At 40.9% G+C, this 60,948-nt stretch overlaps 2 protein-coding genes across 3 annotated transcripts in view; both read left to right on the forward strand.

Moving 5' to 3' along the window:
* Positions 1-919, forward strand: part of zgc:63972 (protein CutA homolog) — a 13,496-nt gene extending 12,577 nt beyond the window's left edge. The window contains exon 7 of one of the 2 annotated variants that reach the window (XM_061733307.1): positions 1-919. This exon is cut by the window's left edge and continues 121 nt beyond it. The gene's annotated coding sequence lies outside the window, so the exon portion shown is untranslated. The other variant, XM_061733306.1, reaches the window with a different exon arrangement.
* A 46,309-nt stretch (positions 920-47,228) lies between these two features.
* On the forward strand, positions 47,229-54,640 carry LOC133455005 (endogenous retrovirus group 3 member 1 Env polyprotein-like). The gene is made up of 2 exons (XM_061733785.1): positions 47,229-47,336; positions 52,879-54,640. The coding sequence occupies exon 2, from the start codon at positions 53,079-53,081 to the stop codon at positions 54,603-54,605; it is 1,527 nt and encodes a 508-aa protein (XP_061589769.1). The 5' UTR covers positions 47,229-47,336; positions 52,879-53,078; the 3' UTR covers positions 54,606-54,640.
* The last annotated feature ends 6,308 nt before the right edge of the window (positions 54,641-60,948 follow it).

Genomic DNA, 60,948 nt, shown 5'->3' on the forward strand with positions numbered 1-60,948 from the left:
GAGCCAATCTCAGCATGGAGCGCAGCCGAGCAGGAAGACTGAGCCATGTCTGCACATGTTTGTTGAAACTCCTGGATCAAAGTTTGTTCAAAGTTAACATGGCTCATTTTATTAGTCAACCATCGTCACCAGAAATTAGTTTTTTTTTTTATATATATTTTTATCCCAGATTTTTTCCTCACCCAGTGCTCCTACCTAAGTGACAGTCCTGGGCATTGCCATCCTCTACCAACCCCGGGAGGGTCCTGCACTGAGCCCAGGTCTCCTCCTTAACCTGAGGAGTGAGCAGGCCGCATCTTTTCACCAGGCAGGGTGGGGCTTCTCCGGCCGGACGTAGCGCGTGGAAGGATCACGTTATTCCGGCTAGATCCTCCCCACCCCATCTGGCGCCCTGGTTGGCCAGAGGGGGCATGTATAGCCCAGGACTGTGTGCATGTTTTTGTGAGGGTAGCTCACATTAGCTACCCAAGGGAACACGGGGAGAACATGCAAACTCCACACAGAAAGATCCTTTCGCCAACCCCACCCAGGGTGTGGGCACCGAAGTCATGGGGGAACTAACACGCACTTCAGCGCCCACAGCGTCCCCGACGGGAATGGAACCCTTCTTGCTGTGAGACGGCTGCACTACCTGCTGCGCCACCGTGCCACCAGAAATTCGTTTTTAAAGTAACATTCAATTACAGTGTACCACCTGTTTTGAAAAAAAAAAATCTCATACTGGGACAAGTGAAGTAAAGTGTTTATACACTGTTATTTCCCCTTAAGAATTTTGAGGATTAATAAAGTTGAACTGAATTTAACCAAAGTTTCATGTGACCCAACACATCACTTAACTTCAAATATTTTAAATCAAATATTGTTCTAATTATTGGTGTAAGATGAAATGTTTGTTGGTAAGGAGATAAATAAATGATATTCTTGTAAACTCGATTTTTATTGAAATTGAATGACACTAGTAGTAGTGTCATTCAAGTAGTAGTAGTAGTAACATTGTTGCGCTGCCTGAAGGAGGCCGTGTAAGCCAAAGCCTAAATGTTCTCTCTGAAATCCACTGCAGGAGCTGAGATTTTTCAGTCCATGTGAAGTAAACAATGTTTCCACAATAACATCTCTAAAAAAAAATAATATTCAGCAGGTTTGCAGTGTCAGCATCACACTAATTTAGGTTCATTCACATATGTATTTGATGTACTTTCTTTTAAAAGATAGTGAATGCTTTCTGCCAAATAGAAAAATAGTGTATAGGTTTTGTTTTTTTGCACATGTGGAGGTTGTTACAATTTATAAGATGTTCTTAAAAGGGTTAATAACTATACAACATCTGCCACTGATTAAAACAAATTACACTCTGATAATGCCAGATAAATAAAAGCTACATTTAATAAACTGATTCATAAACAAACATATGCAGAGATTTATGAAAGGATCACAGGTCACAGACTTGTTTCTCAAATGTATGATAACATATGCCTGTTAATATTATTGTCATATAATTTCCCAAAACAGCTTTTATATTGTTAATTCTAGCATATGGTCACTTTGTAAAGCAAATGAGGTTATGTCATGTCACAAAAATACAGGATAAGCCTGTGTGTGTATGAAGCATTTCTGGCATGAGGCCTCAACAAAGGAAATGCAGACGCGGGTTTGTTTGGGGTTGTGACCGTGGGGCCAAAATAATCCTCCCCGTCGAGTCCTGAGATCAAACCAGCTGGTGGGCTGATGTGAATTTGTGCTTGTGTGTGTGGTGACAGCCATTCCACCTGTCTGTGTGCTGTGATGGTGATTGTGCCTGTCTTGGAGATGTTCTTAGAGCCGATGCCCCTGGCTGTTTGCAATATTCAAACAGACCTGGAGCACTTTGGACAACTGTTGGGAAGGACTTCAAATCCAGCATCATCTGAATATGAATGTGAATGTGAATATCTGTGAATATCTGATTGGATTTCTCCTCCAGGACTTGACTCCTTTTGGCTTTGTTAGATTAAATATCATGTAGGTTTTCACACAACATTCCTACGTTTCATGCTCACTTGTCCTCATGAAAATTTCCAACTCCAGTGACTGGATACACCCTGTACTTCTGTTAGTTGGAATTACTACAAACAATTTTTCATCAGTATTTTGCGTCCTCTCCTGTTTCTACTTCAGTACAATTGTACCCATCCACACCAATGCAACTACATATTCAATTTGAGTTAAATGCTCACTAGATGATGCTATTGCAACACATTATTCACTCTACGGATAGTAAACCTTTACATGACATACTGAATCAATGAAAGCCTGTTGCATTTACAAATGTATAAACCACCTTAATACCCCGGCTGTTTTTTATCTTTGTAAATGTAAAAGAACAATAGCGTGTAGTGTAAAAATAATATAATTTTATATTTGCAGAAACAATTTTTCATCAATAATTTGCGTCCTTTCCTGTTTCTACTTCAGTACAATTGTACCCATCCACACCAATGCAGCTACATATTAAATTTGAGTATTCATGTGTACAGCCAATTGTTTGCCTTGGAGAGTAATGATGGATGATTAATAAAAAATCAATGTAAAGTGAAAACTGGAGCTCAAATTGCAATAGAGTACAAGTAGGCTTTTTAAGTATTGCAGTTTGAGTAAATGCTCACTAGATGATGCTATTGCAACACATTATTCACTCTACGGATAGTAAACCTTTACATGACATACTGAATCAATGAAAGCCTGTTGCATTTACAAATGTATAAACCACCTTAATACCCCGGCTGTTTTTTATCTTTGTAAATGTAAAAGAACAATGGCGTGTAGTGTAAAAATAATATAATTTTATATTTGAAGAAACAATTTTTCCTCAATATTTTGCGTCCTTGAAGCAGGGTGAAATGAAGCCTGATTCCCTTGTTATCTTAACATGTGATGCCCTGCCCCCCCATGCATGGGACAAGAAGGTGATGCTGCCTGCAGGACGACACGCAATTAGATATTTTTGTCCACTTCTCATAGTTGGAGTATGATTTCGCTCTGTGGGGGTAAAAAAAACAAAAATAACTGTTAGCAAAACATGTTTCCTACACATTTTCCAATTAAAAATGTCCAAAAACTTTTTCTGGAACTAGAATTATTTTGGAGACTTAGCCTGGTGTTCAAAATGATTAGGATTGTTAATAATCAGTTTCATTTGTAATACTTTTCAAGACCTGTGCAGGAACCCACCTGGCTAAGTAGTCATAATTTACACATTTTTGTCACCTTTACCTAGCTTTAAGGCCCTTTGGATTTTCAATTCTAATTTCAAAGCAATCAATAATTGCTGTGAGGCAGGAAAGTTGTCCATCATCACTGGTGGTCTCTCTGATGCATCTCTGTCAGGCCAGTGGATGAGGAAGCTGATTTATGCATACATAAGATCTAACTAAGTGACAACTTTGACGAGTGACATTATCTAATGTTAACATGATAATTTAACTTACCTGTGATGAAGTGTTTCCCACACACGTACACATTTGGACTAGCCGGGTCCCACGACTTGCCATTTTCATTCACTCTTCGTATCACCTGAAGCCATAACTCTTTGTTTCGCTCTCTTGAAGGGAGCAGAGAAAATCTTAAGTTTGGCTCTTTTAAGTTGTTCGACGAACAATAGACAACGCAGCAACTCTTCGGCATTGTGGAGTCTGCTTTGTTTTCACCGGAAAGGGGCCGTGGCCTTTTTAGTGACATATGGTTACTGTCTTCTATCGAGTCCTTGAGCTTCATTGGCCTGAATTAGCCCTACCCCTTCTTCTGATTGGTTCTCCCTATTTTCTGTTATAACTTTTGAATGGTTTGACATAGAGAGTCGTGGGTGGTGTAATCAGACTCGGTTTTGAGTCCTTGACCATAATTAGTGAAAATTAGCCCCGCCCCTTCTTCTGATCGGTTGTCCCTATTTTCTGCTATAACTTTTTAATGGTTTGACATAGAGAGTTGTGGGTGGTGTAATCGGACTCTGTATTAAGTCCTTGAGCTTCATTGGCCTGAATTAGCCCCGCCCCTTCTTCTGATTGGTTGTCCCTATTTTCTGCCATAACTTTTGAATGGTTTGACATAAAGACTCGTGGGTGTTGTCATTGGACATGGTTTTGAGTCCTTGACCATAATTGGTGCAAATTAGCCCCGCCCCTTCTTCTGATTGGTGAACATTTCATAGTTCCTTTTTTCTGCCATAACTTTTGAATGGTTTGACATAGAAAGTCGTGAGTGGTGTCAATTCTGATATGCTTATGGGGGGCGGTGGCCATTAGTGCGAGGGCCCGTTCATCGCTGCTTGCAGCTTTAATTATGGGCATGCCAAGTAGAGGCATGACCATATTGCAATCGTCCAGAATGGCCCAAAGGGCAATGTTGCTAGCATTTTGCTAACGAGCTAAAGTCGCACAAGTCCCACTGCGCACCATCGGGTGTACAGCATGACCCCGCTCTGATGTGGAAAAAAAAAATCTCCAAAAAATAAAGCACGCCCGAGAAAGCCTGAAAAATGAAGGCGATAAAATAGTATCTAGAAAAGGTTTCCCTTTTCTTATTATTCTTATTCCGCACTCTTTTTTCGTCCGTTAATACGGCCTGAACCGCAACGTGCACCCATGCATGGCATACATCGTTGTATGCGTCTCGATCGTGCCTCGATGGGCATTACTTTTCTCAGTCAAAAGTGTTACCGTGGCAACGCTAGATGCCAAAAGGCAAAAAGAAAATGCGAAAATTCGGACGCTTATTGCTCGGCCAAACTTTATCGTAGAGACATCGCTCAAACTTTCAAACACTCGACCCGATTGACAGTATAAAACTTTTAAAAACCTAAAACCTAACTTTTGAATGGTTTGACATAGAGAGTCGTGGGTGGTGACATCGGACTCTGTATTGAGTCCTTGACCTTCATTGGCCTGAATTAGCCCCGCCCCTTCTTCTGATTGGTTGACGCCTCTATCACACCGCACCTGGTAAAGTTTTGGAGGGCGGGGAATTGACCCCAAATCTATTTTGCTAGGCACCTTGTTAGAATCTACAATTACATAATGTGTTCCTATATTTTCATTAGCAGGTGGTCGTCCTTGATAAGCAGCAGAGAAGCGTCTAAGACTGCAGCTCTGCATCCTGTCCTGGATAGTCAGGGGGAGTGTCTAATAATAATCACATTGAGTTCTCTCTCTCTCTCTCACACACACACACACACACACACACACACACACACACACACACACACACACATAGATGAAGACAATGTTGGATCATGCTGGAGAGATCATGCTGGAGAGAAACACATTCAGAGGTAGGATAAATATATTACTGGTAGGATGTAATGCACAATGTAGTAATGGTCTGGATTCAAACTGTTCCTCCCAGGGGAGATGAAACGTGTTCATATAAATTGGTTTGCAGAGACAGATGACCTGCTTTCATATTAGAATTATTCATTAAATAAATAATAAATAAAGTATAAAGTAAAATAAAGTATATTAAATTACATTCCATCACAGGAGAATATTTTGGAGTATTTAAATAGCTTGAGAATATGTTTTTACATTTAATAGGCTTTCACATAACACAGGTCCATTTGTCAATGTCAAGGCACCTACATTTTTGCTTGCCAGAGAGGGAGATCTTTTCAGGAATTTTTCAAACAGATCAGCTAAGTATAAAAATCCTCGTGTGAAACAAAAAAGTCTCGACTTATGAATTTCCCCAGTAACCTCAGTGTACTGTATGATAATAAATCTTTGTCAAATGTTGGCCTAACTATGATTAACTACTTTTATTTTGGGGGGGGGGGGGTAGAGTTCAATTTCACTAGCCACACCCAGGCCTGATTACTCCTCCACCTGTAAAATCAAGAACATAAAGTAGGCTACTAAAAGATCTCAAAAAACAACACATCACATCACACAGTGAGAGCCTTTACCTTGTGTGGCCATCCTGCCAAAAGTTACTCCAGCCCTGCCCCCAGCCTCAGCAACCTCGGTACCAGGAGCAATTTAAGAGTGCCAGAGACAGGATAGTCTATAATGGGAAAAACAAGCAAAACAGGAAAAGTAAGTACACATATGAACACATTAATGGTACACACCTGTATCATGTCGCAACTTAAAGAAAAGTCTCTTGGCGCCATGGCCGAAACCGAACAGGAAGTCAGCCATTTTGAATTAATTGTGTAATTTTGGCGCAATTTATGCCATTCCTTCTGCAATTAATACGGCCCGAACCGTAACGTGCACCCAGATGTGTTATACCTCAAAATGTGCATCTCCATCTTGCGACTACGTGCTTTACTTTTCTCTTTCAAAAGTGTTACCGTGGCGACGCTAGACACCAAAAAGCGCGCCTCCCATTCATCTGATTGGTCCATATTTGATAGTTCTCCAAAAGTCACCAAATTTTGCATGCAAGCCAGGCCTGGCCATAAATGTGATGTTTCATGGTTTGCATTAATGGGCGTGGCCTAACGGCTCAACAGCGCCCCCTTGAATACTTTTCTCTGCCATAACTTTTGAAAGGTTTGACATAAAGAGTCGTGGGTGGTGTCATGGGACTCGGTATTGAGTCCTTGAGCTTCATTGGCCTGAATTAGCCCTGCCCCTTCTTCTGATTGGTTGTCCCGATTTTCTGCTATAACTTTGAATGGTTTGACATAGAGAGTCGTGGGTGGTGTCATCAGATTCTGTATTGAGTCCTTGACCTTCATTGGCCTGAATTAGCCCCGCCCCTTCTTCTGATTGGTTGTCCCATTTTTCTGCTATAACTTTTGAATGGTTTGACATAGGAAGTCGTGGGTGGTGTCATTTCTGATATGCTTATGGGGGCGGTGGCCGTGAGTGCGAGGGCCCGTTCATCAGTGCTTGCAGCTTTAATTATATTTATTATTATCGCGCTTTCATCCGCGATCTGGTCGGAAGCGCGCAGCGCAGTGGCCACGCACAGCACCGAGAGCCGGCAGAGACCGACTAGGATTGAACCTTCAGAAATAGAAGGGACGTCCCGATTTCAGCCGCAAAATCTGCCTGCATTGGGCAGTTTAACCGAACCGCAGCCGTCGCGGAGCAGGCGGGGGGCAGAGGATGAGGAGCTACATTTAAGGACCGTCGGAATTCTGGAAATGCCGATTATTTTTCCTGGTGCGTTCAGGGACAATTGGAATTTACTGTATTTGGCGAGAATTGACCATTGCTTTATTGTATTGGTTCAAAATTATTTAAAGAGGTATCGTGCACCTATGTGTGTTATACATCAAAATGTGCGTCTCCATCCTGCGATAACACGCATACATTTTCTCAGTCAAAAGCGTTACCAAGGCGACGATAGACGCCAAAAAGCGCGCCCCCCCTTCATCTGATTGGTCCATACAGATCAAACTTCGTGCCTCAAGCCCCACCATACGGTTTGACGTACATGCACGAAAATCGGTACACACCTGTATCATGTCGCAACTTAAAGAAAAGTCTCTTGGCGCCATGGCCGAAACCGAACAGGAAGTCGGCCATTTTGAATTAATCGTGTGTTGTTTGCGCAATTTATGCCATTTCTTCGGCCGCTTCTTCGCCCAAACCGTAACGTGCACCCAGGTGTGTTATACATCAAAATGTGCGTCTCAATCCTGCGACAAGGCGCATTACTTTTCTCGGTCAAAAGCGTTACCGTGGGCCGCTCGGTGGCGCAGTGGGTTAAGCAGCGGGCCATATACTGAGGCTACAGTCCTCCTCCTGCAGCGGTCGCGGGTTCGAATCCAGCCCGCGCACCTTTGCTGCGTGTCTTCCCCGTTCTCTCTCTCTACCCCTTTCCAGTCTGCATCTCCAATAAAGGGCCACTAGAGCCCAAAAAACCTTTAAAAAAAAAAAAAAAAAAGCGTTACCGTGGCAACGATAGACGCCAAAAAGCGCGCCCCGCCTTCATCTGATTGGTCCATATTTGATAGTTCCTACTTTCTGCCATAACTTTTGAATGGTTTGACATAAAGACTCGTGGGTGGTGTCATCGGACTCGGTATTGAGTACTTGACCTTCATTGGTGCAAATTAGCACCGCCCTTTCTTCTGCTTGGTCAATATTTGATAAATCCTATTTTCTGCTATAACTTTTGAATGGTATGACATACAGAGTCGTGGGTGGTGTCATCGGACTCCGTTTTGACTCCTTCACCTTAATTGGTGCAAATTAGCCCCGCCCCTTCTTCGGATTGGTCGATATGAGATAGTTCCGATTTTCTGCAATAACTTTTGAATGCTTGACATAAAGACTCGTGGGTGGTGTCATCGGGCATGGTTTTGAGTCCTTGAACATAATTGCTGCAAATTAGCCCCGCCCCTTCATCTAATTGGTCGATATCTGATAGTTCCTACTTTCTGCCATAACTTTTGAATGGTTTGAAATAGAGAGTCGTAGCTGGTGTCATCCGCTAAATGTCCTGTCCCGAAAAAGGCCTGAAGACATCTACATGCAAGTCATACAAGCGCTTCCACTGCAGCACGCCTGAACGTGCACAAGGGTGCGAGGGCCCGTTCATCGCTGCTTGCAGCTTTAATTCATAATGTGTTTATAACGTCTAATAAAAACTGAGATAAACATTTTCTATGTACTGTGAAAGGAAACTAGTGGCACTCAAGTCTGCATCAGAAGATGGATGAATTCTGTCCAAAATGCTCTAAGTGTGCTTTAAATCCTAATGCTTACTAATCTTCAACTGAATTTAAGTTAATTTTCCCACTGGAACGAACCAAGTGGACCAAAACTTCCAAAAGATGTGATCAAAATCAGACTCAGAACCAGTCATTGAAACTCTGGCATAGTCATCCTGGTGAAAATCCCCCTGAACTGAAAGATTAGACCTGCATAACTTTGTTCACTTAATTAAGTGTACATTTTTGGTTCTACGGCTTACAGAGTGAAGTAGTTCCAAATTTTGTAACACTAATGCAGTTCTGTTTTGCACCTTCAAACACGTCAATGCACGAAAACATCCACTCCTACTGTAGCTGCACTTCATTTTCATTTAAGAACTTTTGTTCACATGCGTGACACATGCTTTTTACTGACATTAAGGCGATCTATTTAATTATTTCCCCATAATGGAGGCAAATACAGTGTTGTGTTAATATGTTCACTACACTTAGGTCATCTTTGCTATACCATACACGGACATTATTTTGGCCAATCATCATCAAATTGCCTCAGAAGCAGTTCTCCTCATTCTGTGAAATAATTACTCTGAAGTAGGCTCGTTTTTAAAGAACCAAACAAACAAAACCTGTAACATCAGCTCTGAACAACAAATCCACCATAGTTCCTACAGTGCACATGCAAAAATCATGAGTACCTTCTCCAGTCCAGCTACAATCTGCAGGAACAGAGAGCATGACAGTCAAATGAAAACACTTTTACTAATCCCAATGTCTTAAATGTAAATGTAAGCAGCAAATAAAGAGTTTGGGGATGTCACTACCTTCCATCAAGCCTAGTATTTCAGTCTGACAGCAGGATTTGCTGCTTTCACACGTTAGTACTGCAACTATCTCCCACAAACATCCCACTCACAGCATTGTTCCATGGACCTGTGAAATTTCTCCTCCAGGATTATCACTTTCCCTCTAAAATTGTTATGAAACATCAAAATTCCCCAAACGGAAAACCCTTATGATTTATTGGGAACAACATTTCCCTTTAATAGTTCCCCATAAGAGAGCAGCAAAAGAAATAAAATAGTCGAGTGTAGATGACTGGCTCCTGGTGTTGTGTGAAAGATTGTATTTCTCAAAGTCAAGAATACCAGTCCTCCACTGCACCCACTGTTTTCTTCTGTAGTTGTTGGCACTATAACCACTGACATGATGTTGATTTTAAATCAGTCTGAAACAAGATGGACTGTGCAGATGATGTATAAAAGGAATTTAATTTGCTGAAAAAGAAGGGGAACAGGACTGGTGTTAGAAACAGGTGTAATTATTACAGTCTCCAACTTTTGTATGTGGGCCCCGTATTGGTTTAAAATTCGGCAACATTGTCCATGGTTGCCCTGCTTGTTTGCCCTTATGGACTCTGAAAAGGATCCACCTGGTTTTTAGGTGGTATACAGATTGTATATGCATGAGAATTGCGCAAAGGGTGATTTTATTTTATTAAATGCAACTTATCAAGTAAAATCAATCATCTATGTATGAAATCAGGGGATTTTCTTTTTTTGGATTGACAGCTGCTGGCTTGCAGCTAACTATCAGCACTTACACTACTTAGCATTTTTGGTACACTTGACATCTGAGCTGTGAAAAAAGACCAACAAGAACATCATCGACATCAACAATCATTTTCATTCCGATAATAAGGCTTATTGTGCTGTCAGTTGTTCTGATGGGAGTAACTCCCTCTTGTTTGGTTTTGAAGACTTCATTGGAGAATTTCACCTTCAAGACCACACCATTCAAGACCGTGGGGGCTGTCAGCTTTTCCGCATGAGACACCTAACTGGGCCAAGGCTATGCCAGCAACAGCTGACAGCTCTGTAGCTCTGAGAGTTAGACTAGAGCTCTAGGAGGACAGATCCAGTCAGAAGGAATGTAAAGTAATGTCATTCATCATCAAGCTAAGATAGATAACTTATGATGACTGCGGTTAGGCAGGCATGTTCCAGATGTTGCCAGGCCTGTTTTTTGTTCTTGTTTGCTCATTTCTGTATTAATTCGGGTGGGGGTGGGGGTTCAACTACCAGCACAAGATATCCAGCAAGACACAACACACAAACATTTTATGCAGCTTGATGATGGTACTCTTTTCAAAGCTCAGACCATACATGAGCCAATTGCAGCATTGAGGACTCAACCTGCAGTCTCCAGCTGCCATGTTTTTAAAAGGAGATGAGGATTAGCAGAGTTGATACAGCTGGTTCACTTTGCTGTCAATAACCTGAACCGCTGCTCCACAGCTCCCTCTGCAGCTGAGTTCAAACCACACCCATCACCACACTGGGGTCGGGCGGAATAAGTTCCTGACAATTATTAACCATGCAGAGCAACAAAAAAAAAAGCTTCAAAAACACAGCTCAGAAAACCTATGGCTGATATCACAGCAGGTTTGTCCAGTTCCTTTTGTACAGTTTTTAGCCTCATATGGGACCCATTTGTCCAGCTCACTATAAACTCACCATGTACTGATATACCCCACATTTAATCCAGATGAGACTCAAATGGACTTCTGGGAAGCTTCTACAAGAAAAAGTCTGCACTTTTTCCTGACGCGCCCATGGAAATGGCCTTTGAATGGTATATATGATGATAGGTGGTGCAAACAAAAACCTACAGTTCTGTTTTCCTACAAACATTGGTCGCACAACTTCACCCACAATTCCAAAATGTGCTCTTGTAAATGTGCTGGTATAATGCCATTCAGGCTGCAAATGACAAAATATTGAATCTGTCACACACAACCATCCTCATGTTCTGCGTGTGTAATCTTTCAATTGTCTTACTGTTCAGCCTTGCAAGGTTGCAGAGAGGGGAAGGAAGAGTGATGGCTCACTGCCTGAGTGAGTAAGCGTACACTAAAGGTGATTGCTTTCTTCCTGTTCTCAGCATCTCCTTTTTCTTTCCAGTCTCTACAACTCCCTCTCTTGTTGCTCCTCCCATCTCCCTCCCTCTGTGTACATCTGCAATACATGTGCTTTGTGTAAGATGTACACATCCGCTCTCACAGCGAATGAAAACGAGAATGAGAGAAACTGAGAGTGAGATTGGACACAATTTCCTCTCCAAAACCGTCCTCTTGGTTCTGCTTCTCACTCGCTTGCTGACTCTGGGTTGCTACAGAGACTCCATCATCACAACAAGCACGGAGGTGTGCTGGCTTTCTCACTCTCTATAGCTTGTGGACACGCTGGTGCAAACACTGAAGATGCAGCGGCAAGAAACCGTGTTTTTCCAGTCTGCCTCAGGTGAGAATATCATCCTCCCCTTTTCTGACATCTCTATGCATCTTGTTATCTTCATTATTTAAGTGTTAAATGATAGATTTCCCCCCTTATCTCTCGATTCATCTGTCCTTAATTCTGTTCTTTCTGCATATGCCTATGAGTGCATAGTACTGCTACTATGATTGCCTCACTCACAAAGCTCAGCTGTGAAAGTACATTTGGACCAGAGTAGTTCAGCCCTCTGACCTAGATATAATGAGGCTTGTTTGTTTTTTTCTTTCCTGGGATCTGCTCATTTTCCCTTCACAGTTGCTACTGATTACCTTGATATAAACTGTTGTTGTGCATTTCTGTAAATTAAGTATGATTAAATTGTGGCTGACGTGAAAGTTCAAGACAAATCGATATAAACTGTGTTTTGAATATAGACGGCATGCATATATGTGCATTTCTATTTTTTCTTTCGTTTTTTTCCTTTGTGATCACATTTTTATTTCTTTTTTCCTTTCTTTGAAAAAACAACATGGTGCATGTATTTGATATTTTAACAAACAAACACCAATACATAACCACAACAAATGAATAGATAAATGTAATAACAAAAAACAAATACAAATCAAAAACAAAACAAGAGAAAAACAATGCCCATATTATTAGTATTAGCATATTATTACAAGTATAACAGTGCAAAATTAAAACATAAATTAAGGGCAAAAATAAATGAATATATAAATAAACAGAAATAAAATCATAACCCCAGACATTACCCACCCACCCCCTGGATCCAGGACATCATCTCTCAATCTGTGTTAGGCTAAGAGGCTATGAAGTTTTGATAATAGTGTATGCCAAGCCTCTATTGCTGCTCCTTTGCAACGTGAACTCGTGCAGTTGATAGCTCTAAATAAATAATATCCATATAAGATAGAACCCATGCATAAAAGTATAATATATGTGGAGGTTTCCACCGGGTTGCCACTAGTTTCTTTGCTGCTGTAATACCCCGCTAACAATCCTCGTTTTTTGTTCAGTGTCAAGCCTAGCTTAGATAAGTGGTTTAAAATAAGAGCATCTGGTGAACAAGGCAACTGGACTTCAAACATCTTAGAGAGATTGAGTGTTACTATTTTTCAGAAACTGGACACTGGGGCACACCCCCAAAACATATGAAAAAACTGCCAATCGTTTTTAAAGAACAGAAAGTACATGTTGAACGGCTCGTAGAAGTCACATGACACTGGAAGATTCAGCCGGGCGAGGTGTACAGACACTGCATAATTCGGTTACTTTTCATCTTCTCTGTGTTGGCAGGGTGAGGGGAGACCACTTTATATATGTTAAAACAAGGAAAAACTTGTTTTTCATAATAGGTCCCCTTTAAAGGTAATAAAGTGGATTTCTGCCAGTTTATTCCAAAACCAGAGAGTTTGCCATAATGATCAAAAATTGACAAAATGTGTGGGATACATTGCATTGGGTTATCTATATACAGCAAAACATCGTCAGCATATAAAGAAATGTGATGGTGTGTACCTTTAAAGGAGCTGTATGTAAAAGTAATAATAAAACGAATCATAAAATGACCCCGATATGTCAACAGACATTTAAAAATCATGTTCATTTCAAATACTTATGTCACTGACAACAGCACTCAAGCCAGGATATTCCAGTTTAAAAAGAGGAGTTGCAGCCCTCAACTGATGTTTATGTTGTCATTTTTTGTTTTGGCCTGAAGCTCCACCCTCCACCTATCTCCCAATCACAAAGTCAGTATTGTTTCGGCATCCGGGTTGCCAGCTCGGCTCTAATTATCGCTGCCATGGCAGCCTACGTTCCTGCTGCATTCTGCAGCCTACCTGGCAACCTCTGGTCGGGGGAGGAGGGGGAGGGTGCACGCCGCTCAACAATATTTTGAAAGTGACTGCAGTACCAGTTTTGGACATTTCTTACAGACGGCTCCTTTAATTGAGATAGGGGAAATTATGGGTGAGCAGCAAGTTACGCTAGTGGCTCAAGAGAGAGGGCGAACAACAAGGGACTGAGTGGGCAGCCTTGTCTAGATCCTCTCGATATAGTAAAGGAAGAAGAGCAAGTTTTGCCTCTAAGCACTACAGCTGTTGGGCTTTTGTATAGTACCTTGATCATGTTAATGAATGGCCTACCAAAGCCCATAACCTCTAGCACCGACCACAGAAAAGGCCATCCCAGGCGGTCAAAGGCCTTCATTGCATCCAGTGATAGGACAGCAGCAAGTTTTGAGCACCATCTATAACGTGTAATAGCCGTCTAATATTATCTGTAGCCAATCTGGACTTTATGAAGCCTGTCTGGTTACTATGTACTAATTTTGTCCTTGAATTCGCCGAGCCAAAACTTTGGCATTGATTTTCAAATCTGCATTTAGCAGCGAAAGAGGCTTATAATTTGAGCACTCTGTCGGATCCTTTCCTTTTTTAAGAAGCAATGAAATTAGCGCCAAATTGACATCCCTGGAAAATGAACCTGCCTTGATCAAATATTGGATCATATCCATTAACAGCGGTCCAATCAAAGGCCAAAATGTAAAATAAAATTCAGGTGGAATTCCGTCCGGGCCTGGAGAGCGACCTTTACGCATATATTCAACTGCAGCCTCACATTCCTGCAGTGTGATAGGACCATCAAGATTTTGGGAATCAATATTATTAAGGCGAGGTAATTTAGCATTATTCAAAAAATTATCGCAAGCATGTCTATCAAAATTACATTCCGAAGTATACAACTCTTGATAAAAGGATACAAAGGAGGTGTTCACACTTTTTGGGTCACATTGGATTGTACCGTCTTTTCCTTTAATACAAGAGATATCCGGAAAGTGCTCATCAACCCGAAGCTTCATTGCCAATAAATGACTAGGTCTGGAGAGTTAAAATAATACGTTTTTCTTGTTTTATGCATAAGAAATTCTGAGCGGCGCTTCAGAAGGGAGTTCATTTCTCTTTTAACCAGCTCTTTCTGCAGTGCAATACCGTCGTTAACATTATGTTGCAGAAGAGCATCAAGGTATATAATGAGCCTTTTGAATATTCTGGAGTAAACCTTTTGAAGTAAAAATCAGAATCAGAATCAGAAAAGGGTTTATTGCCAAGTTTGTTAAACACGCACAAGGAATTTGTTGTGGTGATTGGTGCAATATAATACAAATATAAAAGCAAATATATAAGAGATAAAATGTATAAACAGAAATGTACAATATAAGGTTTTTAAAGTGCCGGATATGAGTCTGTACAGAAGTTACTTAGGATGTGCGTTAATGTAATGCATAAGGTCAGGATTGGAACGTTAATGTAATGTAGAGTGGGATGGGGGGGCAGTCCGTGGTAGACGGGGTAGAGAGGGGACCGGGGCCTTGTTGATGAGGCCAGCTGCAGACGGGAAAAAACTGTTTTTGTGTCGTGAGGTTTTGGTCCTGATGGACCGCAGCCTCCTGCCAGAGGGAAGAGTCTGGAGCAGTTTATGTCCGGGGTGGGAGGGGTCTGCTGCAATCTTTCCTGCACGCTTCAGAGTCCTAGAAGCGTGCAGGTCCTGGAGAGATGGAAGATTGCAGCCAATCACCTTCTCTGCAGAGCGGATGATACGCTGCAGCTGCTCCTGTCCTTTACAGTGGCAGCAGCGTACCAGACGGTGATGGAGGAGGTGAGGATGGACTCAATGATGGCCGTGTAGAACTGCGCCATCATTGTCTCTGGCAGGTTGAACTTTTTCAGCTGCCGCAGGAAGTACATCCTCTGCTGTGCTTTTTTGGTGAGGGAGGTAATGTTCAGCTCCCACTTGAGGTCCTGGGTTATGATGGTCCCCAGGAAGCGGTAAGACTCCACCGTGTCTGCTGGGGAGTCACACAGGGTGAGGGGGGCAGGTGGGGCTGCGTTCCTCCTGTAGTCCACTATCATCTCCACTGTCTTTAGAGCGTTGAGCCCTAGGGTGTTCTGACCGCACCAGGTCACCAGCTGGTCCACCTCCCACCTGTAGGCAGACTCATCACCATCAGAGATGAGTCCAAAGAGGGTGGTGTCGTTCGCAAACTTCAGGAGCTTGACGGACTGATGACTGGAGGTGCAGCTGTTGGTGTACAGGGAGAAGAGTAGAGGAGAGAGAACGCAGCCTTGAGGAGATCCGGTGCTGATGTTCCGAGGGTCAGAGACATGTTTCCCCAGCTTCACCCGCTGCTTCCTGTCAGACAGGATGAAATCTAATCTTGAAAAGGATTTGTGTCTTCCAGAATAAAATGAAAAATCTTTTAAAGAAGGTTTTAACATACGCCAGATGTCAATCATGCCTGTGTCTGTCGCCCACTGGCGCAGTGCCTCCGTCGCAAGACGTTGGTCCCTACTCTCAGCTCCACCTGTTCTGTCCATGCTGCTGTCCCATACCGCATTGAAGTCAGCACTTACGATTAAGTAAAATCCTGTAAGATCAAGCAAAGTTTTAGTTAATATATCATAAAAAGCAGAGTCGAAAGCATTGTGGGTGTAAGCAGAAATGAGCGCAATGTTTTTCCCATCCATGCAAAATTTTAACAATAGCTATTCGACCCGCACCATCTGCCTCAAATTTTAATTTACGTTTGCACAGTATCATTACACCTTTAGATTTAGTAACTGCAGATGATGTTGCGATAGGATGATAATATTTATTAGCAAGCCGACTGACATCTTTGTGCAGTAAATGTGATTCCTGAATCATGGCAAAATCTACATTTTTCTTGCGCAGAATATCTAGTACAGTAGTTCTCTTATGTGGAATATTGAGACCCCTGGCATTGAGAGAAATTAGATTAAGATATGACATACATTAGGTAATAGAAAATAATAAAAAATGTAGTTGTCTCCGCTGCACTTAGAGAGAAACCCTTTTCTTTTGTTTTTCTGTAACTTGCCACCTAAAAGGTTACAAGCCGATGTATGGGAAAATCAACACTTTCAAATATATTGTTATATCCTAGTAATCGTAAACAAACAAAGAATGAACAAAGGTCAGTGATCACATTTGCCCGTCTCATTAATCATCATCATCAATCATCATCATACATTTATGACGTAATTTATGTGAAAAGTCTATTTGTTATTGCAGTGACTATAGATTAATTGTTAGTCACTTTGACGTTGATCTATACCAACTGAATGACAATAATTCTGTTAATTTGAGATAAGAAAAAAGAAAAATTAAGCAGCCTCTCCAAATGACCTCACTACGGACTACGTCTCAAAATGATCCATCCAACACAAGTACCATTACAGCTACATTAAGAATTCAAATTTTAAGACTACTCAAGCAATTTTAATCTTGGAGTTAGCTTGAATCGTGCAGAATTGTATGCAGCAAAGATCAGCCAATGTTAGCCATGGGCTTATTTAGAAGTATCGAACCGCATGTCTCATTTTTTGTTGAAACTTTGAGGTCCCTCTATCAATGCAAAATATTACTGTGGTAAACTGGCTCAAAACTTGTGGTTTCTGCAGTGAAAAAGTGAGTCATAGCAGATTATTTGTCTTTAAAGAACAACAGGGAAACTGACAGCAATAAGTAGCTAGTCGTTCAAAAATCCCCTGAGTTATGGACTAGCTGGAAACAAATTACCTCTGAGAAAATAATCAACAAAAATCCTAAAGGCTATACCAGAGGAAATGATAATAACCCAATGCACAATGGAGGACATGTGAATATCTAAATCAACTCTAAATGGTAATAGTGGTGGATTGTTATGTCATTTGAAAAGCCCAAAAAACAGAGCTGAAAGATGCATTTGGAGACCTACCTGTAATGCGTGCTGAACAGAACAACTGATAACAAATCTAGACGATGTGAACCCTCTGATGGTAGAAAGGAACAAGGAGAAATAGGACCATATCTCAGATTCCTTGAGGGAGAGGACACAGATAACACAATAAAAATAACCAGGGACGACTTTATCCCCTAAACTCCCTTTGTAACAATCCTAGGTAAAGTTCATATCATCTTGATCATACTAAGGATCATCATACCAAATTTTTTCTATAGTGTGAGGTGTGTTGAACTGTAGTGTAAATGCACTCATCTCACACTGGATATATCTAACATGTTGAGTATTTGAAACCTTCATGAAATAATCCACAAAACAAAGGCAAGCTGATTAATCAATTACCTATCAAATGTCTATACATGTATCAAACAGTTTTTATGATAATTAATCTATTAAATGTGACTGCATCATGTGTAACAGATGAATGCAATTGTTGTGCATGTTTTTTACATGGATATTTGTATGTCACTGGAAAGATTCTGTGAAAATGGGGGAAGAAATTAAATTTTCATAACAGGGGAGCCAGCAGTTTGGGATAGCTTCTCAGTGGAACACAATAAATTAAAATCAGAAAAATTAATCAGCTGTTTTCTATTTACAGACATTATTTATGAGGGGGCTTTTTATGCTAATCCACGTGTAAATAACTACATACAGAGGAGCAAAACGCCACCACTTTTCTTTGAATTTCTAACAAAGAGACTATTTCGTCACATTTAGCAGATATCTGACAATGAACGTTGGAGTAGATGAGGAGTTCTGCTCATGACTCGAGCTGAAGCGGGCAAGATTAAGCGGATAATAGAACCAAAGAAGAAGAAATTTTAATGAATATTCCACAAAGAGAATTTTAATCAAACAGACTGGCACAATCCTAAAACAAAGTTAAACAATCCAATAAAAAATGTAATGAAAAAGAAATGAAGATAAAATGAGATTATATGAAATACATTTGACTTGTAATGCATATAGACTACAAAAAAGAAGAACTGAAAGCCAAACAGATCGAATTCTTTGTGGGAAATGTATGTTTTTATTTGCATATCTCTTTGGGCAAATGCTGTTCACATAAACAACAAATATAAATGTAGAAACTGAATCAGATGGATATTTTGCTGGGAAATCAGGTACCCCAACTGAGTCTTCATCTTTACAATCCACTCCAAGCGCCAAGAACCAAGACTTCAACAGTCTGATTCAGGTGAACTGGGAGGGTAAAATCCATAATATGTGGGAGACACACTGTAGGTACATGCACCGTTCAGTGATGGAAAGTCAATAGTCACCTCCATATTTTTATATCACTGTGAACAATATCAGAAATATTCAGAATAAAGTGTTTAAGTTTAAAAACGTTTGTTTCCGTCCCAGTAGCTCCAGCTATACTCAGTACACTTGGTCTTAAACAGAAATTCTTCAAACAAGATGTTTGTCAAACGTCTCCAAAAAGCTTAAAATATTGATTTTACAGTTTTTTTTTATGATTCAACAGTAAACTCCACATAGAAAGGCTCAGAAGCTACCAGTAAAAAGTTTTATTGTTGAAGACTTTTATTGACGCAGGCGGGGGAGGGGAGGCCGATGTTGTGTGGTTTGATGTTCTCATCATCAGCAGATAAATTACAGGAAGGAAAAACACAACACAGCTGCAAGTACATGCAAATAAGGCAAAGCCACTTACGGTATCATCTGAGTTGGATTGGAGCATCGGGTTGTTGTCTCATTGGAACACTGCTTATTTTGATTCACGTGTACCCATCCACAACACTTCAACGTCACGGGCCCACTTCTGCTTGCACACACATATTCAAGCCCAAGTCATTTGTGATCTGTTGTCCGTTTACCCTGCTGCAGGCTGATTTTTATTCCCAGAGTAATGGCAATTCGGTCATTTCTGCACCCCAGCCCCCATTGGTTTCTTTAATGAAAACAATTTCATCTACATGTCAGAAAGAAAGAAAGAAAGAAAGAAAGAAAGAAAGAAAGAAAGAAAGAAAGAAAGAAAGAAAGAAAGAAAGAAAGAAAGAAAGAAAGAAAGAAAGAAAGAAAGAAAGAAAGAAAGAAAGAAAGAAAGAAAGAAAGGATGGATGGTTCAAGATTTTGTGCCTCTAGTGGCCTTTTTTCAAAGTGTAGACAGGAGCGGGGTATAGCGAGAATGGGGAACGACATGCAGCAAATGGCCGCAGTCCGGAACTGGAATCTGCCACTGCTGCAGGAGGACTGTATTCTTAGTACATGGGGCGCTTGCTTTGACCACTGTGCCACCCAGCGGACCTGCATTTGTCATAAATATTAATGAGTTCATGTATCCTGCTGGGAATTAGGCTACATTGAAAAAGCCAGTGATATCAGTTAGTTTGTCAGTAGGTCATTGTTATCTTGTTGGTCTTTCTAGCTAAAGCAGAATATTAGAGGGCTTCTAAAGATACCATCCAAATGGAAGCTTTTCTGGCTTAACTTTGGCTAACCTGTGATGCTCATTATTATTATTTTACTTTCTTTCCGATCAAATCTGTCCAATCATCCTCATTTATCCTCAAGCAACATTTAAAAAGAGTTCTGCCAGAGCTGGAATGAGGACTAGCGGTGTCCTGATGGGACACCCTGTCACTCGGCCTGCTATCTACTGTGTTATGGCTGATACAAATATTTGTTATAGTTTTTTACCTCTTAAAAAAGACACAATTTCCCTGTTAGTGGAGTAAGTAATAACCTTTCGCCTCGTTGCAGTCACCTGTGAGTTGGGCAAGCTAATCAGGGTGGGGCCACGAGGCGCGGGTTGATTGATTGAGTCCCAGAGGATTTCTGCTTGGAAAGGTTCTGAAAAGATCCACCAAGCCATGCCAGATCAGCTGCAGAGCTGCCAGTGGAGTTCCACAGTGAAACTTCCCGTTTCAAATGTCTGTTCAGTGGTGACATCAGAAAGACCGCATTGCTTCATGCACAGTTAGCATAAGCTGCCTGCTGCTCACCAAGCTTTGTCCTCAGACCCTTCCAGGCCAACCCACACTTATCACAGTAGTCTGTACAATTTGAATGAAAGAAAATATAGCTTTTTTTAAATATTGACATGTTTTATACATATTATTTAAATAATTCACAACTCAGAAGCAATTTTCTGGTAACAGGTGCTTAGTAGTAAAATTGATGACAGCTATTCTTTGGCTGTGCCTACTGTGAAAAGATCAAACAGAAATATGTTGCATTATATCATTTTTACTGATATGGTTGAAAAAATTAAAAATAAATGGAAAAAAAATTTTATTCCAAATAACCTGCAACTTTTTATATGTCTGCACTGTTAATCCACTTTGATTGATAAAAGAAACCCTGACATTGTAGGTTGTAAAAAGCATTTGTTGACGTGAAAAATGCAAAAAAGAAATCTCTAAAGACATGTGATTAAGTACTGTTGATCTTTATAAGACGGGCAAGGGATGTAAGGTAATCACAAAGTGATTAGGAAAAATGTCTATAAATAGAAACAGTTTAGTTCTGTGACCACTCTATTTTAGAAGTGGCTGTCCAGCCAGGATAAATGCAAAGACTCTACACAGAATCCTAAATAGGGTAAAGAAGAACCAACAAGTAACAATCAAAAAGCTTAAAGAACACAGAGCTGACAAATATATCTGTTTATAAGGCCACGTAAGTTATTGACCAGATGGTTGTTGGAAGCTGTTTTTCTTTAAAGAATACTCAACAATTTGTATGATGCAAAAAGGGCACAGCTGCCAACATTGAAAGATCATCCCATGGATGAAGTATGAGGGAGGACCCTTGACCACTTGCCATGAAGAAGGGAAAAATACGTTTCCAAGACAAATAACATAGAAAAAGTTTAAAAAAAACAACAGCACCTTACTTGCACTTAATACATTAAATTGATTGAGCCAGTATTAGATGTCAGTAAGTGGTACTTGTGTGTAGATCTGCAGGATTAGCTTTGAATTTGATAAATAAAACTTTTGTGACACTCATAAATGGTCATGAATTATGGGAAAAATATAAATGTATATACTTCTCAAGGTTTCATAAGCTTATAAACATCAAAGATGTGGTTTGAGGATAATAAAAAGGGTGGATATAATTATAATATATTTTTAAATATGTTGACTGAGGTTTATTTCCAATGGCCAATGAAATAGTAATTCATTGGAATATGAAACACCAATAGCAGATTAACCAGCTACTAATCCACTCAATTTAGAAAAAAGTTTTGACAGAGGATCAGTTTTTTCAGTCAAATTTAGAAATAATTCCAAAAATAAACCCCAGCCTTACTGAGCCTTTGTTGATTTGTTCATACATTAAATGAAATAACAAACTGTCAGTTAAACCACTTAAATTAATGTTCAAATCTTTTTTGTGATGGGAAAATCCATAAAACATAGAGTAAGAGTATAACATTGAATAAATAATAATTGGGAAAAAAACGTAATAAGAAACGGATGGAAGTCATGTTCCTAAAGTTTTGACATTGTGTGAGAAATCCATAAAAAAATATCACACACTCATTTGTTCATGACGCCTCAACCAAAGGAAAGTTGAAAAATAATTGTTTATTTTAACAACAAGATGCTGGATGATTGTGCTTTGTGTAGAAATCTCACTAATAAATACAACTACGCATAGCTTTGAAAGTAAATGAAACATGGGATGAAGCAACAGCGAGGCCCTCTCAACAGTGAAACTAAAGATCCAACCAAAATTGTTGGGCTTTCTTATATTTGTTAAGAGCCCGTGTAGTGTTACGTAAATGTAGAATTTACGTAACAAACACAATAAATGTTCATGTTATATCGTGTTAATGACTGTATTTTTCTTTCACTGAGGTGGCAGCTCTATGCTTCCGTCTGTTATTGATATGTTAATTAGCCACAAACCTTGTTTCGTTTGGAGCTATTTTAACTAGGTTGAAAAAGTAAAAACATTTGCAGTTGCATGCAGCAGCAAGTAAGGGTTATGAGATAGTTGTATATGAGAATAAATTCTCATTTTTACTATTTTCACTTGCCAGAATAAATAAATCTATCATCTCTGGACCCATGTTTGAATTGTTTCAGACTAACCTGTTGCAGGCTGTTTTGGGTGTCAGTAATTGACATTGACAGAACACAGCATACAGTATATTTGACCCACTAACTCCAACTTAATCATAAATGAACCGTTGCTGAAATTCAGAACCGATGTGTCAGTCAACTGAGGTGGCTGCCAGCCCGCCCACCCAACTTCAGCTCGCTCTTTGTTCCACATTCAGTTGTGGATATGAGCCGTGGGTGGGTAGGACCCAAATCAGAATTAGCTCTTTTATGAGTATATCAGGGCTGCCAGCTCAAAGTAAACATAACAGACAACATTGTGCAACACTGCAAAATATTCAAGGGAAAAGCAAAGATATCCACTGGTCTGCTTTATTAAAATGAATTATATTGCATACTTCTCAGGAGAATCGCATCTGTGGCTTTTCCAGAGCTTCTGGCATGAATCTTCAAATAGGGATTCTCTGTCTTTATCAGGCTGAATAATACAGAAGTCCAATAAAAAGTTTGTAAGCAATGTTTATGAAAAATCCAAAATATCACTACTTTAATTTAATTAAATACTTTCATTTAATGATGAATTCTCGTACTATAGCATCATTTTACATAGTTGTTTGTGACAGGATTCCCATCCTTTTAAAGTACTGTGTTAGTTCTTAGTTGAAATATTGTTCGCGTTCCAAAACATTACACATTGAGGTCAGGGTTCATAATTCTTCTCAAAACAAATTATTGATTCACAGCGATTCAAATCTATTCGAGTCAAATGTATGCAGTGAAAGCAGAAGTAGCCAAGTTCAAAGCTAGCATAAGTGTATGTAAGTTTAAGGAGTTGTGTGCAGTGTCTCCTCAACAAAACGCCATTCATCCATTTTTTATACCCGCTTAATCCTGTGCAGTGTCACGGGGTCCGTCGGAGCCTATCCCAGCACATTACAGGCAAAAGGCAGGGGTTCACCCTGGACAGGTCGCCACCAAACACCATATATTTTGGAAAAAGAAAGCCAGCTTTAGAAAATGGAAAAGTGATGAAATTATGAATCTTAAAAAAGGAGAACTGTTTTACACGATGTGAATTGCCCCCACTCCCCCAATCATTTGTATTTTGCTCTAAAGCTAAATGCTGTTTATAGACTTTAGTCAAATGTAATTCCTCACAGAGCTCTTCCTATTAACTGACAATATAAAACATACCGGTTGCATTTGTAATCAATAAATCAGAAACTGCACATGTGGAAATAGATATATGTTTGTTCCTGTAAATGAAATCCCTTTAGTGAATTGCTCTGGGGTCTTCCTGTCCAGAGGGAGGGATTCTATTAAAAATATTTGACAAACATGAAGACAGGTTTTATTTGTGTGTGTGTGTGTGTGTGTCTGTGCGTGCGTGTGTGTGTGCGTGCGTGCGCGTATGTGTGTGTGTGCGTGCGTATATACTCCACATTAAGCAGCTGTGTTGGTAGATTTACACCATGAGAGTATAAAACTCAGAGCTCATCTGTTTCGTGCATGAGGTCTGAGCCGAAGCCCTCTTGTTTTATTAAAAGAAATTAATTTAGACGTAAACATTAATCTGGCAAAGCTGCATCGGTCACCGTCTCTCGTCGCTCTTGTTTATTTCCCCTCCTCATAATTTTGAAGCTGTTTGAGCTGATTCAGTGTTGCATAATCTAATCAACATGGGGATTTAAAACCATTTCCTTAAGAAGTTCACTTAAATATAAACCAGCGTGTGCTCACCTGCTCCCATCCGCAGCATGACTTTAAGCTGATCAGATGGTTGCTGAATTGAGAAACGGCATCTGTGTGTGTTTCTGCGTTAAGGTGTCCATGGACTTGTGACTTTGCCTCTCGTGGCACAGTGACGAGTCTGTCTTGTTAATACAGCAGGGACTAAGACCAAATTGAAGACAACGACAACAACATATTTTGTTCATATTTTCACATTTACTCCTATAATTGTGTAAAAGCTGCTTAGACTAAGGGCCAGTACCAATACACCCCTTAGCCCTACTTGTCAGCCCTACCCCTAAATTCTGCGCGTTCCCGTGAGGGTAGTGGTGTCCCAATTCCTCTTTGCATGTAGGGCTAGTGGGGATATCAAGGGCTAGTGTGTATGAATCTACCCCTTCAGAGCGAGGGATTTCAGATGCTGACTTCGCCACCGAGGGCCTGAGAAAATTTCCCAGAATCCTTTATGTCATCATTTGCAGATTGAATCAAACAAAAAAGCATGGCGGACATTTCTTATTTTTTTGTGAATAAAATCAATATTTTGAGTTAGTTTCTACATAAAAATGCGTTTTGATTACATTTCTAGCCAGAAATATATATTTTACTTTCATAATATTCACTCAGTGAATGTACATAATCACTCACTTGCCATTTGTTGCGAAGTCTTTTCAGATCTCGCCAGAATAAAGGCTGATTTATGGTTCCGCGTTACACCAATGCAGACCCTACGCCGTAGGCTCTCCGTCGATTTAACGCGGAACCATAAATCAGCTCCCGAGCCGGCGGCCCTTCTCATCCCCTGAAAACATCGGAGCAAATTTCTTATTAGGTGTTATTTGGATAAACTGAAGTCATGTTGGGGATCTTAACGGTTACTTTTACGCCTTAAAAAATATTAAAACTTAATAAAATGGCTTATTAACAGCGCTACAGCGGAAATTAAAACAGCTTCTAGCTTGTGTGGCCCTTCAACAATTTTAAGGGCGCACGTGAAATTTCGTTTGACTAATACACCAGAGACCAAATGTTATGAAAATACAAGTTGTTATTTTATTTCATGACTATAAAAATCACCAAGTTTCTTTTTAAAACACACAATCAATAACACCATCAATGCATCACACTTCAACAATATTTTGGGGCAGGGATGAAGGGATTTTCGCGATTGACAGGGCTGAGGCCCACTAGCAGCGGGGGCAAGCTACCAAGGGAATGGAGCCAGAGTCCGAAGGATACCATGCGAAAACACGAGTCACACTCACTGCAAACGTAAGATAATATAAATCAAAAAGCACAACAAACTAAAGAAAACTGAGCATATGTGGAATGCACACACACGGAAGTAGAACACCACCACCAAAAGGGTTGGCTGCCACCCTGCCGTGGACGCTCAGCACCTGAAAAACAAAGAAACAAAAAGGGGTATGAGGAGGCGAACAAAACAAGGACACAAACATACAAAACCAAATATAAGCAGCACAAAAGTAATGGACAAGGAGACAAAAATAAAGATTGGGCAATGTGGTTGCTAACCACGCACAAAATACAGATTAGACACGTTAACAAGAGCAACCAAACCCAAGTTAACCCAAATTAACCCAAGAGAGGAATATCCCCCACACCACACTCCAAACACACACACACACACACTAACTAGTCGCACAACCACTCGCTCGCACACATCCACTCTCTCTCACACGCACACAATTGCTAAAAACGAAGCCTATTAAAATGCTTTGATGCTTGGTGGTCTTGCATCCCTCTTCACACGTCAGTCCAGCCAGGACACTGCTTGGTAATTTCAGGTTGACAATAAAGGCAGCGGGACCAAACCGGCAACCCCTAAAGAGCATATGACACACTTAATTGATGCTACAAATAATAACTGCCGAGAGTAAGATTCGTAAGAAAAGCACATACCAGGCGATGCCAGGCATCTTAATTAATCCTAGTGAGGCTCGCTGAATTCCACAAGTCGTCTGCTTAACAGACGCTCAGAGCTGAAACAAGCATAGACTACGTACCAGTTGTAACTAGGCATGACATCCGGCCGTGTGGAAAGAGACGCTGGAAGTGTCAGGACTGTGATATTGACATCTGTCTGTGATTGACAAGAAATATTTTTTATAGCCCATATTAGCCACTTTTACATTGTACTAACACGGGGTGGTGTGCCGAGCTGGCACCGCAAATAACTCAGCTCCGAGGGTACACTTAATTGCTTAATTCATTGTATAACAAAGGAAAACACTTTAGTGGGAATTGTCTCTTCACAATATTCACGTCGTATTAATTAACTTGTCGCTGTGATGTATAACAATAATAATTGAACAGCAGTGGGCTGTGGTTTAAAATGGTGTAATTCCATGTCGAGACTCACCATAATACTCACGTGTGCACATATAATTTACTCCAGAACCTAGAATGTTATTATTTTCTGATATGCTTATGATGATAAGTTGAATTTAATTTGGACACCAAAGGCACTTTATAGTGATATTCAGCTTGGGATCTATCTATCTATCTATCTATCTATCTATCTATCTATCTATCTATCTATCTATCTATCTATCTATCTATCTATCTATCTATCTATCTATCTATCTATCTATCTATCTATCTATCTATCTATCTATCTATCTATCTATCTATCTATCTATCTATCTATCTAGTAAAACTCGATGGGTTTAATTTCTTCTGGGAAAAAATGTACGTAGTGCGTTCCTCAGATCTTTTTTGCATCAACATTGCACAAGCTAGAAAATCCAGTTCACGGCTGTCTCAGTGTCTTTTCAAATCTATTTTTTATCCATTCAACATCCACAAAATGACTGAAGTGGAGAGAAAAAAAATTAAACAAAATAATGTGGTTAGTTGATATCTTTCCTATGGCAATAATTATCATGAAGAGGTTTTTATGTTAAACAGAAAACTACTCTTCTCTCACATAAAAAGGTTAAAAAAATCCTTATTGTCCACTTTTTTCAAATGACATATTTCATATTAGTGTTTTTGTTAGGATAGAATTATCAGAGTTATTAGTCTTGATTCCATCCCATTAACAAGTGCAACAATAACAATGACTGCTGTTTATATCCGTGTTTCTTTTCTTCTCTCTCTTTAGACATGCGGTATCCGCTGAGACGCAGAGTTTCACGGGGGCATTCGTATGAAGAGCAACCTACGTGGAACCTGAAGTACTCTGTGATTGCTGACCGTCAGATGCTGCTTCGTGATGAAGAGAACATGGTGAGAGTGAACAGTGTAGCACTTTTTATTGCTTCTGAGTTGTGAATTATTTAAATAATATGTATAAAACATGTCAATATAAAAAAAAAGTTATCTGGTTATTGACAACCATCTGGTCAATAACTTACGTGGCCTTATAAACAGATATATTTGTCAGCTCTGGTGTTCTTTAAGCTTTTTGATTGTTACTTGTTGGTACTTCTTTACCCTATTTAGGATTCTGTGTTGAGTCTTTGCATTTATCCTGGCTGGACAGCCACTTCTAAAATAGAGTGGTCACAGAACTAAAGTGTTTCTATTTATAGACATTTTTCCTAATCACTTTGTGATTACCTTACATCCCTTGCCCGTCTTATAAAGATCAACAGTACTTAATCACATGTCTTTAGAGATCTCTTTTTTGCATTTTTCACGTCAACAAATGCTTTTTACAACCTACAATGTCAGGGTTTCTTTTATCAATCAAAGTGGATTAACAGTGCAGACATATAAAAAGTTGCAGGTTATTTGGAATAAAAATTATTTTTCACTTCAACCATATCAGGAAAAATGATATAATGCATCATATTTCTGTTTGATCTTTTCACAGCAGGCACGGCCAAAGAATAGCTGTCATCAATTTTCCTACTAAGCACCTGTTACCAGAAAATTGCTTCTGAGTTGTGAATTATTTAAATAATATGTATAAAACATGTCAATATTTAAAAAAAGCTATATTTTTTTTCATTCAAATTGTACAGACTACTGTGATAAGTGTGGGTTGGCCTGGAAGGGTCTGAGGACAAAGCTTGGTGAGCAGCAGGCAGCTTATGCTAACTGTGCATGAAGCAATGCGGTCATTTCTGATGTCGCCACTGAACAGACATTTGAAACGGGAAGTTTCACTGTGGATCTCCACTGGCAGCTCTGCAGCTGATCCGGCATGGCTTGGCGGATCTTTTCAGAACCTTTCCAAGCAGAAATCCTCTGGGACTCAATCAATCAACCCGCACCTTGTGGCCCCACCCTGATTAGCTTGCCCAACTCACAGGTGACTGCAACGAGGCGAAAGGTTGTTACTTACTCCACTAACAGGGAAATTGTGTCTTTTTTAAGAGGTAAAAAACTATAACAAATATTTGTATCAGCCATAACACAGTAGATAGCAGGCTGAGTGACAGGGTGTCCCATCAGGACACCGCTAGTCCTCATTCCAGCTCTGGCAGAACTCTTTTTAAATGTTGCTTGAGGATAAATGAGGATGATTGGACAGATTTGATCGGAAAGAAAGTAAAGTAATAATAATGAGCATCACAGGTTAGCCAAAGTTAAGCCAGAAAAGCTTCCATTTGGATGGTATCTTTATGGCCCTTTTCCACTAGTACCATCTCAGCTCGCTTCTACCCGCCACAGCCCCGTCTTGCACTTTTGCACTACGGGCTGAGACAGGTAGAGCCGCTCCAAGCAGATACATTTTCTGTAACCATTCTGCCGAGGTTCTAGCCGGGCTGAGCCGGGACTATTTCTGAGGTCACCACCCTCCTCGCCACCGATTGGTCAGGGGGCGGGGCCGTCAAACGTTTGAATCAGGAAGCGGGAGTCAGCGCGAGGCGACTCGCGGCTCGCGGCGATTTTATTATACAGCACAAACGTCTGTCTGGTGTTCCAACTCTGAGGTGCAGATGTTCATAAACCTGGTGGCTGTCGAGAAAATTAAAAAAGGGATGTAGACAGGCTGTTTTTTTCCTTCAAAATTTGGTGACTTTTGGGGCACGTTTAGGGGGCCAAATAGGCCCTCCTTACAATAGGGCCTTCGCACTGTCAGTGCTCGGGCCCTAATTATGGTCAAAAAGGTTGATTTGTTGACAATTCAAAAATGGCCATAAAAGTTTGCAATCTTATTGGAACTGCAAGTTGGTGCTCATGATCTGACAGGACCTCTGAATCTCGCTGATATATGTGGTATAGTTTAAATTAAAATTCTGGATGGGCCCAGCCTCCTTGTAGTTTGGGCTTTTGTAAAGATAATTTTACTGTAGAGCATATATTAATCCAAATAGGAGATTTCAGTTAACCTTTCCCAGAAATAAACCGGAATAAACTGGCATAAAGTGTATCTTTTAACTTCTTTTGAGCCATGCAAGCCTATCTCAGGACTTTTTTGGTGTGAAATAGGATCATTCTTCTAACACTCTTAATTCACCCATACTTTTCTGCCTCTCCGTTTTTTCCCTCAGTCAGACTTTTCATCCTCACTTCAGATATTTGTCAGAGTTATTCAAGAGCTGTTCATGTATGTCACATGAGCCACGATAGACTGGAAACATGATTTACAAATTAAATTAAATGCACTTAAACACAAAATAAGGAAACCAAAAATATTTGAAAGATTGGACAGGAATGTTTCTTATTAAATCCAGTGTAAAGTCAATGAAAGACGGATGATACAAATTCTTACTCTGTAATGTATCACATGTTTTTTTCCTCCACTCTGTCAACCTTTCAGTACATATCAGTGTACTGCACACTAGATTATTAAATGATTTGTACCGGTAATTGTAATGAATCTTCAGACACTCAAATCTCAGTTTAAAACCAGTGTCCTTGCAGGTTTGAGTATCGGCATTGTAATTTACATGACATGAAATTGAGAAATGAATAGTGATTCAAGTCACAGTTTGTGTAGCTTGGTCATTGTAGCTCAAACTAGCACTGTGGAGATGTCAGAGACGGTTCAGGGAGAATCCCATAAGGCAGGTCTGGAGAAGGCTCGCAGCAAGAATATGGGACAGATAATCAGACAGACTTTGGATCACAGGAAGTGAGAAAAGACGGACGAGCTGCTGCAATGAGTTGAGAGGTGTGAGGATGTCCGATAAGCCATTATCACTCCAAGTGGATGACATCAGGCCCTCTTCTCACCACAGCCAGTCTTTTTCTCTTTGTGTTTTTTATCTTTTAGAGCGAAACATTTTCATTGCAAGAGGTAGGCAGATATGGGCTGACACAGACTGATGAGCTGCTAATGTCCGCTCTGTTTTGTTCAGTGGCCGGTGTTTTATCAGGGCTTCTACAGCTATTGTGTTTTGTAGGCTCAACACAGCTTTTAACATGCTGAGCAGGATAACCACAGCAGCATACATAAAGACTGACTTGTGAATGTATATTATACTGTATGTGTGTTTCACACAAGCCAAGAGTTTTTATGAGTTTTACCTTTTCAGTATTCCTTTTATTATGACTTTTTATGCATTTATTCACAATTTTATCCACCTATTTTTTCGTATCCTTTTTTTTTTAGCTTTATCTCACACAGCAGATCTGTGTCCTGTTTTTTCAGGAGAGGCGCTCTGCGACAAGCAAAGTCCACCTTCTGCGGCGCACCATCAGCGTTCCTGTGGAAACACAATTTCCAGAGCTCCGCAGCCAGATGTCCACCGAGAGCCGTGAGTAGCCTGCGGCCATACCTCTGCAGTCATCACACACACACACACACACACACACACACACACACACACACACACACACACACACACACACACACACACACACACACACACACACACACACACACATAGTGAAATAATAATTTCAGAATTTCAATTAAATTGAACCTAAATATTATACAGTATGCACCTTGTTCAATACAGGTATCATGTGATGAATCTAGTTTTAAAGAAACATTTATTTCCACTACGCAGTCCGAAAAAAAAACAATCTTCCATTCCTGACACGTCTGAGATATATTACACTAACGTAGTTAGTTGCAATGAAAATGTCTGAGATATATTACACTACGTTTCCACGTCACATCCACTAGATGGAGAGCTTGCTGCTTTGCTCTGCTGGGCACTTCAGAGTCCTAATCTTAACTACTGCAAGAGACATTTAAAAAGTTTGCTGAATGTGCTCTTTAAAAGGAACCCTGGCTATTAAGACATGTAGGTCTTAAAAGATAAATGTTGGTATCAAGTATAACAATGTGATATAAAAAACCTTTTTGATGTCTTCGTTTTTATAAAATTTGAAAATATAATTTAACATGTAGGTCGCCATTGTTGTAGTGATTCTGGGTAGTATCGTCACACGGTGGCTCCTGCTGGCCCCCGTACACTGTTCTGACACCCAGAAACAGATGAAAACACAGCTAAACAGGTGACGGCGCACCAGAAACACAGATCAAAACACAGCTGAACATTAAGGTGACGGCGCACCTACAAAAAAGTAAAAAAAAAAAAAAAAAAAGTACAGCACCATACAGCATGAACTACAAAAACACCATAAAACTCAGAGACTAACAGACCACACGTTTCAACCAGCAGATAATGCTACAATAAAAACCCCAGCCAGATCTGGCGTCATTAAATTAAATAAAGATGTTCTTGCCTATTTGAAGCGAAGTCTGCGCCTCCCGTTTCGTCAAAGTCCGGGGCCAGTCCCCTCAGCCTCTGGTCTGTCATCAAACGGTGGACCCAGCACCCGAAGCAGGTTTTAGGGGTGGGCAGGGGTGGGCTATGCTCACCGGCGTCTCCATCCCGGCCAGAGCGCAGAGCGGAGAGCGGAGAGCGGGTGGCGGAGCGCTGCAGGCTCTAAGCCCCGGCTACGCAGGCTACGGCGTAGCCTACGCCGTCTGCGCCGTAGGCTCCTGCGTAGACGGCGTAGGCTACGCCGTCTACGCCGTAGGCTACGCCGTCTACGCAGGAGCCTGATGCACTGGTAAGAGGCTCACGACATTGATCATTTTTGCAGATCTCCGTGCATCACAGAACTTTGATCCAGTTTGCCTGAACTGAGACGTCTTATGGGCTCCCTCGTCAGCCTCCATGGCCTGGAGATGCTGCTCAACTATGTTTTAGATACCTGTCCCAGTTAAATTAACGGGGCTTATCTTCCCAGAGCCACCGTTGTACGTCATCGCCCCCAGAATGCATTGCGCAGGTAGAACATGGCGCCTCCCGCAGGTCAAAATATGTGATAAACATTGTAGATTTTTAAAGCAATTAGATTATTTTATGTGTTTCTAACAACATATTTTAGTATAAGAGAACAATTGTGGCTAATTAGGGACTACATGTCTTAATAGCCAGGGTTCCCTTTAAGAGCCAGTGCAGATGAACATCAATAATTAAATGACATGGAGGAAAATAGCAAATATTGGTGGAAACATTTAGGGTCGGATCAAATATCAATTAGAGACAGACTCAAGACGGGACTGAATTTTTCTGCCATTATTCATGGGAATGAAAGTGCACTGCATAGAATTAACTCCCTGAGAGAAATACTTGAATCTAAATGTAAAACTTGCCAAGAGGCAGGCTAAGTGATTTGCTCTATTTCCAACCTAGAACACTTTTTTGTCAAAGTCAGAGTCAGTCAGTGACATTTAGTCCTCAACATCTGCTATGTGCTTATCTCACAAGTACACAGTAGATTGAATGAATACATTAAAAAAAAGGTCTTCATATGCAGCCTTGCAACCCCCCCTCCCCAAAAAAAAACAAATATGAAGGGGAGGACCCGTGACCCTGCAAAGGATTAAACGGGTATAGAAAATGGATTTATGGATGAAAGGGAAGAGAGGCTTTGGTTATGACAAGTTGTTTTCTTGATTTTGTTGATGTGTTGTTTCAAATAAAAAAAACTAATATTTTTAATTATTGACTGTAAAACAATTAAAAGAGAGTCCAGAGTGCCAAAAAAAAACAAAGTGCTTTATATCAAATCATTAAAAAAGGAAGAACATGAAGCTTTATAAGCCAGAAAATGTCAGCAAGGTTATTTAATATCTGAGCCTTGAAACCTGAAACAATCAAAGTTAAATAGAATACAATAGAATAGAAGAATAGAATAAAACTTTATTAATCCCACAGAGGAGAAAATTTGCTTGTGCAGCAGCAAACATACACACTCTCAACAATTTGACAAAAAACAAGTATGAAAAGGTATATAAAAAAGAAAAAAAAGAAATGTATTTGAAAAAAATGCTGAATAGGCACACGTGTTTGAAGAGCGACTGAATAAACATTAGCACAATAAGTGCAACGTACCTGTAAATCTGTCAGTTGTCTAAAACATCAGATTATTAGAGACAAAAGCCTCTTTATAAAACATTTGATCACTGTTAAAATACATGAGTTTCACACAAACAGAAACACAAATAGACTTTTCGTTACCTAATTTGCATAAGTACTGCAAAGTGTATTCTCAAATACTAATCAGTAATACAGCTTCTAAATAAGCAATATAAAGAATAAAAACTTCACTCAGATGGATAGGAAAGTCAGAGCTTGTACTGATCCTCTTCAGCTGATGCCTCTGTTAACGCATCAAGGTTTTGTAAAAACATCAACGACCCTTTAGAACCCGTACACTTAATGCTTTTTTTTTAAGATATGGATTTTCAAGGGGTTTTAGCTTTCAGTTCAACATATGCTGTCCTACTTTTCACTGTTTATTGCTGTAAGCTTTAACACTTTAGATAGGATTAAAAAGATTGGTTTAACTGACCAAAGGCTGTTCGTGAGGTTTTTGCATCCCTTATCGTCCAAATGATTTATCTCTCATGTGTGTGTTTGCTTCACATTCTTCCTCAGAATGCGTAATTAATTAGAACTACTAATTTTGTGCTCTTTTTTTCCATTAATTATGGAATTACCTTACCACATTAACTTTCTCTGTAAAGATCTGTTAAGTGTGGCATTTAATTTTAATTATCAAATTTCTCTCAGCCTTAACAGTCTAGTAATAACTATAATCAGCTGCATGCAGGAATACAAGCAGCCAGTTAAAGACACCAGAGGCCTCTGACCATATGCAGTTTTATTTTTAGTACCTTAGTCTGTATTGACTTTGCAGTATTCAGTGTGCTTAGTAGTGTTATGCAGTTTTAACTGTTATTTTCATTTTTAAGACACAAGACGCAAGTACAAATTGCCCACTTATGTTCTTAAAATTAAAGAAAAATGTGTATACAATAATATGCTTCCCAGTGAATACTTCATCATGATGTACAAAATCATGAAAATACGGGCATTGATTCTGATGATTTCCTGACTATTTCCACATCTGTGCATTTGAGGCCCCTCTTAATATCTACTCACTGCATCCACAACTGACTCATACCATAACCGTTTTACATGTGGGTTGTTCCTGAAGTGGCATGCTTTTTAACCATTATGCTATGGTATCACATTAGCTGTTTCAGATCAGTGGGCATTTATTCTAAAAACCAATGCAATGGTTGACCTCTGTAGAGTTAAACTAGAAGAAATCACCTGAGATAAGAGCTGCAACTTGTCATCCCTTGAAGCATGACGAGTCCCAATATTTGGCACTCATCATGCTTCTCAGCCATGCCTTTGGAATGTGTGCAGACTGTGTTTTTCATTGTCTTGCTGAAAAATGCACGGATGACCCTGGGAAATATGTAATCTTGAAGCAAGCATGCTGCTCTCAAATCTCAGTACTCTTCTGCATTAGCATTGTCATCATAGAAGTGTAAAGGACCTTCATCAAGGGCACTGATGCAACTCCTTACCACAACAAGATCCTGGCTTTTGCAATTGCTGATGTTAGTATGTCCTTTTTGTGTCTGCTTAATTGCACAGAGTGCCCATTTCTTCCAGAAAAGATCTGGAATATGGATTGGTCTGACCACAATCCAATGTTTTCATCGTCTAATCGTCTGTCTCAGGTGCACCCACGCCCAGAGACATCAGCGATGCCTCCAGTCAACGTTAACAAGTGGCATTTTTAAACTTAACTCCATATTGCAGTGCTCGAAAAAGATTTCTTGAAGTAATCTCTTGCATGCATGATTATATTAGCTATTGCTCTTGATGCAGCATCATCTGTAGGTCAGGAGATCAGTGCTGTCCATCTCAATCTTTACAGACTAAACATGCAACGGATTTGATTAATCATTTCATGATATTACTGTCGAAGAAAAAAAAAATCAAAAATCGCTTCATTTGAGGAGCATTATTTTTTAACATTTAAAGCAGCACTATGTAACTTTTCCACCTTAATATCATATTTCCAGAGTCATTGTGATGGTACATCAACTTCCAACAGGTTTAGTGACACCTCTGTCATGGTCTGAGGGGTCTGTATCACCTTCACTGGCACTATGTAACTTTGAGGTGCATGGTAGGAACCCTGCCACACTGAAAAACTACAAATTTTTACTGCTTTGACTGCTTTACGGCATACGTCACTTCCCCCTCCTTCCCGATTCGTAGTCGAGACGAAAATGGGCGGGGCGTGGAGCGCAGAGCTCAGGAGAAACTGGTGACCCGTGGCTGTGTTGTGGCTGCAGCAGCTCCACACACAACAGACGTGGGGATAAGATCGCTAATGGTTTAACTTTTCACCGCTTTCCTGTTCGGAGGAAGAACCACAGAGACCGAGTATCTGAGATAATTCAATTCATCCATACATCCATTGTCTATTCCCGCCATATATCCTTTGCAGGGTCACGGGGGTCTGCTGGAGCCTATCCCAGCTCATTTCAGGTGAGAGGCAGGAGTTACACCCTGGACAGGTCACCAGTCCATCGCAGGGACTTTTAACAGAGTAAAAGAGTCGTCGGCTCGGTTGGATCGCGGCTGTAACGACCAAACATAAACTTCCACAGTATCCCACAAACATGCACACAGACTGGGGTCGGATCAAAACACAGGTTTTATTCCCCACTTCTCCAGCTAAACGCAGTTGCTGGCCAGCTCTCTGCGGTGCGATGAACCCCAATCTTCAGATAAAACTAGTTTGTTGAGGAAAAGATATTAACTCTATTTGTAGCTGCAGAGGAAAAAAATAATCTCACGAGGAAAACAAAAATATTGCTCACGCCTCGGAGCCTCTTCAGCATAATATAGCAGTCAAAAAAAAGAAAAGAGAAGTAAGAGTGATACAAAACATGTACTGTATGTTGTACTATTATACTAATTTATTGAAACACATGGCGAGTCAAACATTTACCGAAGCAGCTGCCAAACACTCCTAAACAAGGTAGCCTAAGACGTCGGTTGTGCAGAACTGTGGCAGTAAATCCTCATCGGAGCTCCACTCTTTGATAGGGATTTCATATCGATCCAAACCGTTAATAATCATTATTTTCTCCATATACCGCTCCCTGGCTTCCTTGTTTAAGGTATGCCGGTAAATTCTAGTTCCTTTCCAGCAGTTTAACATCTTTTTTTTTGTGTTCCGTCTGTTCACTTGGTGAAACAGAAAAGTAGTTTTGAAAGTCCGTCCCGTCTTCATTCGCTATCAAAACAAATGCACGCGACGGGCACAGGAGTTTTCCGGCAGTACGCGCTGGTGCTCTTGGGAAACGTAGTGTTCTTTCTGGTAAAGCAATACCGCTTTTGTCCAAAGGAGCCGCCAAACTCAACAAAAGCTGAAAGTTACATTGGGCTGCTTTAAAATGTATTTTTCATCCAAGTGGGGAGCTTTAATTACAGGCTTTCATAGAAACTGCTTTTAAAGCAAATCATTACAATCACATGTTAACATAATTTTATGCTCTCTTCCATACTAGAACTGAATTGTCTGGCTTGTACCAGATTGTTTTGTCCATCTGGAATATATTGAAGTTATGAAATACTAGTGCATGTATTTGAACAAAATAGAAAGAAGAAGAAATCCTACTTGGGCTCATACTTACAAAGATCTTCTGTATTTGTGCTTTTTGTGTTGCTCCAACCTTTCTGACTTGGAAGTTGAAGAATTACATTGTAAATCATAAAGAGAACAATATGCTGCAATCCGAGGATGCCGTTATACACCCACCCACTTTTAATATTTAGGCTCCGATGCTATGTAAGAACATAAACTGTTAGAGAAGCGTCCCTTTTCTGCTGACTTTAGTAAACTCCCTTTATAATGTGAGAAAAATATGTAAAAGTTTCAAACTGATCAAAGTGGAAACACTGCACAGCCACAACCCCCTCCGCCCGGATCTGCCTCTTTCCATGTGGAAAGTGCCCCGCTGTCTCCTCCCTCCCATCCTGCACTCTGTTATATTCTCACTCCCTGCTCTCCGGAGAGGGGCTCAGTCAGATGTAACACAGCGGCAGAAGCCTGCGCTGAGTTGGCAGGCTGCAGGGGCCAGACCAGAGCCAGCAGCTCTGACTGGAGTGGCAGCAGAGCAGACGGGCAGAAGCAGATGACGTAAAAAAGACAAAAAAAAACTGTACATGACGCAGTGTTTGCGGTTCAGTTGTCGACTTATCTTTGCCTCAATCAGGATATGGCTGTACTGATCTGGGATTTCATCGGGCTGTGAATTTAATATGGACCCAGACACCAGCGCTCATCAAGAGGCTCAGAATGGTAAGATTTGAAGTGGAGGGAAGGATGAGAAATTGTGAAAGTTTGGGGGGGAAAAGTTTGTGGAGTAAGGTAGTGAATAAGGGAGTTGAGTCACATGCTTTTCCCTCTTATTTTGTTCTTAAACTATTGACTTCTTGAGCCTTTGCGGTCAGTCGTGAAAGGGACTTCAGTCTGGGCTGTTGGGTAAGGGGTTAAGGGGTGAAGAGTGTTAAATGGCAAAGTGATGAAATCACCTAGCTCAAAGTCTTTCCCTCATAACTCTTAACAAACTTTTGGCTTCAGTGAGACGTCAAAAGATTGTTCTTTATTAATGGTTCATATCTGGTCTGTTTTTGGTTCGAGCCTTATGAAACAGGAAGCTCGCCTTTTTGTATTTGAAAAGAAAAATTAGCATACGCGAGGGCCGTGGGTGTGCAGCCTTCTACCCAAATGCAGCACTATCATTTGACGGTTATGTGAGTCTGTGTGTGTTTGCAGGCTTGTACAGTGTGCGCAGCATGTGGGTGTTTGTGTTAGAGACCCAAAGCAGCACAAAGGAATGAAAGTGGGATACAGGGGAGGGGGAGACAGAGAGAGACAGAAAGAGAGAGAGAGAGTTATGTACACGAATAAATCCAGAGAGATCTAGACTTCTCTGTTGGCCGGTGAGCGCTCACTCGTCCGCTTTCCTCCTCATTTTATGCTACCTCTTTTATTATTTGCTGCAGTGTTCAAGCATATATTAAGTAGTTAAAAGGCAAAAAAGAAAGAAAGAAATGTTATTAACTGGGCCAGAAAAAAATGTTTTGTCTTCATGGCCAACGGGAAGGACTCTTGTGTGTGTGCTTCTGATGAAGATTGTGGTTTAGAGAATGAGTCAACAGAGAGCATATTTCCAAGAGGCCATAGTTTCTCTTTGCCAGCGTCAAAGCCGCATCGCTGTATGCGCTGGGCTGTCTGCCACAGCAGAGAAGGAGATGCACAGACAAGAGAAAAGGAAACTGCAGAACAAAACTTCAGACAGAATTTCAACAATTGTTTATGTCTCTTGATATAAAAAACAGTCCAACTCAGCCAAGTCTGAACACTGAGCTTTTCCGCACCTTCACAGCAAAGTTTCCTGACTTAAACTGTCACGCATTTATGATTCTCAGCCTGCTTTTGACCAGTCGGACTTTTATTTCACAGTGCCTGCAGTTGCAGAATTCTTCTGAAGGTTTAATGTGATTAGAAAACAGAGCATAGAAAAGGCAATAATCTGATATCATCCGATTACATTCTCACCTCAGACTTGCAGGCCAGAGAGAGGGTTCATGCTTTCTCAGGCTTGCAGGTATCAGTTTTCTCTCTCTCTCTCTCTCTCTCTCTCTCTCTCTCTCTCTCTCTCTCTCTCTCTCTCTCTCTCTCTCTCTCTCTCTCTCTCTCTCATGCACACATTATTGCTTAAGTGTGTAACAAATCAAAAAAACATCCTTGCTTTGCTTTTCCGTATGCATATTGTTGTCATATATTAACTCATTGCATTTAAAGCAGATGTCAGTCTGCTATTTGCATTTAGCTGACTGTTGGAACACTTAAATGTCACTGCAATATACCTGGCGCTCCATTTCCTGTTTCTATCTACAGAAAGCTGAGAACTGCTGATACTGGGTGCCCTCTGTCACCTTAAATGACTAATCAGAAGTGGCATTACCACCAAGCACAACTAACTGGCTAACTTCAAACTGCTCACAGGAATAATTGTTTTCATGAAAGAAGTTAAAATTATTTAAATTTTGTACATACGTGCAAAAGTTTATATTCCTCTTTTTAATTATTTTTTTGTGCAAAAACAAAACAAGCAATCATGTGATCATAGTGGATCTTAGTTGTTGTGACTTTTATTTCCACTAGTGGGCAAATAAATGCATTTAAATGTAGTAACTTATATGTCCACTAGAGTGCAAATAATTATTTTTAATGCAGTTACTTATATGTCTACTAGAGGGCAAATAAATGCATTTAAGTGCAGTAACATATACTGTATGTCCACTAGAGGGCAAATAAGTAATTTTAATGCAGTTACTTATATGTCTACTAGAGGGCAAATAAATGCATTTAAATACAGTAATTTATTTTTCCACTAGAGGGCAAATAAATGCATTTAAATGCAGTAACATATATGTCCACTAGAGGGCAAATGCCTGCATAAAAATGCAGTAACATATGTGTCCACAAGAGGGCAAATAAACGCATTTAAATGCAGTAACATATATGTACACTAGAGGGCATATAAATGCATTTAAAAACGGTAATTTATGTGTCCACTAGAGGGCAAATAAATGCATTTAAATGGGGCGGCAGTAGCTCAGGTGACAGAGCGGGTCGTCCAAAGATCAGAAGGTCGGCGGTTCGAATCCCGCTCCATCCCAGTTACTGTCGTAGTGTCCTTGGGCAAGACACCTTACCCAGCTTGCCCCGTGTGAATGTGTATGAATGTGTATGAATGTTTGGTGGTGGTCGGAGGGGCCGTTTGGCGCGGAATGGCAGCCACGCTTCTGTCAGTCTGCCCCAGGGCAGCTGTGGCTACAAACGTAGCTTACCACCACTGGAGAGAATGTGTGTGAATGAATAATGATCTAAGTGTAGCACTTTGAGATTCATTGAATGGAAAGTGCGTTACATTATTATTATTATTATTATCTCAGTCCAAAAACATTATATTTTTGAGATGCAATTAGTAATTTAAGTAAAACTAATAAACAATCACTGTGATGGACTGCCGACCTGTCCAGGGTGTAACCCCTGCCTCTCGCCTGAAAATAGCTGGGATAGGCTCCAGCAGACCCCCGTGACCCTGCAAAGGCTAAAGAGGGTATAGAAAATGGATGGATGAATAAACAATAATGTGGGCAAAAATATCCCAGTTGATGGCCTGTAGATCCACCTTTAGCAGCAATAACTGAAAGTAGCTGTTTTTTCATGACTTTATAAGTCTGCCACATGGTTATAAAGGAATGTGGGCCCAATTTAAAAAGATTGTATTTTTTACTTGATTTCCTTGGTTTTTTCCCCAATTATTTGGCTTCTAACAGCTCTTATGAGGTCCTACCACTGTGTTTCACTTGGGTTGAGGTCTTAACTTTAAATAAGAATATCTAAAACCTTGACTCTTTCGTAGTTTTTTAAAAATAAAATAAAAAATACATAAGTCACTTCCACCCTGAGGAAGGTTGTGGCCGAAATGCGTGGGCTGTAACCCACTTTTTTAAATCTTTCTACATGAAATAGCCATTTCAAATAAAGGCTTTTTATATTTGAAGAAGAGTGCCTTGGATTTTTCTTCTTTTTTGACATAAGTCACTTTATTGAACATTTATTGATGTGTATACTCAAAGCAGATTTGAATATGCTTTGTTCTTTAATATTTTTTAAATTCTTATTTACCTTAGATATCTTGGTAGTTTTGGCATTCTTTGTTTACCCATTCTCCCCTTGTCTTTTGGTTGGAAAAATGCAATTTCTCCACTATGGGACAAAAATGTGGGACTTCTTTCATTCATCCTCATGTAGTTTTGCTGCTGTGCCTCAGATTATTATCCTGTTGCATGACCCATTTTTGACCAAGCTTTAGCTGTCACACAGATGGCTGTATTTTTAACCTCTAGAATACAGAGAAATGATATAGAGAGGAGTTCATGGTCAAATCAATGAGTGCAAGGTGTCCAGATCATTTTTTCCAGTGAAACAACCCCGGATCTTCACTCTTCCTCTGCCATCCATGGTAGTCAGTGTGACATATTCCTGCTTAAAGGCTATTCGGCTTTTGCTAAATATGGTGATGGGCATTAAAGTCAAATAACTCCACTCATATGTCCATTGTTACAGAGGTCTTGTCGCTTAGTCAGATGCCATTGTCCTTTCATGTTTCTTTTAGATAAGACACTTTTTACTTTACAAGTCTAGGCAAGTAATTATTTGGTCTTCTTCTACTTGGTTTTTCATGAGCTTTAACATTTAACCAACGAGCCCTGTAGAACCTTAGATGCAGCTCTTGGCTCTTTGTATTTCTCTGACCTTTTTTCTGACCTACTGTGTTCTGACCTTGGGGTAAATGTGCATGGCCATGTCACCAAGGGATGATAATTACACTCATGCAACTTATAAATATTAATGGCACAGTAAAAAAAAGTTATACAGTGTTGTTTTATTTGTTGTTTTTTGGTGGAGGGCGTTGAATTCAACTGCCAACATGAATAGGAGGAAAGTCATTATAACCAATTATAATAAAGATCTTTAGGAAAGGTTACTTCAATCTCACTTTTCCTTTTTTTTTAAGTTGTTCATGCTTTTTACTTGTGCACTCGTAAGCATAGATGACAGTATTCATTTCTGGTGGTGTAGTGTGGACAGAATTCTTTACAAAGATGAAATGCTAATGTTGATGCAGATTGGTTTTGTTTTGAAACAAGATCATCTTGGAATACGTTTGAACTTGTGTGGATGTAGTCCAAGTTTATATGTAATAAATTCCACACAGCGTTAAACATTTTGTGTCAATTCCTAAAAATACCCTAAATCCTAAAAAGACTTTCGTTTTGTGACGCTGATGTAGAAATTCCACTTCTGACCACAAGGTGGCATGTCTGCTGTGGTGACAGAAGAGCCACTAAAGGCTGAATTATGGCTCTGTGTTAAACCTACGCCGTAGGGTACGCGGCTACGTGGCAGGCTCTCCGTAGCCTACGCCGTAGCCTGACGTGCACCTCCCAAAAAATTTAACTATGCGTCGAGGCGACGCAGACCCAACGCAGACCGAGAGGGCTGTGATTGGTTTGCTTGGTAGCAATGCATTTCCGGTTCCGGTTCGTGAAGCAGTAGTGAATTTCAGCGCTCTTTTCTTTGTGTGTGTGTGATTTTTTTTTTTTGGGTTGTTTTGGTTTTTTGTGCAATAGTTGTCCTTATCTCTTTGATTCACTGTGACTGGAAAAAACTAAACAAAGCTAAACAAAGTATCAACTAGTGCTCTGGGGGGGGTATTGCACTGCGGCGAATTGCAGTGACGGAGAAGTCCGAAGGGTTTACGACGGCGTCACGGCAACGCCGTAGGCTCTGCGTTGGTTTAACGCAGAACCATAATTCAGGCTTAACACAAATATGATGTTGAGTGGGGGCAGTTTGGCACATCTTGTTATACCGCTTTGCCCCACTAGAGGTAGACTTTGTTGTCTCGTTGGCATTGATATTAATAACTTTACTTTTGTACAACAGTCAAGTTAATTGATCATCTACTTTTGAGTGTTGCATGTTTGATAAACTCTGCTTTAACAACAGGAATTATCAGCCTTTTTCTTGAGCAAAAATGATGGTCAGTGAAGCCAAAACACACCATCCACGTTTTTTCTTTATCTCATTTCATTGTCTGTTAAAATACACGGATGTGTATCTAGGTTATTTGCCGATAATTCACAAAATTTTCTGGTTGGTTTACCATTTCCTTGACTGTGCAACAAAAATGTAGACCACAGAAATGGGTCGGTCAACATAATAACGTCCATGAGCTTCTCTGTGATGGATTTAGCTTCGTCAGTGTCCCAGTGAAACATCTAACTATGTTAAAAGGTTCCTGCCAAAGGAACCCATTTGTTACACCTCCAAAACCTGCGGGAAGTCAATATGCTTTGGATTCTTTTCCAATACCCTATGGTCATGTTTTCCTCACTTTCATATTTCCATCCCATAAAATGCTAGTATTGCAAAGGCTGCACATAGCTGTGGGTATCACACTTTTCAATTTTTCCAAAGCCATAGTAGCTGTGGTGGAGCTGTCTACCAAACAGTTTCTGACATCGAAGTGATTCTATCTACTGTTCTATGTTACAGAAGCATGCAGAGATGAGAGGAAGTTTCATAGACTGAATGAATAAAGGGCAGGCAGAAAAAAAGTCCTTATCCATGGCCTTCATTTACATGTAAATAGGTCTGCATAGTTTTGTCCTACATGAGAAAGGTTGTGTGCTCGAGTACCAGAGGAAAACAAAACAAAGGGACATTTTTAGTGTGAGTTTGTATTTTAAGTCGTGTCAGATATAGCTTTTATTCAGCAGGGGGATTAAAGCAGCTGAGATTCCTTTGAGCACTTTTACAGAAAACAAGGGCTGTTCTCTTCTTCTCTCATATAAGTGAATTAGGGTTTCTCACTGTGCTTCTAAAATTCCCAGATATATTTCAGATGAAACTGTTGTTTTATCGCAGAGTGCTGCAAGGCTATGTCATCAAGAATGTTCAACATTTGATAAAAAAATGATTTTGTCTTGCTTTGTCATTTACTTTACCAGTCTTGAACTGGGGGCTCCAGTCTGCACACATTTTAGAACCCTGTGTAATCTTTGAAGTTGTGATATAGTTTTGCACCAGGCGTCATGGTCATTCTATTGTGAGCAAATAACTTTCCCTACAGAAGGTTATTTGCTCACAATAAGACTTCCCCAGTTTCGAGGCTGATGTGATATTTGTTCTCTATCGTATCGAGACTATCTCTCCACTCCGTTACATATTTCATATGTACGGGGAATGACCCCCCCCTGTCAGGGTACGTGGATATTTCTTTAAGACACACCGGCTTGCCCAGTCACGCCCCTAGGTTTACCTATAAAGCACAGTCATGGATGGCCTGCTCGCTAAGCTGCACAGAGCTATGGCTACTCAGACCCGTCTGACGAATACAGGGGCTATTATGTCCCTCTACCTTCGTGACCTGTCCAAGGAGGTGCAGGAGGGTCCTGGGGGTTCCAATATTGCGGGTGAGCTTCGGACTGCCTCCTCAGTCCTCTCTTCAATTATGAAGGAGCAGGCGGTGGCTACAGGTAGAGCCTTAGCATCCCTTTGGGTTACTAGACGCCACTTATGGCTGTCCCAGTCTCAGCTCCAGCAGAGTGATCGGGACTGTTTGGTTAAGTTGCCGGTGGAACCTTCGGCCATGTTTGGTCCACATGCAGCTCATTTGTTGCAGCAGGCACGGGACATTCGCCATAACGCACAAGAGGTGTCGGGCTTCTCCAGGGGCCCCAGGGGCTTCAGGCGGGCTAGAAAAGAAGAGGCCGCCCGTCCACTAGAGGCCCCGACATGGGGTACAGGGGACCTCAGGCCCCAGCTGGAGGCTTTTCGTCGGCGTAACTCCCGCCATCGGGGGAGGAGAGGGGGACCGGCTCAGGGGTCCTCCAAGCGCCCACCCCCCTCCTGACTATTCCCAGACCACGGCCTGCCAGCAGCTCCTGTCAACGGGCCGTTACAGGGACGCGTGGTCGGCTTTGGGGGCGGACCCATGGGTGGTTTCCACCATGACCCATGGCTACCGCTTACAGTTTTCACGCGGACCCCCTCTGGCGAGGCTGGCCGTTTTCACTACTGTGACCAACCCTCAACATGCAGAGGTTCTGCGGGAGGAGTTGTCCTCCCTTCTGGAGAAACACGCCATTAGGGAGGTGGAGTGTGGGGATCACCAGGCTGGGATTTCTCCCGCTACTCCTTGGTCCCCAAGCGGGACGGGGGACTTCGCCCGATTCTGGACCTCAGGGGGCTCAACGAATACAGAAAGAGAGAAAAGAGGGCCCTGCTCTGGAGCACATTCAAACCCTGGGTCTGTGCTTGACTTACAAGAAGAGCGAGCTCCAGCTTTCTCGGGTGATAACCTTCCTGGGTGCAATTCTGGACTCCAGGAGGGCGGTTATTGTGCTGACTCTGGAGAGGCAGCAGGCCTTCACGGCCTGCCTCAGCCACTTTCAGCTGCACTCTCGGGTCAGCTGGGGGCTGCCTTCGCCTCATGGGCTTGATGGCAGCCATGCTGCAGGTTGTCCCTCTTGCCCTCCTGTGTATGCGACCTGTCCAACGGTGCCTGCGGTGTGTCTTAAAGAAATATCCACGTACCTTGACAGGGGGGGGTCATTCCTCGTACATATGAAATATGTTACGGAGTGGAGAGATAGTCTCTCACTCAGAGAACCAAGGTTACAAAGTAACCAAATGGTCTGTCTTGTGTCCGTCTTTAAACATTTATGTTTACAGTATCAAGGACTGTGAGTTGTGCCTGTGTGGGTTTCTGTACACATACATCTTGTTGTTGGTTAAGACTAAGAAGAAAAAAGAATCTGAGTCATTTTATTGTCATTGTAAGATGCACAATGAAATTGAGTGGAAAACCTTGTAAAAAGCATTTTTAAAAGTAGGCCACGAGAAAGTGAAAATTAAAACATACAGTGAAATCCATGTTCCGTTGGGAAATTGCAAGGATCTTATTGCACATTGATTTGAACTTCATGTTTTTGCATTTATAGCTCATACGGCTAGGAGTGTAAAGCTAGATACATTAGTCCTTATTATAATGGCTGTGTATTGTGATACTGATGGTAACAGTTTGTCGAGCCACATTGTCATGGGAAGCTCCAGCCCCTACCCCCTACAGGGCTTTGAACTGGACTCAAGAACTTTTGTTGAGACTCCAATTTCCTACCCCATGTGAAGGTCCCGACACCTCGGAAGTTGGCTCAAACAGACAACTGGACTCAACAACTTTTGTTGAGACTCCAATTTCCTACCCCATGTGAAGGTCCCGACACCTCGGAAGTTGGCTCAAACAGACAACTGGACTCAACAACTTTTGTTGAGACTCCAATTTCCTACCCCATGTGAAGGTCCCGACACCTCGGAAGTTGGCTCAAACAGACAACTGGACTCAACAACTTTTGTTGAGACTCCAATTTCCTACCCCATGTGAAGGTCCCGACACCTCAGAAGTTGGTTCAAACAGATTTGAATCAACGAGAGCACCCTATGGGGTGATTTGGAGGTCTGTGACAGTCATGACAAATGTCTGATAATGACATTTGGCCCGAGTCACATCCGACTGTAAATTACTTTTTGTCCCTCGCCTGATTGGTGTATTCTTGCTTTAACTTCTTGTATAAGAAGCTTGTTCCAATTTCACTCGGTGTCAGCCACCGAACCAGACACTGTCTGTATCTGTCAGCTGAACGCCGGCTAGAATAAAATCTCTCAATACCACAGCGGACTCTTGAACTGGACTTTGTAATATTCTTCAACAATTTGGTGCTGTGACCCGGATTGACAATAGACCTTCGATGGAAACTCCTGTTCCAGAACAACGGCGCAATCAGCGACTCTATCTAAAATTTTAGAGGTTAGGGGATCCACTTACAAAATCCCAAATTATTGTTGCTGAGTTGTTGTCGAAAGTCTGTGAATTGGAGTGCCGGAGAATGGTTGACGTCATCCTGAGATTTTAGGTAAGTCCGCTGTGTGGTTGTGAAGGTTATATTTTTTGTTATTATTTTGTGTTATTGGGAAGGTTATTGTAGAGATGTTTTTAGGAACGCTGACAATTTCATAACACTTGAATCTGATTGTGTTGTGAGAATGTTCTGCTTCTCCTGCCTTAGAATTGACTAGCTCTTCTAAAAGGTTTAATATCTCGGGTAACATTAAAAAGAAAGAAATGGCCAGAACGAAACGGTTGGTCTGAGTACCAAAACTAAGTCCAGTGGGACTTGCATATGCAGGACGTGAGGTCCATAAAAGTGTTGGAACACTGAGTTATTTGTGGAAAACGGATATATATGTAGAAGAACTGGTTTTATTTTATAAATGGGGATGACTAGCTCTCCCAAATACTTGAGATATATTTCATTTCAGTAAGAATCGACTTGCTCTCCTTACATTAAGCCGAATGATTTGTAGGCTCAAGTAGACTGATGGTTGGAAGAATCAGAAAGTGATTTGTGGGTAAAAGTAAGTGTAATTGAAGTTTTTTTCTCTGGGAGGGATCTTACAGAAGGAAAAATGGGAAGTTTTCTCAGTAAAGAGTCAGAGGAAGAGTTGACTGGTCCTTCTAAATACATGTACGATAACTACGGTACCAATAGCACTAAGTTTGTTAAAACATGGGTTAAGATAACTAAAGACGACGGTCTCTTAAAATTTCCCCCAAGTGGGACCTTTGACCGGACTAGATTAGAAAATTTAAAGGAAAAATTAAATTCTCAAACAAATGGACAAAAGCACTTCAACTCCTTCAGATTTTGGAGGGATGAAAGCAGACGCCGTAATGCAGAATCCCAAATAGCTTCGCTTACGGATCAGAACAAAAAGCTGATGGCTCAATTAGAAGAGTGTAAAAACGCAACGCAGACAAAGAAGGAATTAGACCCATTAACCGGGTCCTCCACAAACATTAAAATAAACAAAAACAATCATGCCACAACTATGTACCCTGTGAAAGAATTGGAAGAACTTAAAAACACAACGCAGACAAAAATGAAAGTGGAAAACCATTTAAATGATCAAATCAAAAACCTTTATCCGGTAAAACAGATTAAAGAATCAAGTGACGATGACACTTCTGATGATGACTGGATTTTACAACATCCCAAGTCTGAAGACAATAGCCAAAACAGTGAAGAGGAGTGGGTTGTGAAAAGAGGCAGAAAACCAAAGAAAACACAATCAGTAAAATTAGCTCCACTGATCACAATGGGAAAAGATGTTATCTACAAACCTTGGAGCCGAAGAGAACTAAAAGCGATAGTAGGAGATTTTCCCAAGGATGTCAGAAAAAATAAACAAAAATGGCTAGATGAATGGGAATCAGTATGCACAATATACACACCTCACATGCCTGACATAATGCAACTGTTAAAGCTAACTTTGCCACCTGATTTGAAAAGCAGAGTACTTGATGCATGTAGAATTTCCTCTGATCCTACAGCTGTTGCCAAAATCACACCAGAAGAAGCTCAGACCCTTTACAGCTTCATCACTTTAGCAGTTCAAAAGGAAGTAGTACAAAAAGTGGATTATACTCCTCTCACAAAACTTAAACAAGGAAAAGATGAGAATCCCAGGGAACTCTATGCTACAATGATGTTGACAGCAAAAGAAAATTGTGGTTTGTCACAAGATCAGATTAATGGACTTCCTCCAGGTTACTTGCAAGATATATTTGTTAGCTGCCTTCAACCAAAGGTTAAGGCTAAAGTAGTACTGACAGTTGGGTGGGCGGGGAAAGCAATGACTGAACTAGTGGAAATAGCTCAACACCACTGGGACAACACAGAACAAAAGGAATCTAAAATGTATGAAACGCTAATGCTTGCCCAAGTGTCTCACTACACAGGCGGAGTACCGAGAGGAGGACGCAGCGGCAGAGGGATCAACCAAAGATGTGGACCAATGAATCACTCACACCACAACAAAGGTCACACGTCGCACTTCCCAAACAAAAACAATAGGAACTGCTTCTGTTGTGGTGAACCAGATCATTGGATAAAAGATTGCCCCTATAGAACATCCCAACCTAATTTTACCCTGCCTATGGTAACTCCATCAAGTGATCACATGGAGGTCCAACAAACCCCACAGCACAATCCATAGAGCTGTCAGGACAGTGCCCAAATTGAAACAGAAATAACTTTAACAGTAGCTCCACTGATAAAACTAGCAAAAACAAATGAAGAGCCTAACTTAACAATAGATGTAAATGGAAAATCTACATCATTTCTGGTAGATACAGGAGCTTCTCTTTCAACTTTAAGACCAATCACTTCTACAAATTTGAAATCATCTAAAGAAACTGTCAGAGCTGTGGGGGTTGGAGGGATTCCCATGTGTTTACCTGTCTCTGAGCCTACTACAGTATCTATAGGCCCGTTTACTGAAAGCATGTCAAACTTCACAACTTCTCACTCCTTTCTGCTGTCAGATACCACACCTGTAAATCTATTAGGGAGAGACTTGTTGTGCAAACTAAATTGTACCATTTACTGCACACCAGACGGTATCTTTTTAGAGACTAACCAAGATAACACAACCGCTGTACTAGCAGCTCTGATAGATCAGAACCAGCTGATGGATGCGGAAAAAGGGAAAACACAGGATAGAATAGTGTCCAGCGTGCCCCCATCAGTATGGTCTTCTTCTTCTAATGACATTGGTTTGATCAAATCTACTGAACCAGTACAGATATTGCTGAAACAGAATGTCTCTTTGCCAAAGATTTCACAGTATCCTCTTTCTCAGGAAAAGAGAGAGGGCATCCGCCCTATAGTTCAATCTCTGTTAAGCCAGGGAATAATAGTGCCGTGTGATAGTCCATGCAACACGCCTATACTTCCTGTTAAAAAACCAGGTAAACCAGAATATAGATTTGTACAGGACCTACGAGCTATAAATGAAGTGGTACTCCCACGTTTCCCTTTAGTTCCAAATCCTACTACAGTTTTGTCGTCAATACCTGCCAATTCCACCCACTATACTGTGTTGGACCTTTGCAGTGCATTCTTTTCTGTCCCTCTACATAAGGATAGCCAATATTTATTTGCATTTACATATGATGGACAACAATACACATTCACCAGATTACCCCAAGGGTATACTGAGTCACCTACAATTTTTTCTCGTGCTCTAAATAATGACCTCAAAGACGTGTCATTTCCTGGAGGCTCCACTCTGATTCAATATGTTGACGATTTACTTTTAGCCAGTCCCTCTGCCCCTGCATGCGAAATGGACACAGTTACCCTTCTCAACGCTTTAGCTGTCAAAGGCCACAAAACCTCACTTAAGAAAGCTCAACTGTGTCAGAATGAAGTCCAGTATTTGGGACATACACTATCTGGCTCCACAAGGGTCCTTACTCCCTCCAGAATAAAATCTATAATAGAAATGCCCAAACCCACAACTATGTCACAGATGAAGACATTTTTAGGTATGACGGGCTATTGCAGACAATGGATAATGGATTATGCATCACTTGCAATGCCACTCCAAGACATATGCAAACCCTCAGACTGCACTCAGCCCTTAACCTGGTCACAACAAGCTGACGATGCTTTTAACAAGTTAAAACAGGCATTACTATCTGCCCCTGCGCTCGGCCTTCCCGACTACAATCAACCATTCACTCTTTTTGTACATGAAAAATGTGGATTTGCCCAATCTGTTCTCACTCAACGTCATAACTCTGCTTACAGACCTGTGGCGTACTTTTCCTCTAAACTGGATCCCGTCGAGAGAGGGCTTCCACCTTGTCTCAAAGCCGTAGCCGCAGCAGCACTTGCTATCAACAAATCTGCTGATATTGTTTTAGGGTCACCACTAACAGTCATGGTCCCACACGATGCACTCACCCTGATTACCAGAGAGGCACATAGACATGTGACAGGGACAAGAGAAGCAAAATACGTACTAACTCTCACTGCTCCACACATTACACTAAAAAGATGTTCTATCCTTAACCCTGCTACATTACTTCCAACCGAAGATGATGGTGAACCCCATAATTGTATGGATGTCACCTCATGTTCATCTAAACCTCGTCCCGACCTTTCTGAAACTCCACTCTCTAACTCTGATCTTGTTTTCTTCACTGACGGCTCTGCTTATAGAGAAAATGGAATACCATATGCAGGTTATGCAATTTGTGATAATTTCTCAACTGTTGAAAGTGCCGCCCTGCCCTCCTCCAACTCCGCCCAAGTAGCTGAACTATATGCACTGATGAGAGCCTGTCAACTAGCAAAAGGTAAAACTGTTACGATCTATACAGATTCCAGATATGCTTTTGGTTGTGTACATGATTTTGGTATATTGTGGGCGAACCGAGGATTTATCACATCTTCGGGGACACCCGTTAAACATGGTCAATTGATTGGTGAACTGTTAGAAGCGTGTCAACTACCTTCATCTATTGCTGTTGTTAAATGTGAAGCCCACACCAAATTCAAGGACCCTGTTTCACTAGGCAATGCTTCGGCTGACCATGCAGCAAAAGAAGCCGCCAAATTTGGCTTACCTGTCCATGTAAAGCTCTGCCCTTCTATACCCGCTAACGATCTGGCTTCTCCTAATGATGTAGCCCTCTTACAAGAGACTGCTGATGCGAAGGAGCACAGATTGTGGCTTTCCCATGGTTGTAAAAATGTAAATAATTTGTGGGTCAGCAACGACGGCCGCGTTGTTGCACCCACATCTTTGTACCCGTGGCTAGCACGCATGTCACATAGTTTGTCACATGTAAGCAAAGGGGGAATGTGTCAGATAGTGTTGAAAGACTGGTATGCTCCAGGATTCACATCCTATGCAAGAAAATATTGTGAACAATGCCTAATCTGTCAACAACATAACCCAGGGAAAACAGTACAAACAACATTGTCAACACACCCCCCCCCACGGGGACCCTTTGAAGCTCTGCAAATAGACTTTATTCATATGCCAAAATGTGAGGGATATGAAAATGTTCTTGTATGCGTGGATATGTTTTCAAACTGGCCTGAAGCCTGGGCTTGCAGGAAGGCGGACTCTACTGCTGTAGTGAAATGCCTATTAAAAGACATTGTTCCACGGTTCGGCATTCCACACAGCATCAACTCAGACCGAGGTACTCATTTCACTGGACAAATAATGACTGAACTCTGTAAATCACTGGGTATTAAACAGAGACTGCATTGCCCATACCACCCGCAGTCTGCAGGGCTAGTTGAAAGACAAAATGGCATCTTGAAAAACAAACTAGCCAAACTGTGTGCTGAAACTGGGCTAAAATGGACAATGTTGTTGCCTTTGGCCCTAATGTCGATGAGGTCAACACCCGTTAGGAAGCATAAACTCACACCTCATGAAATTATTACGGGTAGACCTATGACTATACCAAGTAATTCAGTTCTATGTATGAAAAAGATGGACCTCCATGCCATGGATGAATCCATGATATCATTCTGTTCTGCTCTAACTTTTGCTGTCCAGTCAATCCACAGACAAGTAAAAGCTGTCCAGTCTCCTCCTAGTGACAAACCGTGCCATAACCTCCAACCCGGCGACTGGGTCTGTGTCAGGGAGTTCCGACGGAAAAACGCCCTGAAACCTCGCTGGTCTAAACCTCAACACGTCCTGCTCACCACCAACACCGCCGTCAAGTGTGAGGGGCGTCTAATCTGGATCCACGCATCCCACTGCAAGAAAACAACTCCTCCGCCATGCACCGGAAACCAGCTGGTACCATCTTCTTCCTGGGGGTCTTCGTCCTCACCACCGTCGGAGCCAGTGAAAGAAACCACGCAGGCTCGGACAGCCCAGAAGTAGATGAACTTCAACACCCCAGACTTCGACGACTGGCAGAGGAGCAGGGGAGCAGCGCAGGCCACAGAGGCCCAGAAGCAGATGCATTATACACGCCAAAACACTCACATCTGTCGCAGGAACAAAACAGACACCCTTGCAAACACCACAAACGAGACCTAACCGTTTACCAGGAGAAAATAACTCCTAAAATATATGAAACACAACCCTCAACAAACACATACCTCCAACTGGCAAAAATGGTTGCTGAAAATAGCCCACACCCTGATAACTGTTATGTGTGTGGGTTCATTCCACACAGCACAAAAGAAGGACTCCCATTAATGACTCTGCCCATTACTTCATGTGACACCTGTTACATTTTGAACCTCAATTCCTCTTATGGGCATTGCAAATGTCACAAACCCCCCCAAATGAGACAAATGTATTGTGATAAAATTCACACTAGCTGTTATTCCTGCAGCACACCGATTCCTCTCACCCTCACCATGATCCCAAAGACATTAAAGTGGTGTGTTGAAGGCAAAGGAACTATCCACCTAGGAATATCAAACTGTGACTCCACATACTCTCCTTCTGAAGAACCGCTTGTTAAGCCTAAAACAAGCCAAAATCCACTGCCCGATTCCATTAAAGATTATAACTACCTTGCTACAATGGTTAATCGCTGTTCCATACCTCTACCAAAAGGTGTTTACTGGATTTGTGGCATGAAGGCTTACGAATATCTTCCAAACGATTGGTCTGGTATATGTGGTCTGGGCCATGTGGTACCAGCCATGAGAATCGTCGCTGTACCACCGAAAGTTCGCATTGTTAAAAGAGAATTGTACACTCACACCCAAACACCATGGACAAGATTTTTTGGTGCCCTCGTTCCAAATTACGGAGTCATGGCAGCTTTGGATCAGATAAGGGACCTATCTCATGCAGTTGAAGACTTAGCAAATACCACAGCAAAGGGCATGTCTATGCTTTCACAAGAGATGACTGCTGTAAGGATGATGGCCTTGCAAAATCGTGCTGCATTGGACTACTTATTAGCTTCTCAAGGGGGAACTTGTGCTGTGATTAAAACTGAATGCTGTACCTTTATACCTAACCACAATGCCACCATCCAAGAAATAACAGATCACTTGAAAAACATTGCTAACACATTACATACACCTGTCACGACTAGTTTGTTTGGTTGGTTTAGAGAACAGTTAGGACACGTTGGTTACTTGATATTTGAATTTGCTTTATTGGGGTTTGTACTCCTAATTGTTATTTGGCTTCTGATTACATGTCTAAGGTTCACTTGCAAAATATGTATGGCTCAAACTACTACTACAATCATGTACTCCACTGTAATTCCACCTCTACCGTCAGTGGAGGAGGAAAATTCAGACTTTCTGTTCAAAATTGGGATTGACTGTACTTAAGTGAAAAAAAAAAAAAAAAAAAAAAAAAAAAAAAAAAATTGTGAATTGTCGAGCCACATTGTCATGGGAAGCTCCAGCCCCTACCCCCTACAGGGCTTTGAACTGGACTCAAGAACTTTTGTTGAGACTCCAATTTCCTACCCCATGTGAAGGTCCCGACACCTCGGAAGTTGGCTCAAACAGACAACTGGACTCAACAACTTTTGTTGAGACTCCAATTTCCTACCCCATGTGAAGGTCCCGACACCTCGGAAGTTGGCTCAAACAGACAACTGGACTCAACAACTTTTGTTGAGACTCCAATTTCCTACCCCATGTGAAGGTCCCGACACCTCGGAAGTTGGCTCAAACAGACAACTGGACTCAACAACTTTTGTTGAGACTCCAATTTCCTACCCCATGTGAAGGTCCCGACACCTCAGAAGTTGGTTCAAACAGATTTGAATCAACGAGAGCACCCTATGGGGTGATTTGGAGGTCTGTGACAGTCATGACAAATGTCTGATAATGACATTTGGCCCGAGTCACATCCGACTGTAAATTACTTTTTGTCCCTCGCCTGATTGGTGTATTCTTGCTTTAACTTCTTGTATAAGAAGCTTGTTCCAATTTCACTCGGTGTCAGCCACCGAACCAGACACTGTCTGTATCTGTCAGCTGAACGCCGGCTAGAATAAAATCTCTCAATACCACAGCGGACTCTTGAACTGGACTTTGTAATATTCTTCAACAAGTTCAAACAGTGACTGACCTGAGTGGGATGTGTCCTTTATATTACAGGCTTTCTTGAGGCAATGGGAACGGTTTGGGTCCTTCTAAGTTGAGAGATGGCAATCAGCATTCTTGATTACATGCTGAAAATTTCTCTTTTGTGCCAAAGTTCAGCTAGAAAACCACACACAGAGACAGGAAGTAAGGATGCTCTCTCTGGAGCAGAGGAAGGACACCAGCAATGTCTTGGTGACCCTCAGGACCCACAGTATCTGTTGTTCCTTCTTTTCCAAATCTCTGGTGTTCACACCCCATGTCAGGCCTTCCTCAAGAGGCAGAAGTCAGTAACCCTCTCCACACATTCCCCACTGGTGATTATGGGTGGAAAGCCTGTTTTTATTTTCCTCAAATATACAAATAATTCCATGTTCAGGAGCAGTTTGTTGTCTCTGCGCCACACTGACATCCGTTTCACCTCGTCACAGTCGGCAGACTCATACCCACCTGAGTAGACTGTGGTGTCAAATGCAAATTTAACAAAAAAGGTTGATGGAGTGGACAGGGGTGTAGTCATATTAATAAATGTTATCGAAGGGACTCAGTCTACAGCCCTAAGAGGGGTGTCAAATGTAGACTATAGTCTACAAAGAGCAGCTGGGTGTAGCGCTCCTGCTGCTCCATGTGGGTCAGCACAGATTGAAGTGCTGTGGCTAACCTGATTTGTGCCATATAAACTGATGTAGTAAGAAAAACGAGTAAAAGGTGGTGGGTAAGAATGAACTCAATCACAACAGTGGTGAGAGCTATTGGTTGGTAGTCAGGGCACTATGGTGGGAGACTTTAGTCAGGGTGGAAGAGCAGACTGGGAAAGGGACTGGAAGAAGATCGTAGTGAAGATTCCACCCAACTAGTCTGAACAGTCCTTTAGCAGATGCCCCAAGATGCGGCCAGGCCCCACAGCTTTCCTCTACCCTCTTGTTTTCTCTAATGTCATTACTTTTTTCAGGGTGTTACACACCTGCCATGATGTCCGTTTTAGCTTTGTAATCTAGTTTGATCATAGTCAATGTGTGAAAACTGATTCAAAGTTGTCGCAAGAGACAACAGGGACACTCAAGTTTATGCCTCAACGACCGCCAAAGCCATTTTCCACTTGGCTGTCTAGGTCTTCCTGTGTCGGGAGATTGCACCCAGTAATTTCCCACAGTCCAAAAAGGCCCAATAGGACTCTTTCTTCAGCTTGATGTTGACTGATGTCTGCCAGTGTGTTCAGGGATTACTGCCATGACAAGCATTGACCACCTTACTACCACAGCTCCAGATAGCTGCCTGGACAATTGAGGCATGGAACATGTTACACTCATCCTCAATATCTCCCGCCTCCCTCGGTACATGGCTGAAGCTATGCCCGAGATGGGCGTTGAAGTTCTTTCTGACAAGGGACTACACCAAATGTTCCCAGCAGCAGACCCTCACACTATGTACCAGGTCTGACTGGACTCCTCCCCCACCACCAGATCCAACTCACCACCAAGTGGTGATCAGCTGACAGCTCTCCCCCACTCTTCACCCAAATGTCCAAGACATGTGGTCACAAATACGATGGTACAACAACGAGGTCAATTATCTGCGGCCTACCAATTTACTTATGGAATTAATTTCTGAGTGGTAGAAAGGATCTCATTTGGTGACCTCAAAGGTGGGTCTCTGCTTTTTGCAGATGATGTGGTTCTGTTGGCTTCACCAGGCCAAGACCTGCAAGTCTCATTTGAGCAGTTCATAGCCGAATGTGAAGCAGCTGGGATGGGAATAAGCACCTCCAAATCAGAGACGTCCTAGAAAAGGGTGCATTGCCCTCTACCTGATCAGGGATCAGATCCTGCCTGAAGCTGAGGGGTTAAAGTATATCGGGGTCTTGTTCACAAGTGAGGGATGAATGGAGCGGGAGATTGACATCTGGATCAGTGTGGCCCGTCCGTCGTGATGAGGAAGGAGCTGATCTGAAAGCTGAAGCTCTCGATTTACCAGTCAGTGAATGTTCCTATCATCGAAAAACGTGATCGCGGACACACACAAACAGTCAAAATTAGTTTCTGGGCTCTCTCTTAGAGATGGGGTGAGAAGCTAAGTCAGTCAGTCAGGGAAGAGGGATGTCCAACCATTCCCTGATTAGGGTACTGGCCCTGTGACCCAACCCAAGATAAGCAGTAGACTATGGATGGATGGGAGTACAGAGTTTTGAAAGTTTTAAGGATGAGAAACTGCAAAAATTAGATAAAGCTTGCTGAAAGAAAGGAAATATTTCTTCAAATAATATTTTAATATAATTGAAAGTTTTTTGAGCTGCTTTAAAGTCAGGACATTTTGAGTTTTTTCTTGCAAATTTACAAGATTATAATACCAAAGTAGTTTATTTTGCCATTTTGAAATGTATAGATGTGAACATTAGATTCTCAAAATTTTCTAAAACTGCAATAGATTAATGTAACATATTAAAGGGGTTTAAACACTCCCATTGAGCTGTAATTTTATAAAATGCCTTCAGTGGCACTGCAGCACATATTTAATAGTAAAACATATTTTAAGACATGATGTGTATCATCCTTGGATTGAGTTTACAGTTAGTTAATTGCATTCAAATTAACTTTTTAAAACTCTTCTCAAATGCATCCCAGTTGGCTGCCATGGATGGATTTTGGCTCCATACTTATGCTTTACTGTATGTTTCTGAATATAGAGAAACACCATTTTTCTCACCACACATTTGCTGGCTGGTGGCCATACAAGAGTATTGAGATATTTCCATAATTCAGAATAAAAGCAAATAATTGAAAAAGAAACAGCTGGAAATACTCTTGAACAGAAAGAGGGACAGAGACAGTCAAAGTATGTCAGCTTGTATATGTTTTCGGTGTTTGGATGCTTTCATGACCAGCTTCAGAGAGGTCTGGGACATGTTTGGTTGTCAGAACATATTTTAATGAATGTTTTACTGATCATACATGTCACAAAGGCTATAGTTTTGAAGTGCTCTATTCTCAATGCTTGTTTTTAAGAACCAAGAGTATGACGGAGTATGAATTCTGTGAGGAATCTGTAAGGAACTTCAGCTAGGAACAGATGTGGTTTCTGGTAAATTTTCAATCTTAGCAAATTAAGTCAAACCAATGGTGTTTTAAGAGCGGTTGCTTTGTTTAAGACACATTATTGCATTTGGAGAAATACGAAAGTAAATATAAATGGGTCTGAAGTCATTTAATTTTTTTTACAAGTTAAAGTTGTGTGATTTATAATGGGTGTTTTGAAGGAGACAAAATACAGAAACAAATACCACAAACATGTCTCTTTTCCAGATTAGTGATTTTCTGAGTGAGATTTTTTTTCTTTGTTTATCTCCATCAATGTGTAATTAAGCTTTTTTGAAGTCACAAAGCAATAGGATAATAAACTCAACGTTCAGAGTTTCAGACAATTTTTATCTGATAACGTCGATAGTCAAAAAATTCTAGCGCCACTACTGGGTCAAAAAAGGTGGGGCCTTTATAAATGTAACTTTTTAGCTGTACACCCAATTAGCACATTAAGCACCCTGGTGGATTCCTTTGATTAATTACAGGTCAGATTTCCCTTTGAATTACATTTCACCTACACTTAAATTTTACAACTAACATTTTATTGTCCCAATGCAGACCTTCCGTTTCAAATTTAATTTTGGTGTGCCGGCAATCAGGAAACCCCTGGAGGACTGCAAGGCTCCTGATACCTAGTGAAGCTTCATCTTCGACCTTTGCAGGCTGACCCAGGGCATGTTGCAGCTGTCTATTTGTGCAAATAACAGCACAACAAAATATTTTCTCAATAAAAGAAAATTAACCGTGCACCTTGGGTCTTTAGTCACTGCTCAGAGGTCAAGACAGTGCTAAGTGGGACTGTAGGTAGCTAAAGTTATGACAGCTAGCCACTGACTATGCTAGTTGTCAGTCGAAAGGCTATGCTTCTAATAATGCATGCATTTGTGTCTTTAAATACTTTTACATGATATGGTAAATTAAAGTTTACAGCCAAATTGGATATTTAAAGAGACTGAGTGTCCCTTGTGTTTAGCTGAGGGATTGTAACTTTCTATATTTTTTGTTCTCAGACTAGCAAGCCATATGTATCCCCTTCATAGAGCTACTGGATGTCCCAAAGCTTATGTGCAACTGCTCTTCTACTTTTATTCAAATACAATAGGTATTTCATGCCATTTCAGAGACATCAAAGACAAAACCCTTCTCATATTGTAAAAAGCATGAGTTCACTCAGATATGTCGTGTAATCTTAATAATTTGCAAGGTTGACGATTCAATCTTATCCAGAACAATGCAGACGTTACATCAACAGCCCAAAATTACAGCCTGTCTTAGAAGTAGAAAGTAAAAACTTTAAACTGATGAACCTATTGAAATACTTTGAAGTCTCCTTAAAGGCTTTTTGCTCAATTTGTGATCAATTGTATTTGGATTTATGCAACAGTGAATGTTATAATACTGTATATGCAAAGGCACAATTTTGAATATTTGAAAAATAAACATAAAAAGCACAAGAGAGTGCAAACTAAAAGCTCCACAGGTGCAAAGTACACACCACATGCGACACATGAAAGTTCATTAAATACTTAAAACTAGTCTGGTGATGTCAGATATAAAAATCTCTTTTAAAAGCAGAGCTAAGCCATGGAGAACAGACTTGTGGCCAGCAGCTACAGTGGCATCATGTGACTCCATTTGGCCCCATTTGTCAGAAAACCCCCCTGATGGGAGTCTGTCAGTCAACAGAGGTTTACTGTGGAGGGGAGGAGGTGTGGAAAAAGATTTCACTGATTGGACTGCGTAAAATGAGCAAAAAAAGAAAAAGATTATACGAGACAAAAGATGGATATGCAGAATTAGAGCAAACATGTTTTATAGATGTTAGGAATGTTTACACTATACAATAGTGCTTTTGTATACATTTATGTATTCACACCACGTTTTGATGATATTGTGTGATGTGTGGCTAACATGAAGTGACTGCAACGGTAGGAAACTCATCAAATACTGCTAAAAGCTTGTTACATGCTCACAACAAATTTATGTTGGGAATGGGATTTTAACATATCAGTAAACAATTGTGTAAATGTGGTCAGAAAACACATAACGTTATATAATAATGCAAAAAAGAGCAATAAGAATAATCCACAATGCTGACTACAAGGAACACACAAACCCATTATTCCTGAAGTCCAAAATACTCAAATTTATGGATATTGTGGGCTATCAAACAGCGCAAATAATGTTCAAAGCAAAAAATGATCTGTTACCAACAAATATACAGAAATTATTTAGTATTCATGAGGGAAGATATGGTTTAAGGGGCAAAAGTAATTTTAATGTCACATTAATACGCACAAACAGGAAAGGTTTTTGTGTTTCAGTCAGCGGGGTGAGGCTATGGAACAAGTTTTCAATGGAATTAAAGCAATGTCCAAATATTAAACCGTTTAAAATAAAAAACAAAGATATTATTTTTCAGAGGTACAGGGATGAGCAAAATGCTTGGGTGCAATGATACAGTGTTTATTTTATTTTATTTTTATTTTTTTCATTTATTT

Source organism: Cololabis saira, chromosome 11 (assembly GCF_033807715.1).
Source record: "Cololabis saira isolate AMF1-May2022 chromosome 11, fColSai1.1, whole genome shotgun sequence".
Taxonomy (NCBI): Eukaryota; Metazoa; Chordata; class Actinopteri; order Beloniformes; family Belonidae; genus Cololabis; species Cololabis saira.

Coding starts and splice junctions, on each gene's coding strand:
- LOC133455005 (XM_061733785.1), top strand. CDS start 53,079: ATGCACCGGAAACCAGCTGGTACCATCTTCTTCCTGGGGGTCTTCGTC.